Source organism: Poecilia reticulata, linkage group LG16 (genome assembly GCF_000633615.1).
Source record: "Poecilia reticulata strain Guanapo linkage group LG16, Guppy_female_1.0+MT, whole genome shotgun sequence".
Classification (NCBI taxonomy): domain Eukaryota; kingdom Metazoa; phylum Chordata; class Actinopteri; order Cyprinodontiformes; family Poeciliidae; genus Poecilia; species Poecilia reticulata.
The window spans coordinates 11945896-12011284 of NC_024346.1; the positions used below are offsets into that span (position 1 = coordinate 11945896).

Below are 65389 nucleotides of genomic sequence, written 5' to 3' on the forward strand. Positions count from 1 at the left end.
GACATCACCTTCACAGTGTTTCAGAGTGAACTTGTTGTTCCTTTTGTTCCACAGATCAGCAGCTTTTAGCAGAATCTCAGCTTAGGATCTGTGGATCAGCACCAGCCCAAATGCAGACACAGACCCTGGTAGCCCTCATCTCCCCCAGCTGCTGATGGCAGAACAGATCTAAAACGAAACCAAGATTTCATGCACATCATATTACTTCACCCGCATGTCCTATTTTCATTAAACATCCGGCTGCAGGGCAGTCGGTGACCCCTCTGTAAGACACGACACTCATCTTAGCACCTGGTTATGACATAACCCGATACATTTGTAGAGAATTTTTTTGTTTCATTGAAGTTTGGTCTCAATTGGTTCACAGACTATATTACTCTGCATATATACCAAATAAAATCTATGTTATTGAGAATAAAGTCTTCAGTATGTCAATTAAACTTTACTTGAAACACATTTGTTATAGACTGATAACACAAAATATATTCAGTGAAAGTATATTGTCAAATTTGTGGAAACATTTCCCAAAACAAACCTGGGAAATGAGAACCTTTCTTTCTGCAAAGCAGTTTTAGGCGGAATACAAAACCCTCTTCAGTTTCTTTTCATTAATAAATTCATAATTCAGTTCTTATTTAAAACAAACGACGGGGCAATGTTTCAGTGTTTTGATCTCCAGCTTCATCGTATCAACAGACTCTGGCAGAAATAGCTTCTGTGTGATGCCTCCTGTAACCATTTACCAGTCTATGACATCTGTCTGAGGAGGTTCTGACCCATTGCTCTGTCGGATGAGCGGGTTATGACCATTTCAAGTCATCCCAAAGGATCATTGTCAATGAGATCAAGATCCAGGTTTTGGCTCAGCCCAGAATCTTTTATTTCTGTTTCCCAAGGGTTTAGCTGAGGCTGCTACAGGTTCCATAATTACATCTGAGGAGTTTTTGGATGTCTGGATCTTTCCTTTAGAGACTTGATGAGATGCTCGGTCATCCACGGGGGGATCAGAGTAGAGCCGCTGCTGCTCCGCATCAAAAGGAGCCAGTTGAGAGGCTCTAGGATCTGGTTAGGATGCTTCCTGGTGATGTGTTCCCACCAGAACGAGACTCGGAGGAAGATCCAGGACACACCTGAGGGACTGCGTCTTTACTGGTCTTGGGATTCCTGGGGGAAGTCTGTCCTCTATGTTTAGGCTGCGGCCTCCGTGACCCGACCCCAGATTAAGCGTAAGATAATGCATGAATAGATGATGGAGAATCTTTTCATTCTTCAAATCCCTTTCTGCGTTCATGAACTGCCACAGTTTTGGTCAGAGGGCTTCAGAATGCTGTTCACTCTTACTCCACCAAAGTAATTGTCTGAGGTTTCTAACCATGTTCACCTGACATAATGCACATTTCAGCCATTTTATGTAGGAATACATGTGAGGATGTCCTACTTCATTCCCCACCAGAAGTAGAATCTGTTATCACATTTTATCATTTTAAATCGTCTTTTTTGTTGTTGTTGTACATTTCCAAATATGTTAGAGACACTCAGAGGGAGACTCGGATTACATGGAATTTTCCACCGGACCAAATGGCGTCATCGGGAGGAACGATCATATTTAATAATGATATAAAGATGTTTAAATCTAACAATAAATACAAGAAACAATCGATGTTTGAAACTTTAATAGGTTTGTTTGTTTTTTTTATTAATTATATTTCACTGCTGCGCCTCTTACATAATAATCATGTAACACGAGGCCTTGAATGAGTGCCAGCTGCCCTAAATGCACCATCTACACATGTAATGAATGTTTTCGACGGCAGCCCGACTCAAATTAATAAGGCCTGGGTCCTGAAACACTTGCATGAAAACCACAAAGTCATGTTTTTTATGGTGTTATTGTTTCCCTATAAAGACATTAACAGCGTGGAAGCCGCCGGTCTTTATGACAGTGCTTAAAAATCCGTGCTCCCTGTCTGGTAAACAGCTATTATCTCCACAATATGAAATGACGGCCATTTGCGCAGTCATCACCGGGGCCTCCTATAGTGTCTGCCTAAACCCTGTTTATCCTGCGGCTAACCTCTCCGCCTGAGTCACGAGCTATAAACGATACAGGAAAATACTCTTACACGACAACCTGGGTGACCAGATTGTTGTATAATTCTACTGAATCAGTAGTTTACATGTGATGTAGCTGTTTTGGAGTAAAATCTGTTAAATAAAAGCTCAGTTTCTCCTTTTTTTTTTTTTTTTTACAGATGAAACTTTTTGTTTTGTTTTTATGCTCTGTGAGGAAAGTGACAAGGCCTTATTGGAGATGACGCTGCCTGCCTTCCTCTAAATGATCATTAAGGTCTTTGAACTGCAGCAATTACCGTTTTTGTGATCGCTCCTGTTGACACATGAATGGCGCCCAACATGTTAAATCACTGTGAATGAAGCCATTTGCAAGGTGTTTGCTAGAGCAAGCTGCAACACGCAGAAAAATCACGTCGTCGTCTTCTTCCTTTCCCCAGCAATTTCTCCAACTTTTAGAGCAATTTAAAAAGATCCTGCAGCTTGGACCGACATGGCTTGATGCGAGGTTTAGATTACAATCCTGCGTTTGAGCAATTTCCAAACCGGTTTGCCTAACCGTTCACCCAAAGCATTGACCATGAAGTGAGGATAGTCATAAAGCTGCAGAATTTTTATAGAGGCCATGCAGGTTTTGTTGGTAACGAAGGGGAATGCAGATCGGCCTGGTAATGGCCTCCATAAAGTCCACACTCTCCTTTCTGGGATGTAAAAAATGAAGACCATGATAAATAATTCTGACCCTGGCTCAAATGTTTTTTCTTTCAAGTTATTCCTGCACAATTTTAGATGTGAGCTCAGACGCACTATGATGCTGAAATATGAAATCCCTTTTCACGTTTAGGTTTCAAACTAAAACCTCAAAGTTTTGGATCAAAGCCAGCTGATATTTGGTCATAATTTAATCTCCCCTGATAAAAACAAACCGTAAAACTGCTGCATCTGCAGAAAAGCAGCCCCAGAGCATGATACTGGATGTCTGGATTTATTCCTTATATATGACATAAGGAATAGTGTTCTTTAGGTGAGGTTCAGTGTCGATTCTTTACCAAATGTTCTCTGTAGATAATTGCCCAAAAGTTCAGTTTTATCAGATGGCAACACAATCGCACACAAACTTTTAGCCAGATCTGGATGATTTCCTCCTGTCGAGCCTCTTGGCAGCTTCCCTGATGACTGTCAGTCTTGTCAGTAATTTTGAAGAGTTTTACTGATTTCAATTTTGTCTCACATTTTACACAATAACCTGTTACTAAATTCACTGTCTCATGCATCTTTATCCTGACTGATACCTTTAAACAATGACCTTGGTCATTTCTCTGTAAATGGCTTTAGCAAATGAGGAAAAGTAAAGAAAATTCAGTTAAGACAAGTGAATTATTATTATTCGAGGTTAATCGAATTCAGTTTACTTCATGGGAAACGTGAATGACTGACTGCTGACAGGAACGCTTTTTTGATTATGCTTCAAAAAAATCTTTGGTTTAAGGGTGTGCAAACTTCTGTAACAAAATTTTGGCATGTTTTAATTCGTTTTAATCTTACTGAACCAAAATTGTATCATATGTGTGGAAAAAGTTTACATTTTTGCTTCACAAAAAACATCTTGACAGAGAAGTACACACTTTAGAGCTCTGGGAATGTCAGGGATTGGAACCAGCATCCCTTCACCCTAAAAGTAAGTGAGCTTCACTGGTAATTTTAAATCATCATGATGAAGGTGCTCAAAGTCAACAAGTGGACCGAAGCTTCAAACACAACTTTCTCTGTGGTATTTCTGTAACCAGCAGGTAAAGTCTATACCTGCTCATTACCACCTCACTGTCCCTGCCTCACCTGTCCTCTCCCCGCCCATTCATTCCCAGTCCCACCACATGGCTCCTCCCCTTCCACGCTGGGGTCATATATAATTGCAAAGCCTCTGGGATTTCCACTCAGGGACATTTTCAAGTTGCTGAGCCCAAATTTTAAGGGTTATGACTGAGGAGTTGTAAAAGAAGAGAAGCAGCGCTTTTTTTTTCTGTGAGGGTAAGACGGCCTTTCACTTTCAAACGCCTAAAGAAGATGTTTCTGCTTTTAAAATTATTCACACTCATTGCAAATGTAGACCTAAATCGGGTATGTTGACCTGTAAATAACTAAAACCCTTGCATATCACTTTTCCAGTTGAACATCAGGACTCCATGTCTCCGTCTCTGGCTAGATCTGCTCCCAGCGAGCTCAACCACTGGTGGACCCAGCTGAGGTTTCGCCTTCAGAACAAGAAAGGATGGAACGAAATGCTGGACGAGACATTTCTCTACTATACAAAAAAGTATTACATTACCTGAAGTCACTGCAACTGTTTTTTTTTTTTTTTTTGCCAGAATGCATTAAAAGTTTACATTTTGTGGCTTTCGTATTGTTTTGCAGCATAAATGACATTCCTCTCTTCTACGCGGCTAAAGACAACAGTGTTGGCTGCATAAAGAAGTTACTGAGCTGTGCTTCCACCAACATATTTGAGAGAGGTAGGAATAGCACTAATAAAAAAGAAACCTTTTTGTAGTGTTTATCATCACTGTAACATTAAAATAATTCCCGTCACTCAGGCTCCCTCGGTGAGACGGCTCTTCACGTTGCTGTGATGAACGACAACCTGGACGCCGCCGTGGCTCTGATGGACGGAGCTCCCGACCTCATCAATGAGGCCATGACCTCTGAGCTTTTTCAAGGTTCAAGAGTGTTAACACGCCTAAACTTAAACAGAGATGCACATTATTAAAATGTCAAAGTCTTACTGTTAAAAGAGAGAAACCCAACTAGACGTGCGATAAGTAGAGGAAAAAGCAAATGAACAGCAGACAGAATCTAAAATTTAAAAAAAAGACGATTCTGATTCGAAGTAGCAAACATGTAAAATTAGATTTCATCAAATCTTTAGACAAAGCAAAATTTGCTGATGTAAGTGTAAATAAATTGTCCAAATCTTGGTCTTTACAGCTTTTCCCTCCGCTAGAGGAGAGCGGTAAACAATGAAATGTATCATCAGCCGGGCTAGCTGGGTGCATTTCAACTGTTCATGATAACAAGGCCGTTGACATGCAGATTAGCACTCAGAGTCATTTTAGTTCGAAGCTTCACTTTGAACTAAAAAACTATGGGACACCTGAGATAAAAAGCTGCACTTTTTGCCTCAGGTGTCCCACTGCTGTTTCTGCAGGCTGCTGAGATTTCTAACATGCTTTAGCGCACCAAAACCTTCTGACTTCTTTGAAATAGTTTGGTTTGCTCGCAGTGTTGGGAATTAGCTGCTTATATCAGAAGGTAGTTTTGGGGGGCGAAATGATCAGTTTGATTGTTGACATGTTCTTGTTGTTTTTATTAATTGTCTGGTGAAATACTTACTGAGACGTTTCCAGTTGCACAACTTTTTAAATGCCTAAAATCTCCTTGTTGGACTCTGTATGGGGGCCTTGAGGAAAACCGTCACTGTTTCCCAGTATTTACACAAAAATTTAGAAGAAAAGAATTAATTTACTATCTGTCATTTTAACATCTATAACATTTAATTAAATTGCTAATTTGAATCTAAGCAAACATAAGCAGCTTTTCATAAACTGCTTATTGATAAGGAAATTATACTTTTGTGTTTCTTCTGCTCTTTACAGTATAACCAAAAGAGGACTAGATATTTCTCAGGTTATTTGCTTGAGTTGCTAGCCTGCAGTCAGCTGCTTATCAGAGATGTCACTTAATGCTTTTTATCATCGGGTTAGTGCTGGGCAACCTGGGAAAACTTTGATTGCTCCAGTATTTTCTCTGCCATCTCAATAAAATGACTTCAAACATTTGAAATGGTACGATCGAATATTTTATGGGTTCTGAAACTGTGACTTTGGTAAATAAACTGAGAACAGGAGGTTGACCAGCCTTCTCTCTTCAACAGTGGACCATTATGACCTTTCTGAGTGAACTTGTGTTTTCTTTATTTAGAGGCTACATTTGAAAATACAATTTATCCAATTTATTGATATCCAATCAAATCATTTAGTCAGACTCAGTTTAATCCAGTTTTTAATGCGGTTCTGTCAAATTCAGTTGATTATTTATTTCCAGATAATAAAAATATATATATATATTGAAGTTAATAATCATTAATTTTGGGAATTAATTTCTTTCTTTTCAAATTAAAGTCACGCTAGATAAATAAATCTTTCTAATCTAACATGCTGCCTTTTTTTAAGACTTACACTTTTCAAAAATGGCCATAACGTTGTTTATCTGTCTGTACCTCAGGTGTCACTCCTCTTCACATCGCTGTAGTGAATCAGAACCTCAACCTGGTTCGTCATCTGATCAGCCGTGGAGGAGATGTCATCAACCCTCGAGTCACTGGTCTGTATTTCAGGAAGAGGATAGGAGGACTTTTTTACTGCGGTAAGTCAGCACAATCTCGCAATAACAACATACCAGGGATATTGATTTGTTTCTGGTATTTTTGGGGTATTTGTGTAAAATAAACTTCTGTGTTGTCTTTCCATGTGATAAAAATCATTTTTATACATCTGTGTTTGCGCTACAGGTGAGCACATCCTGTCTTTTGCTGCTTGTACCGGTAATGAGGACATCATCGCCATGCTGATCGACGCTGGGGCCAGCACCAGGATCCAAGACTCTCTAGGTCTGAAATCCCAGTTCAAGAATTGGAAATTTAATTACGATTGACTGACATAATAACATGACATGTGGTTCCAACTATAACAAAAAATTTACAAATAAACTCTGTTAATATGCCTTTATTTTATTTTAATTTATTTGGCTTTTATCTCCATCTCATCTTCTAGGAAACACACTGCTTCACATTTTAATCCTGCAGCCCAATAAGACCACAGCGTGCCAAGCCATTGACCTGATATTGGCCCGTGATGTGGAGCTGGACCAGCCGGTGCCCCTCGACATGGTGCCCAACAACAGAGGCCTCACACCTTTCAAGCTGGCTGCCAAGGAGGGAAACATCGTGGTGAGTGCAGAGCACAGGAGGAAAAGAAAGCTGGGGCAGAGTATTTCACTAATGCAGCGTTTCTCTCAGGTGTTTCAGCACCTGGTTAATAAAAGGCGCGTCGTCCAGTGGAGCCTGGGCCCCTTGAGCTCCCACCTGTACGACCTGACTGAAATCGACTCGTGGGCTGACAACATGTCGGTGCTGGAAGTGATAGTGAGCAGCCAGAAGAGAGAGGTAGAGATCACATAGGTGTTAAGATTTAGTATTTGGTTTGATTTATCGATTCATTTTGCACCGTATATAAGAAAAAGACAAAAATGCATGTCATACCCTTAACTGGGTAATATATATACATATATGGAGAAATATGTACAATAAAGATGCATGCAGTACAGACAAAACATTGTCTAGGTTGTCCAGTTAATGTTTTATGTAATGCTACTGTAGTTAACACAGAAACAATAAATGGATGTAGCTTGAAAAGGATTGGGAAGAAAACAAATGTATTTACTCGTGCTGTTTGTCCACACATATACCATGTGGTTGCCACTGTAATTTGAGATTTGGTCAAATTTGTGTTATGAAAACAATTATATTTACTAATTTGAAATATTGGCAAATATTTCAAATTGGTAAATATATTTTAGTATTTTAGTAAGTATGAATATTGCAGTGGAAAAATAATACTTAGTTTGTTTGTTTTTTAAAGGCGAGGGGGATTCTGGAGGTGACTCCTGTGAGGCAGCTGGTCAGACTGAAGTGGAATCTGTATGGAAAATATTACCTCAGGTAGTTTCATCTTTGTGCGGAGTAAAAAGAATAAATGAAATGTAGATGGATACACCGTGTTTTTAACAGTGTTTTTTCTCCACCTCTCCTACGTCAGACTGCTTCTGCTCCTGTATCTCCTGTACATAGGGACCTTCACCCTGTCCTGTATCTTCCGCCCTCTAAAGGACGCTGACAGGAACTACACAGACACGGACAGGGACAAAACCATCCGGGTTCAGAAGACCCTCAATGTGGGTTGCACTCATGAATTCATAGCACAAATGTTGAAGTTTTAGGTTTACCACATACAATTAAAACTGTTTTTTGAGCATAAGCAAACCTCAACAGTGCAGTTACATAATGTTTGAAGCTTACTTGAGCAGATTTAACTTTATCAAATAATTTGTAATAATTGATAACATTTTTTTTTATTATTGTATTTATCGGAGATTCCTGTTTAGAAGCACAGATTTTGCATTCAGACTCAGCTTGACAGTTAAAATCTGAAGATACAATGTGACATAATTTATATTATTTAGATAAATGATTATAATTAAGTTTCTCATTGGAAACAATCATGTCCTATTTAACTACGTCGACTTTAAGTTTAATTAATTTAAAGTGATTTCACATCAAACATGTATCTAAACAGATACATTTCTTTTATATGCAGTAATTTCTTTATACCTGGAACACAGCGTTTATACTTCTTTAATAACCATCCATGGTGAATAAATAAACTGTGTTTCAGTTGCATAATCTGTAATCTATCATTTAATTAGATTACATGCATTATTTAGTTAAAACAAAATACCACAACAAAAGTAATAATTTTGTTTAAAAAAGCAGTAGTGCCACAACACTTTAAGGAATCACATACAGGAAATATGGAGGAGATGTTTTATTTTTAAATTTATAGTTCTGAGGTTATAATATCATATTCTGAGAATTAAAGTTCTTGAGTCACAATCGTCCAGATTAACAGAAGTAAACCCATTTAAAACATAACTATGTGTCTAATGAATTTATGCCATATAGTTTTAATTTTGGAAATTAATTAGCTGTTCAATGATATTCCCATTTATTGTGATTCACATGTATTTGCTCACCTGTTCCTCTGAACGTCTATAAACAAACTAGATGTTGATGAACTGGTGTGAAGGCATGTTTCCTAATGTTCCCTTTTTTAACTCATCTTCAAACTATTCAGTCGACAAAGTTTTCAGGGGTTTTTTTTATCCCACCACATGGATGTAAACATCAAACTGCTCACTGTATTTTCCTGCTCCTTCTTCAGGAGAGTTATGTGACTTATGGCGACAGTCTGCGGCTGGCTGGAGAGGTCATCAGCGTCCTGGGAGCTATACTCATCCTGGTGCTGGAGGTCAGCACATGACTCATGTCCTATCTTTATGCTTTTATGAAGCAGTTGTGTGTGCTAAAGCATCCCCCTCTGTGTCATTTTACCAACAGATCCCTGATATACTGAGAGTCGGAGCAAAGCGTTACTTCGGCCAGACGGCATTGGGAGGACCCTTCCATGTCATACTGTAAATAAAAACATTTTTACAGCAGGGACACAACAGCAAAATTCACAGACATGTTGTTTGACGCTTCTGTTGTTGTCTGTGATGTTTTGTGCAGAATAAGCTACGCGACCTTGGTGGTGCTGCTGTGTGTGTTCAGAGTATGTGAGGTGCACAGGGAAAGGGAAGTGATGGCGGTGTGTCTGCTTCTTGGCTGGTGCAACGTCATGTTCTTCGCTCGTGGGTTTGAAATGCTCGGCCCGTACGTCATCATGATACAGAAGGTGAGAAGGAGTGTCAAAGTTATGTGTTGCTTTGCAATACGCCAACATATTACAGCTGTTAATGGTACAGTACAATGTGACAGTGTGATTTATGTGGCTTTTTTTTTTAAAAATCCTCTTTCTTTCATTTCCTCCTAGATTATATTTGGAGACCTGACAAAGTTTATGTGGCTGAGTGTCATTGTCCTCATCGGTTTTTCCACCTGTAAGTGTTTATTCTTGGTGTTGTTTTTACATTTTTCGAAATAGTTTTTCTCGCTCACATGTTTGTCTAATCTCCCCCTTAGCTCTTTGGATGGTCTACATGACCCAAGACCCAAGTTCTATCCCTCAGTACACGTCCTACCCCATCACCCTCTTCTCCGTGTTTGAGCTCAGCGTGGGACTGATCGACCTGCCTGTGGACCACACCTTCACAACACCCCCCATCGTCCACGTGCTGCACGTCTGCTTGTCTATGGGCTGCTACCTGCTGCTGAGCAACGTGCTGATCGCCATGATGAGTGACACACAGTGGAGGGTGGCCCAAGAGAGAGACGAGCTCTGGAGGACTCAGGTAGCTGTGAAGAGTGCTCACGTCATCACCCTGTCAGCGTGGATTCAGCACTGCTGCGTCATGCTTACAGCTGGGATATTTGTTGTTCAGGTTGTAGCCACGACTTTGATGCTGGAGAGGAGGCTTCCTCGCTGTCTGTGGCCTCGGCTCGGCGTGTGTGGGCTCAGCTTCGGCCTTAAAGAGCGCTGGTATCTCAGGTAAGAGAATGCGGCTCAGATCTCAAAGAGATAAATTGTTTAAATAGTGTATGATAACAAGAGCCGGAAAAGGCTATTACTAAAAACAAACTCTTCAAATCAGATCTTAAATTGGCTCAAAATAATAATAAAAAAAGTGCCACTTTAAGTTTGTAAGAAAATCACTGTGGCTACAAGTCATTTAACATTCAGATGGACGAAACATCCATCCATCTATTTTCTTACACCCTTGTCCCTTAGTGGGGTCGGGAGGGTTGCTGGTGCCTATCTCCAGCTAGCGTACCAGGCGAGAGGCGGGGTCACCCTGGACAGGTCGCCAGTCTGTCGCAGGATGGATGAAACAATTCCAGACAAAAATCGGTTAGAAGCTGCAAAAGACTTAAAAATGAGCTGATGCTTTACCCACCAGCAGGTTAACGACCCTGAACAAACATCCAGAAATCCAAGAAATGATGTACATTAAAGCATCCAACAACCCAAGGATCAGTAGCTAAACCTAAAAATTGCAGTCGACAAACACTTAACGTTCATTCTGAGTCTGAGATGCTCTTTAAAGACAAATATCAAATAAAAATCAGCCTCTAGTTGGTCAAAACTGGCAGAGAATCGCCTCAGAAGACTTGTAGTTGTTTTTGCAGAGATAGGAGGTTTTATAAAGATGGACTGAAGGAGCCTGAAAATAAATTCACTCCACAATTTTCAGACCCACATTTTGTAAAAATCTTCAAAAGCATGTAGCATTTTTGTCTTGGTTTGTCCTTTAAAACCTGAGTGAAATACTGATGTTGGCTTAGGATAAAATGTGAAAAAAATTTAGAGGGCATTGTGATAAACAAAAAAAAGAAGGAGGGAATTGATTGATCATGAATGTGTGAGATCCTTGTCCTCGGAAAGTGCTGGATTATAATCAAACCAGTGGAAATCATTCAATATGAAAGCCTGTGGTGGTTTATTTTATTATTCTAATGATGTTTTCCACATATTTATCATCACTTTTTTTCTTCATTGCTTTGGACCTCGAATGGAAATGTCACTTCACTATTTGTAGAAGAAAAAAATTCAGTATTTTATGCATTAAAGACTTTTTGCACTTAAGATTTTTTTGTTGTTGTTGTTGTTTTTAACAAGCCCCTCCCAAACCACATTCTCTGCTAGATGAGACAAACCTCCTGTAGAATGAAAATAGCCTCAGAGATAAATTGATTTGTTTGACTTTCTGAAAAAAACATGTACTGAAAAGATCAAACTGAAGATCTGCTGATTCTTTACGGTAAAAAGGCACAACTTTTATAATTAACCAGTGTATTGTTGTCCTAAAGCATTCCAAAGTCTCATACTGTAACTTAAAGTGAGGTTTAGTTTAAAAAGTTACCTTTGCAGCAGTTTATTTACTTTCAATTTAATTTTTTTAATGTCATTTTTAATTGCTCTACTCTGTTTTATTTTTCATTTTAGAAAAACTCTTTTCAGTAGAACTGGCACAGAAAAGATCTCTGGGTAATCAATCAGTTAAAAGTGGAAGGGACCTTCAAGGGTGGTGCTCCCCCTGGTGGTGGCTAAACTACACAGCAACTTAACAGTAAAGCACAAATAAAAGCGGAGAGTCAAACAAACATTTTGTCAGCCGAAACAGTCTTATAGATGTTTCTGTTCACATTAAAGCAAGCTGCTATAGGAACTGAATTAATCCAACCATTCAGTTCATCCATTCCAAACTTATCCTGGTTACCAAACAATCTTATCTTCACACTATTATTCAAACAAGTCAAACATGTTTTCTATCCAAGGAAATCAAATAGATTGCCACAAAGTCGTAAATATACAAACTATCAAAAGGGATGAAAATGATCAGCACCACGTTTACTTTTTTAATTTGACTTGACTGAAATGAAACGTGACCTCCAGTCCAAGAGCGTGTTTTGAGTTTGAACGCTGTTCATGTTCCATAAAAGTTCGCCGACTGCGACTTACTGAAGCTCCTCTTCTGCAGAGTGGAAGACAGGAACGACCCCCTGATGCAAAAGATGCGACGCTACGTCAAGGTCTTCTCTAGCCTGGATGAGAAGGAGGGCGTCGAAAAGTCAGACTCAGCGAAGGACAGCCCGGTGCTCCGACACAAAAACACAGGCAAGAGGAAGGCACAGAAGGGGTGGGAGATGATTCGGAACAGTTTGGAGATGGAGCAGAAGGAGCCGATGGAGATGCAGGACATCAGATACGTTTAAAGCGAAACTCTACCTGATCATAATCTAAACTTTTCGAAGCAACGACACGCCGCTGACTTGAAGATGTATCTGGGGTTTTTTTTCTTGTAGTGAACTGTGCAATTATTCTTGCAGTATTATTAAGCTATAGTGAAGCATGTTATTTTTTTATAGCAATATATGTCAAAAAAAATTGTATGTAGCAGAAATGTATACAGAGGGAACATAATATTGAAACATTCCACGTGACAAAAAGGTGAACGCACACGTTTGTATGAGAATAAAGCGTTATTAAAACAAATCTACTGGTGTTTATTTGAGTCGACATGAAATGTATCATCGTAAAACATCATAGTTGATGAAAGTTAAACTGCTAAGGCACAAATCATACTACAGCAGTAAGTATAATTCAATGGCATACATTGGATTTAGTCCACAAATTTAATATATATTTTTATCTAAGAAGCTTGGATATGATTGGAGTGTGGCGTGAGAACAAGCTATTGGTTGTGTTGCTATGGAGACGATTGCTGATGAGACAGTTTCCATCAGAACTGCTGCTGACAGATGAAGTAGGTGGTGGACTGACAGGAAGCTCTGTCCCAGTTCTTCTCAGCCGGGCCGTCACTGTTCAGATAGGCACAGTCTCCACCGTGTACAGCTTCAGTCCAGTAGCTGCAAACATAACAACAATCAATGTTAACGACCAAACTGAATATACAGAATATTAAGTTCTTATGAAAGTGAAGTGTCTTTATCTTGCCATGTCGAAAACAAAATTTGCCTCGGTTCTAAAATGGAGAAATGAATTGCATTTTTTTTTATTTAGTCCCACTCGCATTTTTGATAAATGTATCACAAATGCATAGTGTGTGTATATGTTAATGTCAACTTTATTAATGAAGCACTTAGCAACAAACAATCTGCACCAAGTCCTGCACGGTAAAAACAAAATAACTCATTGGAGTTAAAAAGGAAAAACACATGGAATACATGAATAAAGTAATTAGTTTAAAAAGATTTAAAACATGCAAAAATAATATAAAGTTAAGATGTGAAGCTCTATTTAATTCAAACGCGGAAAAAGCAGAGGAAGGTTGTCATAAGCACCTCTTGAGATTGTGAGACGCTCTTATATGCATCGGTAGATTATTTCAGTTTTGGGGCTGAAGCAGTGAAGACATGATCATCTTTACTTTTCTGATTAAACCTCAGTATCTAAGAGCGACTGGTTTGACCTTAGTATTGTTGTAGAGGTTTGGCTCTAGAAGATCCTATAAATATAATGGAGCATGACCATGAAGAGCCTTTAAAATCAGGACCAAAATGTTATAAATCAATTCAGCTAGTTGAGTGAAAGCAGAACAGGAGTTACAGTTTTTTAGGTTTTGTTAACACAACAGAAGCAGCATTTTTTCATTTCGAAGGAGTGGTGTAAAATTCACATTCATCAGGACAGAGATGATCTGCTGTGATATCGTGGGTTTTATTTTTATTTTTATCATTTTTCCCAATCTGATGATTAAATGACCTGTTGGTTTCTGTATACACAGCCCATGAGTGCCCCCACCTGGTCAAATATTTGAGCTGAATTAATAGGTATCTGATTCAAAATCGCCTTATTTCAGGCAAAACAAAGCAGAAAAATTAGGATAAATTATTTAACACGATTATAAAACGGATCAATATTTAGATGTCAGTTGTTTCATAAATCATCGGAATCATCATTGAATGTTCCATGTACATTATTTCTCTACATTCACCTCTGCTGGAGTTCATTGGTGTTGACCCAGTTCCATGTGGAGTCTTCATGTCTCAGTCCAATCCAGTACTTCAGATTCCCTTTCCTTGTCAGGAAATTCTAGAGCAAAAGCAGAAAAAGATTTGCACAAAATGCACTGTGCAAATAATTATAACCTAACAAACTGCTAAAAGGGACAACAACAAGTGTCACAGTGCAAACCTGAACAGTCTGGTTAGTAACAATAGCCAGAGATCCTCCACTGGAGCTGCAGTTCTTCTGACTCTCAGACCAGGTCAGTCTGGTGGTGGACAGGAAGAAACAGGATGTGCCAAAGGTGAGCCAGCCGCTGGCGCACTGCCGGCAGGGAAGCTCTAAAAGATGAGGCAGATCAGGTGCGTTAAAGCCTAACACAAAAAAATATGATAAAAAAAAAAAAAACTCTGTAAATTTTCACTAATACAGATGTTTAGGTAAATAAAAAAGTTTTTATTTTTTTACGCTCAATACAGTCATTTCTGTCATGAGTGCTTTCAAAATGATCCAAAATTACAAACTGATGGTTCCTACAACCCTGTAAACTACAGAAGTGCAACATAGTTTACGAGTGAAATGACCAACACCATAACAAAAAAGATCTCAACAACTTTGCTCCCACAGTTGAGTAACAACTTTAAATGCCTTCGACATATTGTTAATCTGCTCTGGGCTGTTTTCAAGGTTTGATACTTTGTTTTGTTCTTATTTGTCAGTGGAATTTGCTGTCATGGTCAGAGAGAACGAGACGAAAAGCAAAACACCTGCAGAAAGATTGGATAACTTCTGATCAGACAAAGGTCTGGTAAAACAAAACTATCTTGAAAAATACAATAAAAGATAAAGTATCGGATGTTTAAAGGTTTATTTTGTCAAATGTACACTTACTCTTGAATGTCATCTTTGGGAAGCGGTTCTGGCAGTCCTCCAGGCTGCATGTTGGAGAAGGCCTTTGTCGGTCATTAAATCTGCTATTTCCTTGGCAGGGTGTGGGTTGAGTTTGGACTAGAAGACAGAGGACATTGAGAAGAGATATGAGGGCAAGAACAGCACCCTCAGGCTGCAGCTCTGCAGCCAGCAATGGACTGCATGGGAGATCTGTTGTTGTAATGAAAGCTGGATCAAAGAATAAGATATTGCTTCCTAAAGCATGCTGGGTTTTCACTGTCTGCTATAATAACCTACTTTAGATCCGACATAGGTGTGTGATTTAGTTGCACTAATGCATGGCGGCGCGTACTCACGTTTCACACCGAGAACGACGACCACTACGAGAAGAATGAGGCAGATTATTGCGAGGATGAAACCCAGCAGACGGTGCCGTCCTGTTTTTCCTTCATCCTGTTTGCCTGAAGAGGAGAACCAAATGTCAGTGAGCACTTACTAAGACCACCGTCAGAGTGGAAAAAACACTTCATCCCTACCTTTCTTTCCCTGCAGCTCAACTGACAATTTTGCTTCATCTGGTTTCTCTTTTTTATCCTCAAAATAGCTGCGAAAAAATTTGATGTACATTTAGAAAGCTGTCCTACTGCGTGCCAGGCAGGGTGCTTATTCTTTTGTGTTCTAGCTCAAGTGTGTCTTTGGTAGAGTTTAAAGAGTCTCCCTCCCACCTCAAGCACCATGACAACGCCCAGTAATTTCTAAATTATTCACGTAGCACAGAGCTTGTCCTTGAATACCCCCAAGCTTTAATCTCTTTCTCTTGAAGAAACAGAGTCTCAATAGAGACTTTGTACTCCAAAACAAGAGATAGGGTTTCACTGGAAGCCATATTAGATCCGTGTTTGGGTCACACACATCATAACGAGCGTATGCTGACAACTTCAGTGCAGGAATAGTAATTAGAACAAGGTCGTGTTCAAAACCATTTAGACAGCAATAGGAAAATAGCTCAAGAAGCTTTAGTTGTAGATGTGCATTTCTCAATATTACACTATGAAAACTCACAGACTATTGAGAACACACCAGGCTCTTGCAAAAGTCCCAATAGAATCTTTTAAAACACCTTCCCTATTTACTTTACTTTTTTGTAATGGCATGAAATTTGATACACTTGTAGAACTTCTCTACAAATATCCAAAACTTTCCTTTCCCTGTGCTTCTGCAACAAACAGGAAGTCATTCATCTTTGATTGAACTTGCAACCTTGACCTTGTTTTGGCTGCTTATAGCTTCTGCTTTTGATCAAACTCTGTAAAAGGTTTGATCAGTCGTCTTGAAATTTGGTGACTTTGCTCATAAGGCATGGGGGACCTACAGGGTTCAAAATCGTAACTTTTTATCCATTTCTGAGAGGCATAGCCAGCCTTCAAAAATTTTGACTTCCCAACAAGAAAATGAAATTACTACAGCTCTTACGAGAAAGGTCACAGAGACACAAAACTTTCTGTGATTCGTCCACATTTTTTGCAGGCTTTCGTAACGGACCCAAGAAAAATCAGCGGTGAAAAGCTCCCATCACCTAAAGCCCAACTCCAGAGAGCAGGGAGAATAATGTTTCGTTTCAGAAGGTCCGTATTTAAATTGTACTCTGAACAGTAACATAGCAGAGAGGCTTATTTTGATATATCGCCACCTGTATAGAATCATGTGTTATCTAAATGGTAGTTTGGCAAAAAAAACAAAAACGAACAAACGACTATTCAATTTAGAAAACCCGGAATAAACGTAAACTGACATGTCTGCTAAATTTAGCTCTGTAAATCTGTGGATAAACATTTAACATCTGGGTTACAGATTGATTAAATACTATTCAAAATGAATAGCATTTTCTTAAAATGCATGTAGCATCTCTTGTATTTAACCAGATAGAAATTCATGCTGTTTATTACGTATTTCTTTTATAAATTTACATGGGGAAATGGTTATAAAATGAGGAAGAACGATTCCTTTCTTCCTCTATATGTAAATGAGTTGTTTGCTGAACAAAAAAATTCACACACTTCAAGTATGCAGACCCACAGTTGTTACTGCTGCCCTTTGCAAAACCAAAAACTAGAAACCATTTCAAATCTTTTAGAGCGTGAAAGCCCCCACCACTAACTGACTCTCAGCCTGTTCATTTCTATGACATACTAAAGTGATCTCTTTTAAATTTAGCTGTTTTTATTTTTATTTTAGTACTACACATTATTTATTTTGTGAATGTTCATTTCTGCTGTGTTTAAAACACATGGACACTATATTAATGCTGATATGCAAATATATCGGTTCGGTTTCATTAGACGTGCAGAAACATGCATAAGTAAAACTACACCTTTTTTGCAGCAGTGTGAGACCAGCTGAGGTTAAATAATTTCTAAAATTATTTTTTTTATTAAAAATTTGATCAATGCTAATTAATATTTTGCTCACCATGAGTTATCACCTCCAGTATCAGCTCATCTGCTCCTTCACTGCTTTTTGGACTCCCTGACAGTCTCCATGACTGTGTCTGATTCAATCACTTTCCCAAACCTGACATTTTTTATTATTTAAAATGTGAACAATGCTAAAAAATATTGCATGCAAAAATGCTAAAGAAAAAAAACTGTTAAAGAAGATGCACCTTTTAATGCATCACAAAATTACCTTATCCAGACTAAGTAACATGCTGAAGCATTTTACATTTTAGACGTATGGTTAATTCAGCTGAGACATTTTCCTCACTTGTCCTGTTCTCTAGTCTTTGCTGTACATCCAAAAGAAAAATGCTCAATTTCTGATTTGCAGACATACCATCTCCTGGTTTGACTGCTGGAGGAAAGGCTTCTACATAGACATCCTCAGACGGAGTTTGCAGGCTTTCGTAACGGACTGGTTCTGCTTCCTCTAAAGACAAAAATACAAACACATCTGGAGCTCACTTTCAAATTTACACACAATTAATTTAAACACCTGAGCACCATCCTGTGTGCTAATTCACTAAATATCTTTTCCTCACCTTGAGTTATCACTTCCAGCATCGGCTCACCTGCTGCCTCCTCTTCGTTGCTTTGTGGGCTCTCTGTGGGGATCTCCTGCATCTCCATGGCTGCCTTTGTGTTAATTCCCTAAATTTGTATTCACCCAGAGAGTTTAAGGTCTCTGACAATTAAGGTTATGTTACTTTTTCAAAGTTCAAGCACAAATATAGAATGATGCTTAGTTGCAAATATGTATAGGTCAAATTGGTTATAAAGAAAAAAGAGCAGCTCCTTATGTCCAGTCAACGTGTGACTCATTTCAAAGAAGACTCATCACTTCCCCTTAAACATTTCTTTTTATTTTATTTAATTCTGCCCTTCCCCTAAACCGCACGTATAAAACGGACAAAAAACTTTTGGGGTTTGATCTTGCATCACCTCTTAGCTCACTTGAAAGCAGTGCAATATGTGATAATAATCTTTTTTTTTTATTATTCAGAGGAAAGACTTAGAAAAGAGAAATTCTTCTCTAAGTCTTCCCTTAGAGAAAGACTTAGAGAAGAATTTCTCTAAGTCTATGCTATGACTTAGAGAAAGCTATGACATAGGTTAAATGCTATGAAATCATTTACCTCCTTGGGCTTTATTTTTATTTTTTTTACCACATAAAAGCCTGACATATTTTGTTATATATAATGAAGAACTGTGAAATGGAAGGCATTGTTTTTGAAATGTATTGCAATTAAATATCCTCAAAGTATTATGTGTGTCTATTCAGCTCTTTTCAGTTCGATACCTTGAAGTAATTTTTTTTTAAACATGCAAAAGACTATAAAAAGAAAACTGCAAATCAAGAACCCATCTGACTACATGACATAGATTAAAAGATCTAAAGAAAGACTAAAGAAATGTCCGTCTCTAAGGAAAGTTAGGAACAACGTTATTATTTTAGTCTAAAAATGGTTTCTAACCAATATCTAAAAGGCAATGCATATCAGCTGCTCCAGATACACATCACAACAATCAATGCAATATGAATAATTAGTTTTGTTTAATAAAGTATAAATCCTGCCACAATTAGTGGTACCCCTCAAACATTTATTAATAAATGTAAGGAAGCATTACTTTTTACATTGATCTGGTCTAATATTCTCAACGTTGAATTCTTGTTTCTCATTAGCCATAATCATTCAGATTAACAGAAATAAACCCATTAAATTCATCAGTCCATGTAATGAACTGACGGATACATTTTAAATTAAAATTGTATCTATTGGTATTACTTAATCGTTCAATGAATTTATTGTGATGCACATGTATTGGTTTTGCTCTAAACATTTATAGACAAGATAATTCCTAATGAAGCGGACTCAGAATATGTTGATGAAGTGATATGAAGCCATCATTTAATGAGACCCTTTTTTTCACTTGCTTATTTTGAAATTATTCACTGTCTATCAAGTTTTCCGCTACTTACATGTAAACAAACTGAGCACTGATGCTCACTGTATTTAAAATAAAAAAAAAATTTTCTGCTGTTGTTTGTAATGTTTTTCCCAGAATAAACAATGGGTCCTTGGTGCTGCTACTGTGTGTGTTCAGAACTTGCGAGATGCTAGAAGGAAGCCGAGTTGATGGCGCTCTGTCTGGCTTTTGGTTGCTGCAACGTCGCGTTCTTCGCTTGTAGAAACCAAAACCCTCAGCTGTTTGTGGTGTCAAACTAACTGACAAAGAAATGTATAAGAAGTCAAGTTTAAGAGTGGGGTCTTGATGAGAAACCCTACATGTGGCAGAAAAACAGCATCCCAAGACTGAAACATGCAGGGCCGTGCAGAGACCACTGAAGGGGCAGGTGCTAAAAAAAAAGGGCACATCTTACCGCATTGTAGGACAGAATATTAACAAAGCCTCTCAGCTTTCAGAGCTTAATAAACCATGATAAATTGCAAAATTGTGAGATAAATCTCTATATAGAGCGTACAACTATGCATAGGTAAGATATTTTATTAGTAATTTCTTTCTGCAGGTCTATTTTGTTATAGGAAAGTTTTGCAATATTCAAACCTGCAATTTAGCAAGAAATGTAAATCAGAGCTATAAACCACCAGACACATTTTGTCTTTACAGAATTACATTATTAAAAATATAAACAAGGGCACAATGCAACCTTTTAGTGTACAGTAATCTATAAAAAAGAGCTGCCTGTCTGCTCCAGTGGAGACTCAGAGGCCTGTCAGTGTCTGTTGTATTTCATTACCTCTCTGCTTAAACCGCGACTCCGTGATGAAGCAGAAACGATACGTTCAACGTTTTCCGTCATCTGACAAGTAGCAAGTCTTCCCCACTTTATTCACCAAAAGCTTTTATATTTTTAATTCACCAAAAACTGTTCTGTAATCTCGAACGTTCGCTAAGTTGAGCTCTGCAGTTAGCCGCCTTATCTCAATGCGCGAGAGACAATTGCGTCATGTGTCACGGGCAAAAGATCAAAGGTAACAAGGTGACTGGAGGGCTTATTATTATTTAAAAATTTTATTATTAAGAAACCCCAACAAAACAACCAAAAAATGTTAGTAGCTCAAGCCCCCCTATCCCCCCTCATCCCCCCCGCCTGCACGTGCCTGCAAACATGGTAGTGGCAGCATCATTCTGTGGGTGTGTGCTATTCTTCAGGAACATGGTAGAGATGTATTGAAATTGAAGGTGGATTGAGCCAAACAGAGGAAAATACTAGAGAAAATCATTTGAAAAACACGCAGAGCTCTAATGGAGTGGTTTGAATCAAGGCGTGTCCAGTTATATACAGTCTGGTAATGTGATCTACTCACAAGTGTTGTTTTGACTTTTTTCTTTCATTTCCTCCTCGATTATATTTGGAAACCCGACAAAGTTTATCTGGCTGAGTTTCAATGTTCTCATTGGTTTTTTCCACCTGTAAGTATTTGTTCTTTGCATCTTGACAGGTTATTAAAAGACTGTCTTCTTTTCACTTATTGATTTCCTCTTAGCCCTTTGGACCGGCTACATGACCAGGTCCAATTTCTGCAATCCAGGGTCTGCATGCATCTTGTTGTGCAATAATCGGTCAGGTTTGCCTCTGAATAATAACGAGTAAGGAAATTATAACATAGTCATTTAGAATAAACTTACATAGCTGGGGAACCACTAATCTGTTAAAAACCAGCCCCTTGTTCTACACTTCACTTCTTCCAACTTATAGCACATGAACATACAGAGCCACGTTTAGCTACCATGTCATCCAGTGAACTTTGTGTCTTGTTGTAGGTTGGTTGATGAAGGATGCAAATGCAGAGAGGCAGAGGCAGCTTGTAGATGAAAAATGTTTTAATGAAAAAAATGTGAAAATTGTGATTAGCTAACGGGTTGATATGAGACTGGAAAGACCAGGAAATGAGTCTAACCAAATGTCACAAAGAATAAAACTAAGAGCAAACTAAGAGTAAAACATGGCAAAACTGATCAGATGAAAATAACTGCACTAACAGAAGAAACAAATATGAATGAAGGGAAATAAGAAATCAGTGCAGGAAAATAACAGAAGCAAAAAGTGCAAATAAAACGGAATCTGACATTTTGTTGGAAAAGAAGTTTTCCTGGGCTTTCCTGAGCAGATCAAGCTTTATTCAATCTCAGTGTGATATGTTCAAGATTAACGATTCTATGAAGGCTTCACAGCAGTCTGTAATTGTTTTTTTTTTTGTTAGACGTAAACCCAGCAAATACGATTTTTAAAAGCTAAACCACTGATTTACACGATGCAGCAGTAAATAGAACTTGATGGTGTACATTTAATTTAGTCCACAAATTGAATATATTTTTTTATCTAAGAAGCTTGGATATGATTGGAGTGTGGCGTGAGAACAAGCTGTTGATTGTGTTGCTATGGAGACGATTGCTGATGAGACGGTTTCCATCAGAACTGCAGCTGACAGATGAAGTAGGTGGTGGACTGACAGGAAGCTCTGTCCCAGTTCTTCTCAACCGGGCCGTCACTGTTCAGATAGGCACAGTCTCCACCGTGTACAGCTTCAGTCCAGTAGCTGCAAACGTAACAACAATTAATGTTAACGATTCAAGAAAAGGTAAAAAATACAAAGATTATTTTTAGAAAAGTGAAGTAATCTCTTTTGTGGCTTTTTTTTTTTACAGAGAAGATAAAAAAAAAAAAACAGCTAACGTTGAGTTTTTTCCTATGGTGTTAAAGCTTATGTTTACTGTTTATTTATGTTGCAATTTTCATAAAATTTTATAAAAATAGAGAAATTTACAGCTTTTTGTGAACAAAAAGAAAAAATCGAGCCCTGCCCTCTATTAGCAGACAGTGTGTGTGATGGGATGAATGGCGCAAAAATTACGTTGAGATACTTTGTCAGGGTGGAGATTATTACTTTTGCTGTGATATCATGGTCTTGTTTGATTTTTATTTTTCAAACTCAATAATTAACTGATCAGTTGATGTTGAAAATTAATTTCTCTCTAAACAGTGTATGAGTGCCCCTACCTGGCCAAATAATTATGAGCTACATTGATCAGTATCTGACTCCTAATATCAGCCATAGTAAAAACAGAAATCAACAGGAAGTGAGCAGAAATAACATAATAAAATTAAAACAATATTTAGCAATCGGTTGTTAAATAAATAATCTATTTCTCATGATTCACCTCTGCTGCAGCCTGCTGCTGTTGACCCAGTTCCATGTGGAGTCTTCATGTCTCAGTCCAATCCAATATTTTAGATCTCCTTTCCTTGTCAGGAAGTTCTAGAGCAAAAGGAGAAACAAGGACTCAGATTTGCACACAATGCACAGTGTAAAAATAATTATAACGTAACAAACTGCTAGCAGTAACAGTGACCATGGTCACAATGCAAACCTGGACATTCTGGCTGGAAACAATAGCCAGAGATCCTCCACTGGAGCTGCAGTTCTTCTGACTCTCGGACCAGGTCAGTCTGGTGGTGGACAGGAAGAAACAGGATGTGCCAAAGGTGAGCCAGCCGCTGGCGCACTGCCGGCAGGGAAGCTCTAAAAAAATGAGACAGATGAGTTAAAGAAAAACATGAAAGAGAAACCTGTCTACTAGACAGGTTTGAAAATGTCTTTGTGCTTACATGATGTGATTGAGCATATTTATTGATGTTATTAATGTGCGTTTAACTTGTGGTGTTGTCCAAAATATTAGAGTTGTTTGACATTTCTTAAGCTTTTAAGGTTCTGATCTTAGTTTGGGTCAGTTCACTCTATTGAAATGTGACAGATTATAATCTTTGATCCAGACAAAATAACTCTGAGCATACTCTTAGTAGACAGGATGAATTGGAGACACATAACAAGAGACTGTATGAAAATGATAGAAAATTACTTTAAGTCAGATTGTCAAAAAAGGTTTGAAATGACCCACAGCTACAAAATGTCACATGACAGACGGCTCCCCAAAACTGCAAACAACAAAACATGGTGAAACAAAAAAGATCTTCAAAAACTTTGTTCCCAAATTACCAGTTGAATAAAAATAACTTTAAATGACTTCAAAATATTGTTCATCTGCTATTGATAATGTTAAAGGTTTGAAACTTTGTCACACTTGTCCCCTTTTCTTATTTGTCAAGCACATGCTCACAATTTGAACTTTTGAACAAGACAACTTTAGATAAATGCAAGGCAAAAATAAAATAAAATAAAATAACTAACAAAGTGTCAGATGTGTTTCTTTGCTTATAGAAGGTTTTATTTAGCACCTTTACACTTACTGTTGAAATGACTCTTTGGATAGTAGCTCTGACAGTTCTCCAAGCTGCATGTTGGATCTTGTTGGTTTCCGGATCTGCTGTTTCCTGGGCAGACAGTGGATCCAGTTCGGACTACAAAACAGAGCAGAATGGGAGGAGATATGAGGATAAGAACAGCACCCTCAGGCTGCAGCTCTGCAGCTAACAGCGGTCTGCTACAATCTGTTGCTACAAAAAACTGGATCATCCTAAAGTGCATTACGATATCACTGTCTGCATAAATATAATGCCCTACTTTACATCTAAGTCATCCTGAGGTGTGTGTTTTAGTTGCAGTAATGCATGGCGGCGCGTACTCACGTTTCACACCGAGGACAAAAACCACAATGAGAAGGAGGAAGCAAATTATTGTGAGGATTAAACACAGCACCCGGTACAGTCCTGGTTTTCCTTCATCCTGTTTGCCTGAAGAGGAAAACCAAATGTCAGTGAGCACTTACAAAGACCACCGTCACAGTGGAAAAAACCCTTCACCCATTACCTTCCTCTCCCTCCAGCTCCACGGACAATTCTGCCTCATCTGGTTTCTCTTTTTTATCCTCAACATAGCTGCGAAAAAATTTGATGTACATGGAGAAAACTGTCCTTCTACTATATATCAGGCACCTTGTTTATTGTTTTCTGCTCTGGTTTCCTGCTCTGCTGACGCAAGCGTGCCTCTGCTGGGAGTTTAAAGAGACCCCTCTCCCACCGCAGCACCACGGCAACTCCCAGTAATTCCTTAATTATTCACATTGCACAGAGCTTGTCCTTGAACGCCCCCAAGCTTTAATCTTTATGTGTCTTCCTCTTTAAGAATGACAATGTGTTTGTGTGTGTGTGAGAGAGAGAGACAGACAGTGAGCAAGTACAAAACCCAAACATGTCACAACAAAGACTTACTTCTCCAAATCAAGAGACAGGATTTCATTATTAGATCTGTGTTTGGGTCACACTTATCATAACGAGTTTTTCCCAATGACTTCTGTGAAGGAAAAGTGATAAGAACAAGTTTGTGTTCAAAGTTTTGTATGCAGAAATTGGAGAACAGCTCAGGATGCTTTTGTTTTAGTTCTGCATTGCTTATTATACCACTTTGCAGCCAAAGGCATTGAGTCACCCATCCAAATCCCTCACTGCAGGAGTTTCAATCACTTCCAAAGCCACTGGTGTATAACATGCAGCACATGGGTGTGCAGATTGCTTCTACAAAGAGTTGTGACAGAATGGGTCGCTCTCTGGGGCTCAGTCCAATGTGGTGCCACGATACGATGCCACTTGTGGAACAAGTCCAGTCCTGAAATTTCCTCAGGTTCAGAGTTATATTGGCTCTGATCTTCTAAAGCTTTGTGCACAAAATCAGGTGCAAACTTGAAAAAATGTGCAAATCTGATCCAGAAACAATACGCATAAAGGATTACATCAGCAAAATGTGGACAATAAATTAACGAGTTTGTCTTCATGAATATGCAAAACAAATGCTGATCATCAGAAACTGCAAAGTATTAAGAGGAGGATATTAAAATGTACTGACTTACCGCCTCAATGTGATTTATTAAACCAGAACCAGATTGCGGGTGCTGTTTTTGTGTCTATATTTAGCGCATATCAAAAGCAGACATAAACTGGCAGGTAAAAATCGCTAACTGCACCGAGGAGGCGGCAAAGATACAATGACAGAAGGCATTATGCTGTTTATTTATTTTTATTCATATACTTGATATATTAAGGCAAATGGTAAGTGTTAAGAACATAACTATTATGCAACTTTTATGACTTCAGTGAAACCTGAAGTCATAAAATGAGAAGTCTGAGGAATTTCCTTTCTTCCTCATTTTGACAGTCTTTATGTGAAGGTGTTGCTCATCAGACTAAACTAAATACTTTACATTTAAAGTGTAAGGAATCCGAATTGTCACTAAAACTGCTGCATTTTGCAAAAAAAAAAAAAAAAAAGCAACACCCTAGTCTTCAAGTAAACGTCCTTCTTAAGTCCTGACTGCCCACCTAGTAATTTTTGATACACTAAACTGATCTCTGATTAATCTGGATTCTTAAAAAAGTACTAAAAAAAACGTAAATTTGATAATTTTGATAATTTTTTGCAGTGCATAGAGTACATTAACATTGATTTAAGGCTAAGATGCAAATCTAACAGTTCAGTTTCATTAGACAAATACAACATGTGGATAAATGAAACGGCTTCTTTTGCAGCAGTGTGAAACCACACGCTAGACACAAATGAACAAATGTAACCAAACTGTAGTACCTGGGGCCAGTACTACATTCTGCTCAGAATGTAAATAATACATATATTAAATAACAAAAAACTAAAGTGTTGAGGAAAATGCATCACAAAGGGTGACATAGATTTAGTAACATGTTGAAACATGAGGAGTTTTGTTGCTTCAGCAGACATTTAGCTCAAAGGATAAACTCATTTGTCCTGTTAGTCAGTTTTATCTGTGCATTTGTTATATAAATGCATACCTGCTCTTGATTTGACTGTCGGATGAAAGGCTTCTGCTTCTACGTAGACATCCTCCGATGGACTCTGCAGTTCTTCGTAATGGTCTGGTTCTGCTTCTTCTAAAGACAAAAATACAGAAATCTGGAGCTCATGTGCACATTCTTGCCATGCAATTACTGTAAACACCTGAGCACCAAAATGCACTCGAAGTAATTAGTTTACTTTGAGTTCATTCATTACAGATATTGCTCACCTTCAGTTCTGACCTTCAGCATCGGCTCACCTGCTCCCTCCTCTTCGTTGCTTTTTGGGTTCTCTTTGGGGATATTCTGCATCTCCATGGCTGCCTCGGGTCTGATCCCCTAACTTTCGATTTACTCAGAACGTCTATGGGTCAGTTCACAATGAAGGTTATGTAACTTCTCAGGATGCAGAAACAAACAGCTGACACCAAGCTGCGAATATCTAGATGTCAAAATCAGTTTAAAGAGAAAGAAAGAAATAGTTCCTTATGTCCAGTCAAACATTTGAGTGAAGACTCATCACTTCCCCTTCAAAGATTTTTTTTTTTTAATTGTGCGCTCTTCCCCTAAACCATATAAAAAAAACCTGATAAATAGCTTTAGGGGTTGGAACTTGCCTCATCTCTAAGTTCCTTTGAAACCCAATGTAATCTCAAGTGTCACTCAGACAGCAGACTTTCAAATATTTATACTAGTTTATAAATCACTGAACAGCTTAGCACCAAAATACATTAAAGACCTGCTGTTGTTGTAGCAACCACTGAGATCCCTCAGGTCTTCTAGTTCTGGTCTGCTCTGCATCCCCACAATCAAACAATGGAGAAGCAACTTCCAGAAAACTGAATAACAGCTGAAACACAGAGCTCCTTTAAATAAAGGGTCTCTTCCTTCCACTTCATTGTCCATTATTTTGAGTTTCTGTATCATATAAAATTCAGAGAATATCCACTGAAATTTATGAGTAATGACCAACACTGGCAATGAGACAAAATGTGGAAAGATGACGGCTGCCTGAGAGGTTCAGCAAGGCGCTGCACCAGATTCGATAAAGACACAAAGCAATATGAAGTTTTGAATTTTCTTTATTTTACGCAAAGGAAATTCTGATAATTTACAAAAAAACACAAACAACACTATTTGCATTAAATACAGGTGACTGAGAAAGATAATGAGAGTTGTCTCAACACATTATAACATTCCCTTCATAATGCTTTCTCTCTTCTAAAACCCTCCCATCCCACCATGAAATAAATCCACATAACTTTAAAAGTGTTTTTAAATGCATCATGCTCAGCTTGAAATACTGTCAAAAGTTACAACCAAATCCAGAGACCCTTTCTTGTCCTTTTCTAAAGTCCTTCTTCCACCTTTAATTGCAGTTACTTGTCAAAGCGAATATATAGAAGGGGCGCAAAGCGCAAACATTTGTCAACGTTTGCTCCAGTCCCAGTTTGTCTACTCTCATTGTCCCTCTGAGTCCTTTCCCAGTCTTTTGTTTTGCCTCAGGCGCCGTACACGCTCTCGTTGCTGTACGTCATGTAAAGAAACAGGTCCTCCTCGTGGTGCTCCTGCAAAACAAGCACAGAATGATGCATTATTAGCATGAAAATGGAAAAACTGGGAGTCAAACAAGCCGACTCCATTTCTAGTTGGATTAAAAGATAAACCACAATAAGAAAACATATTTAGCTCTTCCAGACGTCGTCTTTGTTTGTCACATTTAAATGTTTCGGATCACCAAAACTCATTTTGAAAGCATGATTTCATTTAGAAAGGAAAAGAAAAAACATCATCAAAACCCCTGCCTGAAAAATAGTCACCTTTCTTGGTAAATCATAAATTAACTGCATAAAATGAACTTCATAACTTTGAATAATCACTTATTTTGAAATGCTGGATTCAGTTTTATTAGTCCCAGCAGACCTGTTGAATAAAAAAAACAAGTGAAGTGAAAACTTGCAGCGTCTGATCCTGAAAGGCAGTGATCCATGTCAAACTTATATTATTCATGAGAGTCAAAGTCACTACATCCCATAGCTGCTGTTCCTCTACGCTGCTTTAGTTCACCTTCTATCGTTGTATTTTAGTGCCGTTTGTGGTCGTAGGCAGATATCTTAAAGTTGTGTAGAAGATGAACGTAGTGAGCATTTTATGCTAATCTGTTTTGGTTTAGAAAGTAAAGTCTGGAAAAGCCAGAGCAGATATTTTTTAGTGTTTTGAACTGAAGCATTGTGTAAGCAGCGAGCATCAGTTAAGATTCTCAAGAAGCAGATGCAGAAATGGCTCTGGATGCATGTCACAAGGAGAACGATCACATGAAACCTAGTTTGAGTTTGAGCGTTACCTCATACACAGTTGAGAGCGGACAGCTGGACGGAGGGAGGGAGTTGTTGACAAAGAAGAAGAGCGCATCCTCTGGTCTCAAAGACATACGCTGACGAATCAGAAAGCACAACTGGCCCACTAAAAAGAAAGAAAAAAAAAAAAAAAAGAGGAAGGAGACGAAGAAGACGGTCAGCAAGGATCGCAAACGTTTGCTTCGTTTAAAGTGAGAGGAAGTGAAAGAAACCCCAATTGCCAGTAACGTTGAAGTCAGCATTGTGGTTTTATTCGTGGAGTTTGCGATTTGTCTCCTGCTCTCACCTGTTAAATCCGACGGCACCAGGTACTTCTTCTTGTCGAGCTCAGGAGCGCGTGACCTCGACGCCCTCTCCACAATGATCTGAAAATTAACGGACGCAAATTAGAAAAGCAACTCGTTGCGTTTACCTCATTATACTCCCACCAACTGGCATCATCATTGATTGATTATCAGTTTTACTCACCGGTATCTTGTCAGGATGTTTGGCTCGAACTCGCTCTCCCTCTGCTCTCCTCACCTCCAGCGGTACGGAGCGCTGATACTGACTGCCCATCTAAAAAAAATAAATAAAAAGAACAGCACAGGAACAAATGAAGTTCACAACAACGGCTTTATTTACTGAGCAGACAAGTTAGAAACTGTGCTGTCTGACTTCAGTGAGCAAAACTGGCAAAGTCATTATGAAAGCTGTCAAGCTTTCTGCAGAGATCTCAGCAGATGCAACGTTACACAAACTACTGTAAATAGATATACTGTAATTACTCATTCATGAAATAAGTTCATAACTTTTTTGGAAAGCTGTGGCTTGATCGCTGCTATGCAATATTTAATGCAGTATTAGTAAAGAAGATAACACTTTTATAAAACATATTTCCATAACACACTCGGTCCAGTTCATGGTTGCATCCATTGTATGAAGCTTTTTATTCAAACTGCTTTTTTTTTTTTTTGAAATGACAGGCTTTAAAATTTTGTAAAAGAGCATAGCTCATATTTCTCATAAGGGAAATGTAATGATAAAATTAGAACCATATTAAATATTTAGATATTTTAAACTGAATTGAAAATACACAGATGAAAGAAATGTTAATGTTAATAAAGGTTAACCAATCAGATGTTAGGTCCTATTTGACGAGTCATAGTAACGTTTTTTAGTAACTCTACAATGAACTGCAGCACAACAGTGAAAATTATTATGGAACTAGTTATTCAATTAATGCTCTTATTAACAGGCATATTTAAGTTTATAAAAGAAATAAGTATTTTAATACTTTTAAAGGTGTATTCAGATTTCTAACTCAACACCAATAATAACGTAAATGTACTTTTCAAAGACAGGATCAAATTTGTTGTTTTGCGTACAAGAAGCTCAGTAAATTTTAAAGGCCACAAAGTGCTCCCAGATTCTCAAATGAGAATTTGTTGGATTGTAGCTTATATTTTCACTGCTGGTTGAAAAAAAATTTAAAATAAAATAAATAAACTTGCAAAATAAAAAAATATTGTGATTTAATCAAATCTAATATTGAGATCTGTTTATTCCAAACAATATCTTTAATGGCTGCCTCAAAGCCTTTTCAAAATAAACAGCAGTGCCATCATTCTTCTGGGTTTTACTCCACAGCCGCGCATTAAAGCAGAGGGTCAGTTCAAAATGTTGCCTCTGCAGTGGGAAGCTTCGTACCCACAAGGGGGCGTTCCGTACCTATTTGACAACTAAAGCAATTTTCTAATATATCATTAATTCAAATAATACCTCCAAGCAGGTTTCTCTTATTCTTGCTTAAATCAAGGTTAAAGTTCTCAGATAATATAAAACAGTCAAATTAAGCTGCATGTGAAATCATCTGAATTTTTAAGACAACTTACGTCCATTATTCAAGTAAGCAACGAAAAAATATACTGAAATGCTATGGTCAATTACAACCATTAAACCTCTATGTTGTCATTTCGTCCCTTCTCATTTCCATTTCGTACCCATTTAGACCGCTGTTATATAGTTGTAAAGAAGTTGAGATAAAGAGTCACGGAAATGCTTCAGTTTTATATAGAATTTACTTACAATTTAAGACTTTGTATAAGACACTAGTTCGATTTATTTTTGTCCTAATTTCGACAAGCGTCTTATAAAAAAAATAAAAAAATAAAAACACATTATGTGCACTAAGAACTTTAAGCAACCTACTGCGTGTAAATATTACTGGAATCACCCAGCATTCCCTTACATCAGACTGCAACAAGGCCATATAAATTTAAATGGTTTGTTGTCGAAACGGGAACGAAACGAACCGATGCACGGTCAAAACGAAAAGAGCAAAACTGCGAACGTACGTGAACAACACTACATTTATACATCAACATTTAAAGATCCAGATTTGCAGGAGGGATGGGCAAAATGCCGATGCATATGCAGGAAACAGTGGTGAGTGGTGTAAAAGGGGCGAAGTGACCCAGAGAGGAATAACAAATTAAAGAAAGGCACAGTTTCCAGTATTTACGCAGATTGGGGGTATAAACGCGTATTTGTCCCCAGCTCTGAGTCACTTCATAAGTGGGTTCTTATAATTGGGGTCCAAGCTGTAGTAGGGAAGATGAAACTAGATTTTTGTGTTTCTGACATGATCGTGAAGTGACGCCACGTCACTCTTGACAACAACGAGATCAGATAGCTCGCTTTCTTCATAAAACTGGCTTACAGCATAAACCCCAGGCAAACACACTACTGTAGAAATATCTATCCCCAAATATCAGACAGTTGGAGGTTAAATCTTACGACAAATTCCTGCTAAAGTTGGTAAATTTTGAAGTTTAAGGTGCTAGCTAGTAACAACCGTGGCTAATAATTTCCCGAACCTTACTGTTTACATACCTTTAGGAAACGACCAAAAAACAAGAATCGCTCAAATCAGTTCAAACACAGGTATACTCCTGGGTCGTAAAGTCCCTCAAAACAAGCACTGTGATGACTTAAAGCCTCAAAGCTGTCATTGCGTACAAGTCAGAACCTGCCTTCAAAGATGTCGACTGCTCTACTTTATTCTGCTGAACATAAACAACAAATGTGTCAGTACCCGCCCCTTAAAATAAAATCAGCCAATCACAGATGAGATATTTCTTTGACGCCTAAAGATGTCCAATAGAAGGAAAGATGGAGGCGGATTGCTCTGCGTTGATTGGTTGGATCTGGTTGCTAGTCTGGGGCAGCTATAGCCCGTTTTCCCTAAGTGGCAGGAGGCAGATCCAGTAGGAAATCCTGGAAACCGAGCCAAGCCGAGCGAGGAACCAAGTTCACAGTCACGCCTAAGGCAGACTACGTGCCTGGCGTGGACCTTTTATTTTCATTGTATGAACTGTTCACAATTTGTTCTGTACACAGAAGCTCATCCAGCTACACTGGAATGCAAAAATCACTCTTTTTCACATTTGGTAAATTTACATACATTTTGTTGGGATTTTATATGATCGATGGAAAAAATGCCTAATGTAAAATTAAAATGACATATTGTACACCAAACTTTCTAAAAAAAAAGTGTTTATCTGAATTTAGCCACTTTTACTTTCACTCCCCTGTAAAGTGCTATGCAAAATCGACTACCTAATTTGCCCCTTATTTTCCAAAAAGAGTCCACCTCTGCATAATTTAAACTCTGTATAACTGCAGTCATATCTTATGTGAAGGCCTCAGATGTTTGTAAGAGATATGAGTGAACAAACAGTGTCATGAAGACCCAGGAGGCACAGCAGACACATGGATGAAGCTGTGGAGAAGATTAGAGCAGGGTTAGATTATTAACAAAGCTTCTAGCATTTACCAAAGCACTGACCATCCATTTACTTTGATCAAGAATTGAGAGGAAAAATCAATGATGTCACCAAAAGGGAAAGGGGGAACTCTAAAGAAAATGTAGAGATTCACATCTAAGGTGCGAGAGTCTGCTGGCACAGCACCTAATCCGATGAAGAATGGAAAGAAGAAAGCTGTTTTTGAAAGAAAGCCATTCGAAACCCTTGTAGAGAATAAAGTAAATATGTAGAAGATGCTCTGCTTTGATGAAACCACAATAATTTTTTTGGGGGGGATAAAGAAAATGCTTTGTAGGCCCAACATGCTCCCAGGGTCATGGTAAAGTGATGTTTTTCTTCAGCAGTGGCAGGACAGTATGTAAAACTAATAAAGAAGATAGATGGGGTTTAATTAAGGGCAATTAGAAAACATGTTAACAGTCTGGGAGATGTAAAACTGGAGCAAAGGCTCACCATAAAAGAACGGCAACAGCAAAAAGATAGCCAGAGGAATGCTGGAATGATTCAGATTGAAGCATATTTAAGTGTTCATTTTAGAGTTTCACGTAAGACTTTAAAATTAATTTTCACAGTCATCCAGCTTTATCTTATTTGCATAAAAGAATGGACAAAATATACAGTTTTGAGACGTGCAAAGATAAATCCTCTAATATCTGCTATTTCACACCGCAGTCTGTGGTTCTACAAAAAGTGAACGTGGAGAGACGAATGCAAATACTAACACAACTTTTCCGATCTTTCTTTGATGAAAAAAATTGAAAACCTTTAATAGTTTTAAAAAGCACTGTAAGCATTGTCAATAAAAAATAGTGACAAATATTTTATAAATGGTGAAGGCACACAACTCCAAATCAATGCATATCCAGAAATCAGATGTTTTCTTATTTCATGAATTTATTTTAATGTTTTGTTCAAGTTCTGTACATAGATGTATTATTAAGAATGAATACCTGTCTGCTCCCATGCATACATGGATTCTTTTTTTTTAACACTACTTTTATTTCTTTGGTCATCATATACAAACAATTAGTACCTTACCAAAATATTTCTCAAAGAAAGGAAGTTAAAAAAAAACTTAAGATATCTGTGAACACTGAAATCCTCAATGATACCAAGGCAGTTTGTATATCAGGTAATCATTGAGAGTATAAATGGGGAATGACTCTCAGGCTTGTTTTTTTTTTTTATCATTATTCCACATAGTGAAACATGTGGGGCCCAATTCTGCACTTAGCTGAATTTCTCCAACTTTTTCTTTAGCCAATGCCCTGTCATGAACGGCTAACACAGAGAAATGTCAAAATAGTTATGGTCCATTTTCAGTAGTAAAATGCACACAGCAGAGAAACTTCCTTTCAGGACATCCCTCAGCTCACTGCCACTCTTAGTGTTGTACTCAGACAGCAGCTTTAGCCTTTGTCAGTGTGAGAGCATCCGACAGGTTGCGCTTCTTGACTTTGTCGTTGCTTATGACTTGCAAATGGGAATTGGGCACCCATCCAAAATGCTGGTCCGACAGTCTAGTCCCCTGTATCCAATCTGCAGAGAAAAACAATCGAGTGTGAACAAACCGGCAAAATAATCTCAATTTACAGTTCTATGAAGAAGCCTTTGCTTGTTTGTGAAACTCTTCTGGTGGGATTAAACACATTGTTTTAGAAGTTGACAAGGCCTCATTACTCATTACCAACCTGTGGCATCAAGAAGTCGCTTATGTAAAAACCTGTCTGACAACTGTAAGTAGGCTAAAAGTTCTCCAAAAGCAACAGATCAAGCCTGACTTTGAGATACAAATCAACCTGCAACTGGAGAGGGAATAGAAAAGTCTAGAAAGATATTTGCTACATTTTTGGCTAAGATCCAAAGTAATTTTCTTAAATTAAATTTGTTTGAATTTCGGAGAAATTAAAACATGGGGGGAAAAAACCCCAGAAGAAATCTGAAGTTGACCAAATACTTTTTCACAGCACTGTATGCACATATCTTTTCAGTCCTAAGATATGAATCTGTCATTAAACACTGCAATTCATTAAAATGGGGAAAGAAAGCAATTGTCTTACTGTCTCCGCTGTCCTGGTGAACCAGAATGATGTCTGCTTTTTCCACAGACATCTCATCCGGCTGCTGAGCAACGTAAGCTCTGATACACTGCATCTGTGCTAAATCTGGATGAAGAGCAAAGAAACCATGTTAAATAATTTATTAATAATTGGGGACAGGGTTACAATGAATAACCGTGTTTAATTAAAATTGGTCTGTTTTAGGTTTTTCTTGATTTTGTATTTATGTTTTATGACCTCATACATAATGAGAAAGAGCAGCTGAATCTTCACCCTAACATATCCAGTTTTACTTAACTAACAGACTACTTTAATTATCAGGAAAGCTTACACAAACGATCAGGGGTTCTAACAGTTTTTTTTTCACTGTAATACCTAACAGGTAAGAGGTAAATGAAAATCTCCATTTGGGACACGAACACTATATTTCACAGTATTATTAGCATCTGGACAATTTTAGAATTGCTCCATTGATTTATTTAATTTTTATTTTCTTTACTTAGTTTAACTCTACTCACAGTGTATTACAAAACATGGGCAAAAGTGAATCCCAACTGTCCATCTGTATTTTTGCGACACTACACACAACATATGTTTGGTTGCTAATGAACTCCCTTTGGGCAACGTGCAAATTACTGACACCACAACCCGTGAAACATGGGTGTACCACATACCAATGAGCAACTGTTTATCCACTAGAGGGCAGCAAAATGCAATGTCAGTTATACTGACTGGAGAAAAAGTTTGGATTTTTATTGGCATAATCCATGTTATTAAATAAGCAGATGCAGAGTCAAGTACTATTAGTTATTATTATTATTCTCAATTAAAGCAATTTATTAGCTGACTGTAAATATTTTTAGTTGACAAAGATACCAGTGGCTCCTTTCGTGTTTATGCCTTTTACAGTTTGCATCAGCCTGAAATGGGGGTTTCTTTACATCACATTATTAATTATTTACATTCTAATTAATATCGAATATTCTGAAATCACATTCTAAAATCCAAAATGTTTATTCAATTCTCATATAAATGTACTACTTCATGCATCTCATTAAATTGTAATATGTGATCCAGTGAGGCTTTTTTGTCCAATTAAAAGAACCTTTTGGAAATAATAACCTTCATGCTGATATTAAACTAACTAATCTCTATTAAAATGTTTTATATATCAATGTAAGAAATAATGGGACTGTGTTTTCATTGGTTGTCAGAGAAAAATCATTGAAATTAGCAGAATAAAAGGCTTGAAGGTATTAATCTGTGTGTAATCAATCTATAAAATCTGGTACAGTTAGTGGACTGAGTTTCTGGAATACATAAACTTTTAAAATCTATTGAGATGTACCTGTAATTGATGCATGAATGCAGTTTTTGTGGAAAAAACTTACTTTCTGCAGTAGAAAAATCAACTGCAGGACAAGTCCTGGAGAGAGCAGATATCCAGCGTAGCTTATCACTCCTGATTGGGAAAACGTAGTGAGTAATGCATAATGATCAAACTTTAATGGTGTGGAAACCAAACAGATGTCCTCGGTGCAATCTCTTACTTCGTCTCAGTTCTTAGCAGCAGGGAATTCTGTGCCAAGTGTAAGCGGAAGCTGTTCTTCTGCAGGGTCAGGATTTTGACACGGAAGTCTTCGGTACGCAGATCCTCCACAGGACAGTGATCGATGACGGTAAACCTTCCTCCTCTACGAAAGGCACGCAGCAAAAGAAAAAAAAAATCACACAAGTCAGGCAGTGGAAGAGAAAGGATGTGAAAACTAAACCGATGATGAACACAGGCAGCAGATAGGAGGATAACAGGCTGCAGTAGATGGTGATGGTGATCACATTTGATGACAACACAAAATGATCTGTTTGCTGACTCACTCTTTTTGTGTCGATACTAGCAGGTGGTCATTGAAGAGATGTAAGTAAATGGTTCTCTCCGTTTGCTTTAGAGAATCCATCAGTTGAGTGATGGGACCTTCTTTCACCAGCCGCCGTTTTTGACTGATGAGAGGAAGAGTCTGAAACATGACCAGAAAATAAAGCTAATTAATATGTTCAATAACAGGGTCCTAATTTAAGTTAATCAGCTGTTATGTGAATTTGCAAAGTATTTATAATGTGTGGCTTGATGCTGTATACAAAATAAAACCTTTTTATGACAAACTGAACCAAGCAAGAAAAACATGTTCAACAACAACTGAGGAATTTGTCTAGCAGAGAAAGTCCATTTGAAAGTCCATTAAAAGTGCCAACTTTGCATTAAATTATCATAATTTAAAAACATCATGCAAAGTTGGCACTTTTAATGCGACTTTTAGAGAAACTTTGCATTAAAAGTGTCATTATTTACCAAATGACACTTCATGACAACTGTCATAAACATTCATAAAGACTTCTTTATGTTCATGACAGGTGTTATGTCAGTCTTATGCACACCCCTTCAAATAAAGTGTTACCAGTTGTTTTGTTTTTTTTGTTTGTTTGAAGGACTGAATCAAATTTGTAAAAGACAAGAGGTGTTGGAAGACCTTTGATTAATATGTCATTAGAATGTATCTCATTTAATAAATTGGTTGGATTTTAACACATTTACCTCCACATATTTTAACTGCTTAACATACGTATTTTCAATCAGAGATACTACAATGTAAAATGAGGCACCAAAACTCATGTGAAGACACTTCACCTTAACTTCTCACTGATCTGTGTGTGGGTTTATAAATGTAAGGGCTGAGTGAATGGTTGTTCACCTTGCAATCCACAAATTCCACTTTGCCACTTAGCGATACCAAAGACTCAATGGTTTTCATTTCAGTGATGCTGTCGTTACTCTCTTGAATGATCTAAAACAGAAAGAAAAAAAAAACAAGAATGTTCACACTTTTACTTTATAAAGTTAAACTGTAAAGATACTGTGAAGGCAGGGAGTTTCTGTACCCTTTCCAAATGTGTTAAAGCTTTAATGGTGTTTTCTGCTTCCTCTGTTCCAGGGGTTGTTCTTTTTACAATATTCTACACAGAAAAAGCACGTGGATCAGGGAAAAAAAAAAAGATAAAACATTTGGATTAAATGTACCAAATAGTCACTGGTGTTTGGTTTACCTGGACCAGCAGCTTAATTCTGGTGATCCTTTGGAACGGAAGCACCAAGAAGGAACGGAGAGGAAGCCTCTGACAAACACTACTCTTCTCCAAGGTGTCCACAATCCGCTTGAATTGAGGATTGTCATTCCTCAACGCAGCACAGAAAAAAATATCGTTAGTTAGATTTTATGGGATATCTATCTCAAAAAGAAGAAATGAAAAGCCAAACTTTTTACATGAGTCTTTGGTATGTGGCGTCCTGATACGACTGGTTGGTGAGGTAGGGCACATAAACCTTTCTGAAGCGTCGACATTGCTGAGCAATAATGTCACACACTGCAAAGTGCAAAACATCAGATTCCACACGCTCTTCCAGCTTCGCTAAAAATCTGAAACAGATATTGCAAAGAAACAACTTTAATCTTTTTGCGCTCATAGTATTTTTTTCTCATTAACAAACGGGGGTTACACAATCAATATTATGCACAACTCTTAGTTGAATTGAATGCACCATTTAACAAGCGTAGATGGATGTAAAATTTGATTGACAACATTGTACAAAACATCCAACCTGTGACTGATGACGCGAACTTCAGTCAGACGGGAGAACAGCCAGTTCTTGTCCTGAGTCGTCAACAGCCTCTCTAGCTCTTTATTCTTGACAAAATGTCCAACAACAATGTCCAGACTTCTGCAGTAGGAGGCCTCTGAGGTCAACACTTCAAATCTCACCTTGCATGCAAAAATAAAATAAAACAGGGGAAAACACGGAACTGATTAAAAGAAGGAAATGATTGCTTATATTCATGTAGTTGAAATGACTAATCAACCTCCTTTTAACGTGTATTGGTAAAAGCTGATGCAATCAAAGAAATGCAACTCCAAGTAATGCAATGACACCTTCTGGCCAGAGTCACAGCTAATAAAATAGTGGATCAGTTGAAGGGTTATTCTGCAATGTGGTAAGCCAGTATGATTTGTGTGAATTCAGGAGTTTGAGGTGTGGCGCAACAAGTATGAACAAGCACAAGGAAATGAATCCTAAAAAGAAAAGAAGCAGTCTTATATTACCGCCAGAGCACAACAGCATATTAGAGCTAAACAAATCAATCATATTACTGTTAATACATTTCAAGAACAATATTATTTTTGAAAGTATAATGTTGCTTTAATTTAAATTATGCGTATATCTGGTTGAAAAGGCTAAGTTTGGACAGGACATACAGAGGCATCTAAAGAAATTACATTTTTATTTGATTTGATTCAAAAGGTGAAATATAAATATTAAATTGGCCTTCTGCAACACTAGTTAATTTGTAGTATTCCCTGTGGCTCTGTGAGATACAACATGTAATGTATTTCTATGTATAGAAGTGACATATACACTTAAATGTCTGGATTAGAAAATTGTCATTTTCATTGACTTTTTGTAATATTTTGTTACATTTCTTCATTAGCTATGATACACAGTCATCACATTTATCACAAAAAAATGTAGTTGGAATATATAACTGTGTGTATAGACAGATTAGTGACTATTTGCATAGAATTACGAAAAATTGTTTATAAAAATGTATTTTAAAAAAAACACAATAGTTTGAATTGTCAGAAAATAATAATTTTGAGAAATCAGCTTACTATTTTGAAAGAGGTCATTCTAATGGCAAAAATAAAAATTTAGTTTTTCTAGTCATAAAATCTAGCTGACCAGCTGAAGTGGGCAGGAGAAAAATAAGCTTTCTAAGTTAAAGTCCAATGATGAGACGGTAATTTAATTGTTGAAAGGCAGCTGCTGTATGCGATAGAAAACTCACATTTTAAACATTTGTCTGGTTTGAATAATGGAAATGACTTGTGAGTCTCAAGAGTCTTTATGAAAATAGGAGAAAGGCTATTTGCAGTTTCCAGTCTCTTGAGTCAGTGGTTTCCAGCAAATTTCCCGAGACTGAAGAGCAGATTACTGTTTGCTACTACACAATTCTTGAACAAGTCGAGATAAAACATTCACATGCTAAAGAGAATGAAGGGAAAATTAAAGATTATCAGGCACTATCTTCCTTAATGTTGTGAAGCATTTAGGGAGACCCATTAGACTAAAACAGACTCTAGAGAATCAGAATTAAGAACTGTTATCTGCTCCACACAAACAGACATGAACCGTCAAATGTGGACCGTGTTCCTGATGTGTGGTTAGATATTCACCTCCTGTAGTCGCCTCTGATCGTCTGTGAGCTTCACCAGCTCCGGGTTGTGACAGACGTTGGGCAGATCCCTCCAAAGTAAGGACGACTGCGTGAGAGAGAAGGACAGACTCGGAGAGGAGGCCCTGCGTTCGCTCTGCGATCGGTCCGGAAGAGACAAGGTCGGGGCGATGGAGTGACCACATATCGACAGGGAATGAGGGTGTGGGGAAGCCGGTAAAGGAGGAAGGGGTCTGCGAGCGGGTGGAGGTGAAGGTAAGGGGGAGCGACTGTTTCCCTCGCCCACTGTGAGGGTGTCTGAGCGAGACTGACGCAGAATCTCAATGTTCTGAGACTCCTCGTTGTACTGCTGATAGAGCTGAGGACGATCTGAAGGAAAGAGAGGAGACAGACACAGATAGGCTGAAGGTTATTCAGCCGTCTAGCAAATTTAAAGTAATCTTTAAGTTAACCAACTTGATTCCTCTGACTTGAATTAGAAAACAGTGACAGTTATTGGACAAATGTCCTACTTTCTTCTCCCCCACAAAACACCTTTATACACATAGTTTAGCGGAGACATTGGAAAGAGATCAAGTTGTGTCTTGTATAAACAAAATGGAAGCATGTGTTTTTTTTTGTTTGTTTGTTTTTGACTCAAGGGACAGCCCAGGGTAGAGAGAGAAATAAAAAATATAAATACATAAAAATACACCACAACAAATAAAGCTTGGAAAGGTTGAACCAGACTCCTGAGAACGTATGGTGAGTTAACAAATGGACTCTCCAACCTCAAAGACTTCTAGCTCACAATAAAAGCATTTACAATAAAAATTGAAAAAAAAAAAACACTGGAGATATGCAAAAAGATTATGGGTTACTATGAGAAGTGCTATAATTCTAGCAAAGGCTTTTGAGAAAGGTAGAAATCATTTACAACTTGACTTTTAAAAGTCAACTCCTCAACATTATTTTTGTGTCTTTTGGGAGTTGATTGTGTCATTCCCACTTAGATGCAAACTTATCAGTTGAATAAAACAATATTGAAAAATATTGAAATCTAAACCTACGAGATTTGGAAATACTGTAAGCCCAAACAGAAAGCGTTACAAAGTCAGAGAACTCTTTTACTCTTACATATTGGAATGCAAAGTCACAGCCACAGATGAACACTTGCAGAAACCTGCAGAGGCTTGCACAAACTCATTTATATACAGATCAAGCACAAACACATTCTCACAAGAGCCATGTGAGCCAGTAGACGGCAAACTGCTTCCATGTCAGATCGCTTAAAACATCAGTTTATAAAGCTGTGTGACCTAAACAGTAAACTGACACACATTTGCCTTTGCTTGTGTATGTGAGAGAAAATTTCACGTTGACGTGACGTGATTAAGTGATAAACACCCAGTGGGTTTGGAATTACACAGAAATGAGTCACGCTCTGTGAGGAGAAATGCATGACAATGTCATGGTTTCTGTCAATGCGGCCAGATCTGATGTGATCTGCAGACCTGTCACGTCCCCTGCAATTTACTGATATCCTAAATTTACCCTATAAATGCTTGACTGACAGAAAGTAAACTGTGAAAGTAATTACAGACCACAGTGTTATTTTATATATTGTGCTAGACTTATTTTAAAAGTGAATAATATCAGTAAACAAAATCAAAGCTTAAAACTCAGATACTCACTGTAAAAACTTTTTCTATTCTTCTTTATATTGGAGTTTAAAGCATTCCTGTAAGTGAATGGAAGTGAAAGAAAACATGTTAATTCAGCGCTTTTATAAACACCTGCCTAAAACCTCAGTTATGACAAAACAAACTCAAGGCTTCAGAGATAATTCACACTAGATAAAAAATGATAAATAACTAAAATTGTTCAAGGACTAGTACATTGCTTATATTTTTTGACACAAATATATTTTAAGAATCATTTAAATGTTGCTAAACTCACCTTAGTTCTGCCTCTCCCCAGCTTTTGCTCTTAAAATCATTATCATCTAGAATAAGAAAATATACATTTGTAGTGGGATTATAAAATAGCATTTTAAATAATTTAAGACTGTTTCCAAAATCAAACTACATAAAACTTGTAATAAATATGAAAAAAAGTGAAAATAAATTAGATTAAATATAGATTTAGTTGTTTCCAGAGCTCATGCTTCTCTTGTGTCTGAAAGGATCACTGAAGATTGCCTCCTATTAAAGCACACCTGTGGTTTTCCCCACCTCTTGTAATTTCCCCTGAATGTAATAACAACTCCGTGACACAGTTTCCTATTCCGAGAAGCACTCAAGCTCTGAGTAGTTCTGGATTATTGACAGTGACAAGACGCAGATTACAGCTTTGAGATTGTGATTGCCACGACAGGAAGCAAATGTCATTCAGACTAGAAAACAGAAGAAGCAATAAGAAGATCAGGAGATGACAATGTGTGTAGTGTTGATTTGAAATTTGGATTAGGATTTGCGTTGTGGAAGCAATCACGCCTAAAAAGTGACAAGAAATAGGAGGTGATTCTGAAGCTTTCTGAGATTATTAATGGATTCGAGTAGATGTTTCTAGTTTTCCCCAGTCGTTATTCTGGTTTACCTGAGGAAGAAAATATTCTCGTTCTGCGATCTCTTCCAGCACCTTCTTCTTCTCCTTCCACGTCAACATGCTCTCTGTTTTGTCTCTCTTTGGCTTTACGGATCCCCATTCTTCGTAAACGAATTTCAGGAACGGAATCCTGAAAGCTGCAGGAGCTCTTCAAGGTCTCCTCTCTTATGTCCACTGTCTTGTCTCCTTGTCTTTCGTCTACTCTTTGCCCATTTTCATCTGGCACCTCCTGGCTCTCACCTTCTCCAGGGAGAGTCAGGAGGTCAGATTCAGATTTATAACTAAGAATGGGACAGCTTCTAGGCTTGTAGAGTGTGTCGCTCACATTTAGATACATATCCACCTCCTGTTCTCTGCCTGTTTCTTCAGCTGCTTTTTCTAACTCAGCTAAATCTGCCTTCCCGGCTTCTGTCCTTTGCTCCAAAATGTCATCTTCCTTCCCCATAGTGTTAAACAGTGTGTCAGAGTGAGGGTGTGTGTGTATGTGTTACAACATGCATAACTGTAAACTAGTCAGCATGCTTGTTGCTTTAGGGCTGCCTCATACCTTTAAAATCGAAGTCCTCCTCCTCCTCCTCTTCTTCCTCCAGATCTGGCTCTGATTGTTGATCATCTGTTGTCAGAGTCACAACAGGCAAGTTCACACTCTTGCTCTCAGCCTCTTCTTGATGCTCATCATTCACAGCCTGCTTGACATGCTGGTTTTCTTCTGCCCCCGAATTTGGTTCGTACTCTATCTGTTCACCAGAGTGGCCCAGGATCTCACGGACTACACTTGTGGCCCATTTAAGGTGAGGGGCATCGGAGCGCCTCTTGGTTCGCTCAGGATCCATCCATACCCCGCTCATTCGGATGCGAATGGCCTCCACCTCCTCTGGAGTCATTGCTTCAGTGTCTATCTGATTCAGGAAAGGTTGAATTTGTTCTAAGCTGCTGCAATGAGGAAGATCCTCTTTCCTGTTATTCTTCTCTCTCCATTGTTCTAGGAGCCTGTCGGTCTTTGAGTCTCTTTTCTTTATCCCCATATCATTTTTCATTATCTCTTCAACTTCTTTGTCTTGAAGGTCCATAGGTGCTGCATAGCCATCTCCACTCGGGTCTCCTGAAGTGAGGCTCTCTCCCCTTGGTTGCTGATTCCTTCTGCTTGGTGTCGGGTGGTGCTGAGGTTTACGTGTATCCTCATCACTTCTCCGTTGATGATCTTCTATATTTGTGTCATATGTTTCCACCCCTCCCTCGTCATCTTGTGACAGTGACACCTCATGGGTTTCTGACCGGGAAACAGTTTGCCCAACTGCACAGAAGATCAACTTATTTTCTCTCCCGTGTTGCCCTGCGTTAATCACTTCCTCATCCCCTGTTGCCGAGTCTTCTTCTCTTTTCTTTGAGTTTCTAGGTTCACTAAATTTCTCCCTCATCCTAAATCTCTGCTCCATCTCATGCCCATTATCTACCCCACTGGACAGAAACACATTGCCGGACTCTGAAGACAGCATTCTGTCTCTGTTTGGATTGCAGCTGTTGACACTCCCTCCTCTACTCCCAGTAGAGCTCCCACCTTCTTCCTCTGTGCCACTAGTGCTATTTAACAAGTTTTCTCCCTGAATATCCGTCCGCCAGCTTCTCTCAGCTTCCTTCCTACCACTGTTGGACAGCGGCTCCTTGTCTTCACTAAAACTGTCTCTCCAGACTTCCTCCTCCTCGTCTCCATCTACACTCAACCCCTCAGAGTCCTCGTTGCGTCCTCTTACTTCTTTACTCTGGGTTATGTTCCTCTCATCGGGATCCCCTCGTAATTGCCACACATCTCTTTCCCCTTCTTCCTGTGACTTTATTTCCCTTTCGTCTATTCTCCTCCCCTCTTTCTGCCTTGGTTGTGATGTGCCCCTCTGTGGTTCAAACCACATCCGTGTCTTGTCTGAACCACAAGATATGCTTTCATTTCTGTCAAACCTCTCGCCTCCTACAATTTGCCTTTGTCTTTTCTCACCTATTTGGGGTTCTTTTCCAACACTGCCCTCCCTTCTTTGTTCCCTCTCAGAATCTCTTATGTACCTCATGTCACTATGCCCCTTGCTTCTCCACTCTCCACTGATTTGGCCTCGTGGTGTTGCTCGAGGAGAAGATTCACTCAAGGATCTGTTGCTTACGCCTTCCCTTCCATCTTCCTGCCTTTTTTTCCCCTCTCTGTCTTGTCTCTGATTTCTATATTGATCATCCTCCCTCCTGCCATCACTTCTGACCGCTTGCCTTGTTTCCCACTCTCTGTCTGCTGGTCTCATTTCTGTTCTGACATCTTTGTCCATTGCCCAGTTATCCTTTTCTCTCTTCTTACGTCTTTCTTCCCTATATCTCTCCTGGTTTCCACCTCGATCCTTTCCCCGCGCTCTTCTGCTCTGGTAGAACACCTCATTCCTGCTGAAAGGGGTCCTCTGCTCTATATCTTTGTCCCTCACTTTTTCCCTTCTCTCCAACTCTCTCACATCAATATCTCCTTCATTCCTGGCATCTTTCCTTGCTGTTCTCTCCGTCCTTCCAGCGTACATTTCTGTTTCTGGTCTCCTTTGTGGAGAACACCTTTCAGAACCCTTTGTATCCATGACAGCTCTGAACTGATCTCTTTTTCTACCTGCATCCCTATCTCTCCTAACCCATGAACCCTCCACTTCTCCTTTCTTGTCTTGAAACTCAACACCAGATACTTTATATCTTTCTCTCTTTTGTGTTCTGATACCTTCTGGTGGTCTTCTTCCATCTTCTGTTGCCTTTCTTTGGATCTCCTCTCTTTCTCCGTCTTGGCGCCTAGATCTTTCCATTTCCCAGTCCTCCATCTGTTCTCTTCTGGGTCTATCCCTCTGCCTCATTTCTCCTTCTGCCATCTTTCTTGTGATAGGATCTCTGTCTCCCTTTCTCTCTCTGGGAAACGTGTCACCTTTCTTTGTCCCTGTTTTTACATATTGCTCAGTCTGAGTCATCTCTACATTTGACGACGTTCTGCATTGTTTGTCTCTGCCATCGGCTTGCCTTCGTTCTCCATCTCTCCACTCTCTTTCTCCATCTCTGATGCGGGGAGGTCTGTCTCTGTCCATCGATCGCTCCATGCCGACCATTTCTTCATCCCTCATTTTCTGAGTTTCGCTCTCCTTCCTCCTGTTTTGTTTTTGATTGTTGTCTCCTCGCTGGAAGATGCCCCTCATTCCTGACAGAGGACTTGGATCCCGAGAGACCTTTCCTCTAGGGAGAAGTTTGTCCATCGTTGTTAGATTAGAAAGTGTGTCACCGGTGTTAAAGATGGCCGTTTTTGGTCTCCATTGCACCAAAATGAGAAGAGCCTAGAACAAGGTAGTAGTTGTCAGTTAAATTATTACAATTTGCATTAGTACTGCAGATTAAATACCTAAGTACAGGTCAAGTCAAGAACATACATAGGTACTTCAAACCCTTAGAAATTGTGTTTCAGTCCACTGAAATGTTGCTTTAATTTGGTTGTTACTGTTTAAACAACATAAAATGCTGCATTCTTATTTTTCTTTAAATTCCTGCACTTCTACTTGAAGTTAAAAATCATTTGACAATCAACTTAAACGAGAATGTGAGGAGTGAGACGGAGGACAGGCTTTAACAGTTCAGTAAGAATGCAGCACGGACCTGCAAAAAATGCAGCATACCACAAGGAGCCTTTCAGAGAGCAGAGGCCCGTGACACATAGGCAAGGCATGTAGTCCTCAAACTAAAAATGAATTAGGTCTCAAATCGGGCTTCAAATTAGAGACATCTTACAGAAGTAAAGCACATTAGAGTAACTCACCTGAAGGTGTGCCTTAGGGAGATGTGGTCTATCCCCTCTACTCCAGCTCAGCCCAAAAGCACTGGATTGCACAACATATTAGTTCCTTGTGCTGACATTATCCGGGTGACAGATCAAATGGCAAACTTGTTTTTCCAAATACGTCTGAACAACTATTTAGTCTCTTTTTTGTTTCCTCCTCTCACTTGTTTTTACTCTTCTGAAAGGTTCATGTTTACGCCCGAATTCTCCTTGCTTTTTCCCTCTTGCTGCCTCTCTCTCTGTCTCTCCCCCCACTTTCTCCTCCTTCCTCAAATTCCCAAACAAGTCTCAACAGATTGACACTTATCTCTTCCCTCCTCTTTGTCTGTCCCGTCCTTACAGTTGTAGTGGCGTTCCGCAAGTAGATGTTTCACAAGCAAAAATCCCTCTCAGCGTGTCCACTACTACTGTCCCTGTGTGTGAGTGGACCCCCACCTTCGGCAACAAAACAAAACAAGCCCAGAAAACTCTCCTCTCTTCTGCTCCACTCTTCTTCCACAGAACACAGGAAGTACATCTCCTTGGCGTGTCTCAGTGATTGGTAGAAATGAAGCGACAGGGTGTGTCTCCTCAACATGCATAGTCAAGGTAAGGGTTGTGATAACACAAGGAGGGCCGGGGGGAGGGGAGGAAGAAAGTGAAGAGTGAAAAAATACACACTGCCAAAAAACTTGTGGAAGACCAAAAGAGAAAAAGAAAAAAATCCCTACTTTTTCTCCAGAGATTGAGCCTGTTGGAGAGAAAAGGAAACAAAACCCCTTCTTCATTTTGCTTTGTAAAAAAATAACAGATGAAGCAATCACAGAGGAAGAAGGGAGGAGCAGCATGCGAGGGTGACAGTAAATGATTTGTGTAATAATGGCTGCTGTGATTATGCAGCCATGGAATTTAGATTTGAAGTGCATAACTGCATTAATGACAATATGACTAAAAATGATTTGCTTCAATTTTGTTGCTGTCAGGTTTGGTTTTTCCATAGTTCATGCAAAAACCTTTTGACCCCATTTTTTTACCTGCTTTTTCACATTTCCAGCCACACAGCATGATGCTTTCACTCCCTTTGATATAGTCTGGCTCAGTTTGTTTTAAGAACATAAAGTTTTGCATGTAGGCCTAAAACTACAGTTTTGATCTATTTGACCGGAAGACCTTCTTCCATATGATTGCTATAAAGCCATGGATTCACACGTGGCTTGTGGAAAGCAGCAAATCACTGTCACTTAATAATTTAACAATTAATTTAACAATTTTGCTGGAGAATCTCTATGTTTTCTTGCTAAAACTTGCTGTTTGTTCACTGCTGTTCTCTAAAAAAATACTGAATTTTGAAGCCATCGCAGAATTTAGCAGCAACAATTTTTAAACAGGGCTGGATCCACATACATGTCATATATATTTTCCCAGCCACATAACCTTACTCATCCATTTCATAATTAAGCACTACTTTGTGTTGGTTTATTACACAAAATCTTCCTAAAACACAAACATGATTGGTTGTAAAGTCATAAAATGTGAAAAAGTAAAAAAAAAATAACTGCAATAAATATTTTTGAAAGGAACAATATTTGCAATAAAAATTATTTTATGTCAAACTAAGTTCAAAGTCCAACGTAATTGTTGGAATTTCCACACTTCAGCGCGTTCATACAGTTCAATAGCATATTCAATTTTATGGTTTTCTGTGGACCAGTTTATGGCTCTGCTGAATTGCACTGTATTTCTCATATGGGAATTTCTTAAGCTTTGTGCAGACTTTTTTTTTTTATCAACAAAAGATTTAGCTTTATTCCATCTGCCAAACATGTTCAATACCTTGCTCAGTATTATAGGGTTTAAAATTGACAGAATCAAATTAAATAAATGATTTCTAAAATATTTATATATCTGCTAATTTTAATAAAATCGTAATAGATGTATCAAAAATGTCTGCAGTAAATTAAATAACTCAAAATTGTAGTAAATGTACATTTTCCCATTATTAGTTAATGCTTGAATCATGTAACTATTCTAACACTTAGTTATATGTATATCCCTAAATCCATTATCTGTACCAACTTAACCTTGCAGGGTCACGGCAGGCTGGTGCATATTTCTAGCGGGCATTGGAGGAGATGCAGGTTACAGAGCAACACGGTGACACACAGGACAAACAACCACACACACACGCACAATTAAAGGCAATTTAAATAGTTAAATTTACCACAATTAACAGTCATGTTTGTAGATTATGGGAGGAAGTCAGCTATTTAAAGGCCACATATATTTATCCGACTTACAAGTGAAATATGTTGCTTATATGTGTAAACTCTATTTTCTACATGAATGTAACACAATTCTGCAGAGTGAGCCAGAATAAAGTGTTTGGAAGTTACTTACTGTCAACCTATTTACTCTTTTTTTTTTATTTAATCATACAAAGTTTAGTTTTATTTGGACAAAGGACAGCGAGAAGAGTTTGGCACAGTGCTATCAGAGGAAGGTCAGCATCTCTCCTCTTTAATCTTGTCGTTTCTGGGTGCACGACTGAATCAGAAATAGGCGACCACTGTTTCCACCTGATTGAAATACAAACAGGTTAAAAGGTGGGCTTTTGTTGAGATTTGTGCTGATAAGTGGGAATCAGGAGGTACAGCTAACTAGAAAACAAGCTTTGTTTTTAACTTTGCTGACACAATGAAAAAATGCTGAGGCAACTGGAAACAGTAAACTGGTCATACTGGTATCGGCTTTGAAAAGGTTAAAAGTAAATTCTCAAGTAGTTATCCACATAGAGCCTTTCGTAAGTAATCTAGACGAGACCTGCCTGTTGTCTTCCTTGCTGTTCGTTCGTTTGTTCATTAATGTTCTCTAATAACCACCTGAGGCTGTCAAGAGATATGTGTCACTTGGTTTTCTTCTGTGTTTCTGATTATTTCTTGATTTGTTATTTTTAGAAAAGGTATTAATGTATTCTGTTGCTGGTTACTGCCATTAGTGTTTAGAATATTTGTTCATTCCTTTGTGTTTATTCTTGTGTTCATTTCTTTTAGATCAGTGTTAGTCCCTTTCCCCTTGGTTTGTAGTTTATTTGTGTCTCGTTTGTCTTATTATTTACCTTCCCTCAGTCTGCCTGTCCCCACTCTTGTACATCTGTCACTAACCCCCAGTTTAAAACTCTGCATTCAGTGTAATTCCACTCTAGCCTCAGTACATCAACTCACTGGCTGTCATTGTTCTTTGCAGATCCATCTGCTCTAGCCTGCTTCTGGTTTGTATTGAAAATTGTTTTTTTTGTTGTTGTTTTATTATCTTCAGCTCATGTTTTTGTATTTTTAAACCTTACACGTTGTTTTTGTATGCTTGTTTTCTTCTTATTAAGCATCTCTTTTTTGCTCCACTTGTTTCCATTTGGATCTTCTCATTTGTCTCATTTGTGACAGAGGATTTCAGCTGGATTTACAGTGAGAATAAAGAACATCTGAACTCTTTTTACTGATTAGGTGATTTCTGACAATTGCTTGACAGATTTTTTACAAGGATAAAAGAGGTTATCTGTAAATTTAAGCCACACTTCACATCATAAGAAGTCTGAAAATCCTGCAATCAATTTCCTTATCTCTCACTATTAGGTACCAGTTTGTGTCTAAAAAGAATCAAAACAATTTCCCAATACATATACATTTTGGATCGAAACATGACAAAAATGTGCTGCGTTTGTGTAAAAATATTCTATCTAGAGTTGTTTTTAGTGCAGTTTTGTTCCAATTCATTTCCCAGTTAATATTGTTCTATCATTGCATTTTGAAATCTTGACTGACGAATAGTGGGGTCAATTTTAGGTAATGTATTTACCTAAAATACATTACAATATTGCAACCTGATATTGTAAGATTACAATATCAGAACATATTTTAAAGAGATGATGGAATGATTGAAAAACTATAGAAATGTGCTCAATTGTATATGTGAACTTACTAAAATCAATATTCATAGTCTAGTGACCACCTTCAGAAATCAAACGTTTTGTAGATAAATATACGCAATACTAGAATTTTTACAGATGGCATTAATGCAAAATATCAAATCAGATGTTATTATCTGTTTATCAGTACTTAAGTAGCCTTAGATACTTTTTCAGTCCTACTTTTACGTTGAAATAACGCTACTCTTAATTGAGTAAATTTTTTTAGATACTCTACCCACTTCTGCTCATTTGGCTCCTTGGAAAAAAAATATCCCATATCCCAAGAATAACATAACATAAATGTACATCAGTGAAATTATTTTTGCAATGGTTGATAATCTTTTTTTAAAATTATTATTAGGTTCTGAATTTAGAAAGTCTGGTTAACAGGTTGTTCGTGAATGCACCTTCACCAGCGGTTATTAACACTGCAGGAAGAATCAATGGCTGACGGTGGGGCAGAGGTGGTGCCGAAACACATCTTGCAGAAGGATTTGACTCGATACATTACCTGGTTTTGCAGGAGAAAAAGACAACAAGCCAAAAACGTTTTTTATGAAGTTTTTTTCACTTCCGCTCACCTGTAGCTCTCCCCTGTCAGCTGACGCGGGTGTAAGAGGACTCACCCAACGCTGATTGGTCGGCTTATTTTTCGGTCACATGCGCGTGTTTGTGTTTAGTTTCATTTCCGCATTACGCTGCTGCCTGTAGCCTGTTAGCATCTTAAAAATCACACTTCAACACGACTTAAAAGAAAACCTATTAACTCTCCAGGGCAACAGTAACAGCGTCAGCAGAGGTGTCCGAAATCCAATTTAACCTTTAATTTACATTGTTTGCATGATATAAATGCGGTTTAATGTTGGTTAAGTAAACCAGGAAGCGACGTTAGCGTGAGGAAGCTCATTGCAACTTATTCTGACTACAGTTTAAAAAGCAAGTATTAAGCATTAGTAAGACAGTTTTTCCTCCACTGATTTACAGCAAAGGAGGCCATGAAGGTAAGTGGAAGGCATTGATAAAAACCTAGGCTTTTGAAGTGGTAACTAATGGCAAAAATCGATTTCTCATGTGGAGGAAGAAAAATCACATGCTTAGGTATGATGACTTGACCTTATAAGCTAATTTGCATTTACATCCAGACGATGGGGTGACATGGCTGCATTAGTTTTATAGAAGTTTTCATCAATGTGGTACATATTAAGATTATTGCTTACTTTTTTTTTTTTTTGCACTTGTGGTTTGCTCTAATTTTGTGTATTCAGAATGGAGCCATATTAGACTTCTGTTTTGGAGGATCAAAACAAAAACTGCGTAATTTGGGTCTATTTTAAGCATAATTTGTCCAAATGCAGGTGGATCTCAATAAAAATCTTTTTAAAGTTAATTTGGGGGATCTATGGCAGAATAGTTGGTAGTAAGAAGGTCCTGGGTTTGAATCTTGTGGTCCTGCATGTTTTCCTCCCCCTCTGTGCATGCATGCATTGATTCTTTCCACGGACTCTGGCTTCTCCCCACCGTCCAAACACATGACTGTTTGGTCAACTGAATAGTCTAAATTGTCTGTATGTGTGTGTGTGTCTCTGTTGCCTTGTGGTGGACTGGCAATCTGTCCAGGGTGTACCTTGGTTCTCCCTGAAAGCCCAGTGTTGTCGGGTACCATCCACCTCCTTCATCTATGAGGTGGTGTGGATGAAATTAACTTTGTGCACAAAGTGTGACGCAAAAGGTGCGGAAGAGGCATCAAGGTACTCCATGTGTCATAGATCCACAGACTTTAACTGTGGTAACTTTAAGTATGACGGATGATTTTGGAATTTTAAAACCCTGACATCTGCAAAACCTCAGTACAACCTGTTATAAATTAAGAACATGGCATGTTGTTTCAGGCTTGTTGAGATTAAATTTAATCCACCGCTTTCCTTTACTTTTTTGGGCTTATCAAGACACTAAAAGTTGTGTAATACAGTGATTCAGAATATACTTGAGAGTTGCTTTTTCTTTCTGTTCTAGCTGTTCAGAATTCCCATGCGAGGTTCTGTCTTGTTGTGGGCCATCTTGACTCAGCTGCTGCTGTGTAGAAACGGTGTGTTCGCCGGGGATGGCACCAAGGCCTGCAAACTACGCCACGAATCAGCATCACAAAGGAAAGTCCTTGAGCAACTGGAACCTCTGGCCCACAGAAAGTAAGTTTAGCAGCATCCTGCCCATTGATGTAAAATCATATTGATATTCAAGGAATATATTATTAAATCCAAAGCATTGCATCTGCTCTGGGTTTGCTGCTTTGTTGTTTTTAGTGTTCGGTCTTACAGTAATGGTTAACGGCTCCCAACTTCATGTTCTCACGTTGGCAGCTTGTCAGTGGTGGTCACTGAAGAAAAGGGAAACTACACGTATGTGTTCCAGCTGTGTGGAGATGCAGGAGGGGTTCCAAATGCGGGAGTTATTCAGAAGAAGACCGGCTCGCAGGATAAACCCACAATCATTGGCTTATACACCTCGACCGAGGCCATTGGCGGCAGTAAGACTTTGCAATTTATTAAACCTGATTTTAGTTTCATTTTGTGTGCATTTAACTATTTTTGAATAGTGTCATGTAAGGAGACAAACCATCAGAAATGTACATGTGAAGAATTTGAGACATTCAATAATTTTTGCTGTTTTTACTTTTTTTTTTTCTTCTTACCTTTGAGGTGACTGGGTGATGCTGCGCTACTATGATGGGGAAAAATATGATGAGCACTGCAGCCACGAAGACAGAAGGGCCATTATCATGATCTCCTGCAACAAAAACAAAGAGGCGGTAAAAAAAAAACACATATGAGTTGTGCTTTGTGTATTTACATTTTCAATTCTTTTAATTCAAAAAAATGTATAAATTTTTTTTATGGTGGCATGTTGTTTCAGGCTTGTTGATCTGAAATTGAATCCACCATTTTCCATTACTTTATAATACAGTGATTCAGAATTGTATCAGAGTGGAAGGATGAGAAACGTGCACTAACTTGCTTTACACACGTAGGTTTGCTTTCAGAGTAAATTTCAACACTGTTTTTTTTTTTTTTTTTTATCCTGGAAGTGAAGACGCATGTTTGTTTCCAGTAAACTCTAAATTAAGGGTTGCATTTCAGTCACTGCCAATGGACTTTTGCTGCCGGGAAATATTTCTTTCTGTAAATGTTTTCCAGGTGAGGGAACGAAAACCCTAACTTACCTTGTCCTCTTGTTTTTAGGGTGACTTGGAAGCTATTCTGGAAGACAGTGAAAGGCCGAAAGATTGCTTTTACCTGTTTGAGCTGGACTCCAGTGCAGTGTGCCCTCCTGTTCAATCCCAGCTGAGTGCAGGCTCCATAATACTCATCATGTACGTAAAGACATGTCACAAAGGCACATAGACTTCCCAGACTTCAATCAGAAATGCTGATTGGAAGGTTTGTCTTCTTCCAGTGGTTTCTGCCTTGTGGCCGTTTACCTCATTGGCGGCTTCCTCTACCAACGGCTGATTGTTGGAGCCAAAGGGATGGAACAATTCCCAAATTATGCTTTCTGGGTGGAAGTTGGAAACCTTTCAGCGGTACGATTTATCTATCTTACAAAAAAAAACAAACTGTTTTTTCTACTTCACAACTCTGCAGTATGTTTTGTTGATCTATCGCATAAAATCCCATAAAACACGCTGAAGATTGTTGTAATGAGAACACTATGAAAATGTTTAAGGGATACAAGTATTTTGCAGTGTAAGTAAACATTTCTTCTTTTTTTTAATTTTTTTTATTGTTTCGTTACAGGATGGCTGCGACTTCGTGTGCCGTTCGAAAAATCGAGAGGAGGCTCCAGCTTACCGAGGCGTGTCGGCTGACGCTTTAGACGAAGAGCCAGAAGAGAGAGACGACCACTTACTACCTATGTGACCTTAGTATGTCAGAAACATGGCATACATTTTCACTGTGTGACAGGTTATGCTTTGGAAGCTTAGATAAAATTACTGGTGCACACAAGTGTGTTTTCTTTGCCTGGAATGAGTCAGTCCCCTGTTGAAACCTTGCTTGTATTTTAGACTTGTGGCTCTGAGAAGGTTCCTAAAAGGCAGAAGGCCATGTCTCCTTTCCTACTCAAAACATTTCAGTTTCAGTTTAAATTCATCCAAAGGAGTGACTCACACATTAGAAAGACAAATCCTTGCTTTTCTGTGGAAATCAGATGGAAAAAGGAAGGATTTAATTAATTTGTAACGCAAACTCACTGGTTATGTTTTATGATGTTTCTACTTAACTGATGACGGTCATTTTATGGATGTGCAGGCAGTGCCAGTCTGGTTTCTGTTTAGGTAATGCTTGCTGCAGGCTATACCAGATAATTATACTTGTGTAAAGGGTTAGTTTGACCGAATTGTGAATGTACCTTTTCAGCTCTTAGCACAGTGACAGTACAATACAGCCTTGCTGCACATCTAGAGAGCAGTGCAAAAAAAACCAAAGCTTATGCAAATGTATTAGTCTGCTTTATTTTTTCCCCCCCAGAAGTACAAAGAAAAGTTTCTACATTAGTTCAGATATTTTGTGTAGTAGTCAATGACGGTGTCAGGTGAACGTGTCACGTTTTTAATCTACACAGGTCAAAGAGGTGCAATGCATCTTTAATAAAATTAAAAACATGATTGTTTTCCTATTTAGTGCTGATGGACAATTTAAAACTGTTTGTTCAGCGCCGACCACAGTAATTGGCACCCCTGGTAAAGATTTGTAAAGAAACATTCAAAGAAATTAGTTTTTTATTACAACAGCATAATCCTAGAAATAATCAAACCCTTTTTGTTTGTTTTTTTGTTCTTTCAGTGCTTCTGTTGAGTTGGGAAAATAAGTGTTTTTTACTAAATCACCAGTTTCACAATTAGAGGTAACCCAGGATGTTTCTGTATAACAAATGTAAACCGAAAATGAAAACTGAACCCACAGTATTCATTTACACTTTTGAAAAATGATAAGTTTCTTTGAAATTTTATTTTGTAATATTTTGCTTTCGTTTCTCTGGGTTATAAATATAATTTTTAGAAAGGTTGTGCAAGGACCCCTATGATTTATATTGTAGGCACTGACTAGCAGCGTTACCATTATACATAAATATTGGTGGCACTGACTATGTTTTTGTTGATTTCTGAAATGTGGTATGCTGTTTATTATTGTATTTTGATAATATGAATGAACATTGACAATGTCCGATATCCAATGTTGAAACTTTCCTGACTGCCGACATTGTAATTGTTAACCTAAGCAACAGACATAGTCGTACGCTTACCGACTTTTGTTTTCTCTTAAGTTTGACCAAAACCTTCTAACTGCAGTTTTTTGCTTCTATTTTAAAACGTTAGAAGTGGCAGTGACGTCTCCTGCTGTACTCTCTATTAATATATTGAAAATGTTAGTTTTGAGGATATCATTCATAAGGTTTATAAATTTTTTACATAAATTACTGGTGAAAACAAAAGTAGAGTGTTTTGGAATTTCACTCAGTAGGCGGAAACAAATTTTCCTGCTTTGTTTTGTCACAGTTTACTAATGGCCTATTTTTTTTAGTTCAGTGAATTGTCTCCTGTATTCTCTGGTAAAAATTGTATCACTTGTGTTTGAAGTAAATAAAAATGCATCCAGTTTGATAACTGTTACAGTAAAGTGTGATGTAAATGTTTCAATCTCTTATTTAGTGTTTTTCTTGAGTTGCACCACACTTAAATGATTTTTTTTTTTTTTTTGAAAGTGGTACTGGGAAATGATTCAGTAGAATGGAAGCTTTTCCTTTGGACAGTCTGTGCTTTCTTCGTGGTTTTAAAGCATTCAGGATTATGCCTAATAGTTTTTTTTATTTTTTACTCCTTAAGTTTGCTCAATGAGTTATCCAGCTTTTAAAAAGAAAACTAAAATGAAGACAGAGTATAAACAGAACTGATAAGTTTGCAAAGAAATGGTGTCTTACTGCAGATACTTCATCTCATAAGCTATTTTGACTATAATCCTCACTACACCCAACATACTCTGTTTATATCCTTAATTGTATTTGCAGACTTTTTCTTATTTCAAATAATTTTACTGCTATTACGGGCACATCCCTGTTACTGCAGTTTTTTTCATTTCTTGCAAATAGTTTATTTTTTTATGAGAAAATATGCATTTTTGTACATGTTTAAATTATTCTACACATTAGCATATTTTTCTGAATCAGATAATTCTATGCTTTTTTTTTTAATAACAGCATTTTCTTTTCTTAGGACGTATATTACCCCTTAATCGGTTTATATATGTTTTTTTTTCTTCGACTTTCCTCGTACACTTTCTCACTGAGACAAAAAGGTAAAATCTGTCTTTCCGTAATATGTTTGGCCAGCAGGGGTCACTATTCATCATTTAAAGTCTCAAGAAATAATACACAGTCCAAAGTTTTCCCGCTTCATGAGGTGGTTATAAGTTTTTTTTCCGACCAGTTTCAGGTAAAATAGGTCAACCGAGTTTCTTATGATCTAAAAAAACTCCCGCCAACAACTTTATTTGATCCTCCCTATGATCTCTCAGCCCATGTCTAATGTCCATTCACAGGTCAGTTGCGCCATAGCGCCCTCTAGAGGCCCCCTAAAGTGTACAAACAGAAGAAAAGAAAAAGAGTGGCAGGGGGCGGGGTTTCACTGCAGGCAAAAATCCTCAAAGGCTCAGTCGTTGTTCCCAGTGTAAAAGACAAATTAGGACCACTTTCATGCGTGTATATTCTGTGAAAAGGACAGACAAGCCTCACGAAAGGTAAGCACTTGAATAAACAAAAATTTACAGACCAAAGGAACTGTTGGAAGAGCTACAGTTGCTGACTTTCTGCCTGTTGAAATCAGCTAATGTTGCTAACTGGTGTTAGCATATGTATAACTACTAGTTAACGTCAAATGTTTTCTTTCTTTGTCAGTGCTTTCAAATGTTTATACCCAAAGACATTGTTTCTAATATTCGGATGCTTTTACAACATGTATCCCAATTCAAACGTTATAATTAGGGCAAATAACTGAGTGGAAGAATAACTAAGTAGCAAGAGTTAGCCACCGATGGATGAAAAGCTGGGTTTTTCGTGATCTTATGAAGTTTCATTAAGTGCTCTTTTGCGCATATCCACCTAAAATGTTTACATCTTATTTGCTAATGAAAACATCACAATACCAGTTGCTTTTTACAGTTATTTTAGATCTGATTGTGGCGGGGAAAGCGCTCATATTTACATCTTTGTTTATTGCCTTAGGAGTTGAAGTAAAGAATAACACACACCACCTCTGTTAAAGCTTTAATGTACTTAATCATGAAGACGCTAAAAGCGTTTGTTCTGTAATTTCAGCACTATAATTATATTGATTGTAGCAGTTTGTGTCGGTGGTTTCTATCTACAGTATTGAAAGGATTGGAAAGTAAGGAGTTTGATTCATCTTTTTTTCCAGGTTTTTATAAAAAAAATTGAAAAGTAATAAATTATTAGGAAATATAACTGTTTTTTGACTCTATTTTCTTTTACATTTTCAAAAAAAGTTAGTTTGGTAAACTGTTAAATCAAGCAGAGTACTTTATGATTGAGTTTATGTGACAGATTGTGCATTGGTTGGCTAGTGATAATGATGTACTCAGAGGTTTCAAAGGTTTTAAAAGACTCAAAAAAACAAAACAAATCAATCATATCACTCCTCTGCTCTGCTTCATGTCACCTCTTAACGAGATACCAGAGAAAGTTCTGGAGTGGCCAAAGTTTTCTCAGCTGCCTAGTGAGCAGATTAGAGGACCACTTCCCCTCCCCACTTACTGTCAGCTGGCTGAAAGACAGCATGTCTCAAACAAAATTAGCTTCAGAAACTAATTACGTACAAGTCTCAGACTAGAATCACTGTTTCTAATGTCTATTAAAACAATCTTTTATAAATTGTATTCTTGTAACAAAAAAGAAGAAGAAGTTTGTATACTTCAGCTGTCTATTAGCCAAGTCATCACAGAAAATGATTTATTGTTTTTTTTACTGACTTACCTGGTTAAATAAACCACATAGTTGCTGGGCACTGCCCGTCAGCTGACCAAAGGAGGGTTCCTACATTTTCCCTTACTTGGAAGTTTGGCTTTCCGGATTTATTTCTGAATGTGAATAAGATCGACAATGGTAGAAACTTGTGACTTTTATCAAGCGTGGCTGGTTTTAAACACTTGGAAAGCTGCAGGCTGGTCTGTTTATCAGCCGTCTGCGGCTCCACCAGAGCCTGACTAATTAAACCACTAACATCTACTTGTGCTGTTCTATGAAGGCCAGAGAGGCAAAGATTTTTAAAACGTCTGAATTAATTGTTCATATATTAAGACAGCAAAATAACTACAATTATTATTCTACACTTTATCAGCAGATGGAATAAATGTTGCTTTTCTGTTTGAAATAAAGAAATTGCATCATGTTGCACTTTTTTTTTATAAACTTTGGCACTTCCTCAAAGTTATTGCACAGTGATTTCATAACAAGAATCACAATGTCGCCCTTAGGTTGAGCCTCCAATTGAACATTTTAGCAATCTGAAACTTTATTTGACCTGTTTGGTTCTACACTGAACTCCTTATTGAGGCGGCTGCAGGTATTTTATTAGAGATTTGGTTATTAATATCAGTTATTTTTAAAGAAAGATTGAAACTATGACAAATGTATGAAACATTTTCTTTGATTTGTTTTTGGTATTTCATCCATGGGCCATTGCTCATTGATTTACCAGAGAAAACCAGCTGTTTTCCCTCCATCTAGTTCTCTAACCCTAAAATAAGTCTCAGAGCTCCTGAACCTTTTGATCTGAAAACATGAATCAGAAACTATAAACTTTTCTTATATCACTAAACCATCTTGCCTATTCGCTACAACGGTGTGCACAATGTATTTGCTTCTGCAACTTGGCATTCCTTTAGACCCATGCAGCTGTTTTCCATTTTACTCAGGAAGTTTGGCAAAATGAAAATACTTTTAGCTATTTTATTGAAGTATAGATGAAAGGATAACAAACCAAAATGTAAAGTGGTTACTTGATTAAAATTAAATTAGAAAAAATAATCCTAATAATTTATTGTAAAAAGCTATATACATTTTAAGTAAAAAAAAATTTTAGGTTCCATTTGCTATTATTGGTTGTGCCTTTTCTAACAAGGTGTCTTATTAATATTGTTACAGCTTTTAAGTATACATGGGTACCAAGAGTAGAAACTTTTTGTAATCCTTTCCAATCATTGAGTTTGGTTTTTTTTTTGGTTTCTAGTAGCAAGCATGGAATCAGGCGAAGACCAAAACACAAGCAGCACAAACGGAAACCCTCAGACGAGCGGGAACTCCCGGGCACCCCAGATCGCCCGCATGTCTTTGTATGAGAGACAAGCTGTACAGGTGAGAGATTGCTTATAAACTGATGTGTAAAAAATGTCCGTTTATGTCAATGCTTTTTTTGTTGTTGTTGTTTTTGTCTAGGCTCTCCAAGCTCTGCAGAGACAACCTAATGCAGCCCAGTACTTCCAGCAGCTCATGCTGCAGCAGCAGATCAACACGGCCCAACTACAAAACTTTGCTGTGCAACAGGTACAGTTATGACAGCAATCATTGCGTGAGAAAACATCCCCCAATAAAAGTTTTTTTTAATTATTATTTCTTCAGCTTACCTGATTGGATGTGCTGATTATGAACGCTTTATAGTTTTTTCTTTGCCCAGCATTTTGCTATTTATGTCTTTAAATTAGCTACATTACATTTAACCTGATTTTTACTTGGTTTTGCTTTCCCTTTTTAAACCAGGCCACACTGGCAGCTAGCCGCCAGTCCAATACACCAAGTAACAGCATTTCCCCGGCTCCCACCACTGTAAGTTTATTCGTTGAAAATTTTAAGGATTAATCTTTCATGACTTTATAGAAACCTGTATTTTTTTTCTGCTTCCTGCAGGTTAATTTAAGCACTACATCTGCCGGTGGGACTATGAGCAGTCCTCGTCCACACGGTCCGGCTACGTCTGCAACAACAACGGCTCTCAACCAGTCAGTGCTGTTGGGTGGAAACTCTGCAGGACAGGGGCAGATGTATCTCAGGGTGAGTTTAAAATGCACACGCATGCTACCAATAACTAGATTTATGTGTTCTACGTTCAGTTTGTATCTAAAGGGAGAGTTAAGCCTCACTCTGACGCATCATTTTCTTCCTGCTGCCGTAAATTATGGACCTATCTTCCTGAAGACATGAGGGCAGAAAAAATGAAAAGTAAACTAAAAAATGTTCTTGTTCACCTTGGCTTTCCGTTTAAGTTAATAGTTTTTTTTATACTGATAGTGATGCAGCCCTAGATTGTGGGGTGTTTAACTGAAGCCGATATGAAACTGTGAAGAATCCTAGTATTTGGTTAACTAGTCTAGTGTAAGTACATCAAAACCAGGGCAATAAGCAGTTTTTGAGTCCTACAAGTTCTTCCTCATGTGGTTAGGAGACGATCTGATCACATCTTCTTGTCTTTGCGTAGGTGAACCGCTCTCTAAGGAATCCGCTTACCTCTCAGCTCATCTTCATGCCCGGCGGGACAACCGCCGCCGTAGCGACGGTAGCTCAGACACAAACACAACCCCAGCAGCAGCAACAGCATGACACTGCTTCCACCACTACATGTGCCCAGGCTGACAACGACCAGGTCTGCTCTATTTAAAGATCAGTCTCCGGCGCCACAGCTCAGGGAAGACTCTGTTTCACCATAAATGTCTGGTCTCTCTGCTTCCCAGGTGCAGAACCTGGCTCTACACTGTGCCTCTAACGCCAAAGCCGTCGCTGTAAAGGCTGAAAATGCAGAGAGGAAGGATGCCGGCAGCTTTCCTCTCGCTCAGCAGCAGCAGCAGACTTTCTCTCAGCAGCAGCAGATGGCTAAAGCCGGCTTTAACCAGCCGTCTGCCTCCAGCACTCTGACTGTGAAGGCTGGGAACCAGGCTGCCATGACTGTGGCCCCTGCAGCCACTGTGGCCCCGTCCTCCTCTTCCTCATCCCCAGCGCTCCCCCTCTCTCAGCTCCTCCTGGCCCCGTCTTCTCCCGTCATCCTGGTGCCCACTTCAAATGTCACTACCTCCACCCAGGGCTACCCAATCGGTTCTGTGGCCCCGAAGGCCAGCATGAACCCACAGACTCTGGTGGTGCAGCCCCTTCAGCAGGCCAACGCTAACATGGAAAAGGGTCTCGTCCCCATACAGCCCAAGACGGCTCAGGGACACCGTTTACCCATTCAGCTGTCGCCTCGGCAGCCGCCTCCCATACTGCCAGCGCCACCAAGCAACAGTCAGGCTAACGCCGGGGGTCATAACCCTCCACACATCCCGGTCCAGCTGGTGGGAGCCAGGCAGGGCTTGGCAGGAAATGCACAAGCTGTGGCTTTGGCTCAGGCGCGGAGCAACGCGGCTCTGGAGAGTCCGTCTGGTGCGGCGGTTAGCTCAGTCCCCAGCAATGCTGCCATGGTAAGATCAGGACGAACTGCTCTGCTCAAGCTTTGTGTTTAAATAAAATTTTTTAAAAAAAGTGATAACTGGTGTCTCATAATGTGTGTTTTTTTTTTTTTATTCACATGCTTTCAGGCAAAGCCGTTGGTCGGCTCTCTGAAGAGAAAGTCTGAGAGTGATGCACCAAATGAGACGTCGGAAGCATCAGATTCTGCCCCCATGAAGGATGCAGCTCCTCCTTTATCTCCTGCCCCCACAAAGGACTCGGGTAATACCAGTTCACCATCGATTCACTTGAGTTTCTCTCAACTTTATATCATCCATTTATGGCTGCGACTGACAGTTATTTTTGTAATTGATCAATCTGTTGATTATTCAGACGATTAATTGATTAACTGGCACATTCTGCAATTTTTTTATTAAACTATTTAAGCTTTTTCTGTATAATGTGTGAAATATGTTAACATATGGAAATAAACAAATTATTTCATTTTTTTTTTTTAATTAGAAAATAAACATTTAATTGCCTAAAATGCAAAGCAATTGCATTTCTTTAGTGAACATTAAAATGCCTCTTGAAGAGTTTGGGGTTAAACATTTTAACACATAAAGGTGTTATCTTAAATCAAAGATAATAACAAAATTTACAATATTTTGTTCAAATGTGGCTTAATTACTTCTCTGAATATGTTGTTTCTTCTCATCAAATGGTGTTTTATTGAGTTTGTACACTTCAGTTAACGATTGTTTGCTAAATTAGTTGACAATTATTTCAATAATCGATTAATCATGATTAGTTGATAAATTGTTTCAGTCTCTCTTCCATTTCTCCTCAGCGCCCGCTGTAGACGCCACGTTCTCCGCGCCCCCGACCTTGTCCTTGCCTCTGCCCTTGTCCAGAGGCGGCCATGGGGACAAAGTTCCTCAGGCCGTGGTCAAACCTCAAGTCCTCACTCATCTCATCGAGGGCTTTGTTATTCAAGAGGGAGCCGAGCCCTTCCCTGTAAGCGACCCCTGCCAGATCTGCATGTTAAAACTTTATGGTGAAAGGTGCAGGTTTCTGACTCAGTCCTGGAAATTATGGGAAAATCTGGAATTTGATTTGAATCAAAATTAGTTTGTATTTTCAGATTTTATTCCTTCCCCATATGTCTAAATAGTGTGTCCTTCCTTCTATCCACCATTTGTTTTGTATTCTTTCTTCATTTCTCTTATGCTTCCTGTGTCCTAGTCCATATCCTCCCTCCCTTATGTCATCGCTTTTTGTCCTTTGTTTCTACGTCCCTCGTGTCTTTCCATTTTTTTCCTCTTGTCCCTCTTGTTTCATTCTTCATTGCGTCCTTCCTTCCTCCCTCTGTTTTTTCTCTTCCTTTCTGTTCTTTATAGTGCTTTCTCTTCCTTCCTCCCAATCGTCCCTGCATCCTATCTCTATTCCTTGCTTGTGTCTTTATTTCCAACATTTTGTCATTCCTCCCATTTCTCCTCTCTTTGCTTCTTCTTTATTAATTGCTTCCATGTGTCATCCTTCATCCTCCTCTCACTTCTTCTACTATCTTTCCTTCTCCTTTTACCCTTGTGTCCTTGCTTTCTTTTATTTCTCTCCTTGTTGTTTTACCTCTGGGTTCTTTCAATGTACAGTGAAGGTTTGTATATTTTCAAACAAATGTTAGTGGGGTGTTTTTTTTTTTTTGTCTTTATAAAACATATGTAGGAACACTAGAAGTAGGTTTCTTGTTAACTTCTCTGTTGTTTGGCAGGTTGCTGGGCTGCTCAAAGACAGAGACTTTGCTCTGGTTGGCCGCACAGAGAACGGTCCTCCATGTAAGTAAAGATTAATGTATTTACTGTGATTTTCTTTCTCTTTTTACGGGTCGGCGCTCTGCATATTTTCTTTTTATCTCTCAGTGTTGAAATGTGAGTACTGTGGATGCTTTGCTCCCGCCAGCCAGTTCAGGGGATCAAAGCGGTTCTGTTCAAACACTTGTGCAAAGAGGTACACTTTCATTCCTCATAAAGATACTGTTACACTGCCTTGCAAAAGTGTTCATTCCCCCCCAAACTCCAGTGTGATTTACTGGAGCTTGTTGCAGACTTACCCTGTTGATCTTCAGGTATAACGTAAGCTGCAGCCAGCACTACAAGTCCAGCAGAGGGCGGAGCGGTGGGGGGCCGCCGCTACATCCAAACCCCTCAGAAAACTCTGCTAAACGCAGAGGTCCTTCCCGAAGGGGGAGTTCAAATAGCACCTACAGTAAAGTATCGAGCAAGCATCTTTCTGTCAAGGTAAGATTTTTTTTTGTTTTGTTTTTTTCTTGCTACTTTTAAATGAAACAAAAGCAAAGTCATATTTCACATTTTGAAGCACCAAATTATTTTTAGAAATCTATATATCATAGGAAAAGCTTTCCATTCTAGATCTATTAGACTAGCGGTTCTCAACGTGGGCGGTGCCGCCCCCCAGGGGGCGTTCAGAGGACGGCAGGGGGCGCTGGCGGACATTTTTACAAAAGGGGGGCGCTGGGATGCCTTTGGGGGGCGTTCGGTCGAGTGGTAAACTTTACACCTTAAATCCACAACAATACCAGTTTAGACTTTGAGCAACTTGGTAAAACTGTTTTGTGTAACATTAAATCATGCCTGGCTGCAGCTGTATCGATGGCAGCTCTTCTTCTATTCAGTGTTTGTAGCTTCATGGCGCAGCTCTGCTTCGCATCAGTTCAGCGTTACACCGGCTGATGACGCTGCTGTGATTCACTTTGTCTGGTATTTATGTAGGCTACATATGTTTTTGCAGTTCTGTGATCATGTCAAAGCAGCAATTTATATTAAAAAATGTTTTATTTTCGTTTGAAAGCTGCCCGCAACCATGGAAGGACAACAGAAAATTGCTCTAATAAACATGTAATTATTAAAATCACGATATCCTGACTTTGTATCCCTCTGAAAAATGAGCCCATTTAAATAAAGAAATCCCTCCATGGGTGATACCACGTTAGAGAGAGTTCATGTTATAGCGTTAACACGGAGCTGTAAGTGGTCCGACGTGAAACGGGTTTGATGGAACAACGGTACCAGCACTTTTATATTTCAATAATCAGAACACCGAAATTGTTTCCGTTGTTTTAAAAGTCTGCCTTTTTCCCATCGATATGTTTCCCGACCGCCCTGCATCTTAGGGAGTTAAAAATAAATAAATAAATTTAAAAAATAAATAAAAAATCCGCGCACATTGCGCAAAACTCTGAAACACGAGAAGCGGACAAAACGGAGCGACGAACTAGATGTGAATTATGACATAAAAACAGAGAATCCGACGCTGAACAGTGAAAAAATCAACACATTATGTGAAACGCATGACGATAGGTGGCGCAGCAGGTGATGAGTGAAAATTACTGATGGTCAATAAACGATCAAATAAATGTAGCAACAGGAAAGAAACTAAAGTGGACATAGCAATAAACCGAGAGAGGATAATATTAATCAAATGAAACTAA

General features: G+C 38.5%; 7 protein-coding genes across 11 annotated transcripts; 3 read left to right on the plus strand and 4 right to left on the minus strand.

Annotated features, from left to right (window-relative positions):
• The first annotated feature begins 3939 nt into the window (after positions 1 to 3939).
• Positions 3940 to 12781, plus strand: trpv6 (transient receptor potential cation channel, subfamily V, member 6). Its single transcript, XM_008431487.2, has 17 exons — positions 3940 to 4098; positions 4237 to 4384; positions 4483 to 4580; positions 4662 to 4784; positions 6349 to 6489; positions 6635 to 6733; positions 6897 to 7072; positions 7142 to 7288; positions 7764 to 7843; positions 7941 to 8076; positions 9123 to 9209; positions 9299 to 9375; positions 9470 to 9635; positions 9774 to 9840; positions 9923 to 10191; positions 10282 to 10388; positions 12379 to 12781. The coding sequence occupies exons 2-17, from the start codon at positions 4254 to 4256 to the stop codon at positions 12611 to 12613; spliced, it is 2139 nt and encodes a 712-aa protein (XP_008429709.1). The 5' UTR covers positions 3940 to 4098; positions 4237 to 4253; the 3' UTR covers positions 12614 to 12781.
• A 106-nt stretch (positions 12782 to 12887) lies between these two features.
• si:dkey-26c10.5 (early activation antigen CD69) lies at positions 12888 to 15959 on the minus strand. The gene is made up of 6 exons (XM_008431484.2): positions 15794 to 15959; positions 15614 to 15718; positions 15258 to 15374; positions 14556 to 14707; positions 14356 to 14453; positions 12888 to 13267 (listed from the first exon to the last, which is right to left on the minus strand). The coding sequence occupies exons 1-6, from the start codon at positions 15882 to 15884 to the stop codon at positions 13141 to 13143; spliced, it is 690 nt and encodes a 229-aa protein (XP_008429706.1). The 5' UTR covers positions 15885 to 15959; the 3' UTR covers positions 12888 to 13140.
• Positions 15960 to 21583: 5624 nt separating this feature from the next.
• Positions 21584 to 26994, minus strand: LOC103478030 (early activation antigen CD69-like). 2 transcript variants are annotated; one of them, XM_017309703.1, is made up of 7 exons: positions 26768 to 26994; positions 26535 to 26633; positions 24366 to 24470; positions 24027 to 24137; positions 23150 to 23301; positions 22940 to 23037; positions 21584 to 22317 (listed from the first exon to the last, which is right to left on the minus strand). In XM_017309703.1, exons 1-7 carry the CDS (start codon positions 26853 to 26855, stop codon positions 22191 to 22193), a joined length of 780 nt encoding a protein of 259 aa, XP_017165192.1. In that variant the 5' UTR covers positions 26856 to 26994; the 3' UTR covers positions 21584 to 22190. The 2 variants fall into 2 exon arrangements, with proteins under 2 accessions (XP_017165192.1, XP_008429708.1); XM_008431486.2 differs by lacking the exons at positions 26535 to 26633; positions 26768 to 26994 and adding an exon at positions 24547 to 24768.
• A 607-nt stretch (positions 26995 to 27601) lies between these two features.
• Positions 27602 to 31948, minus strand: LOC103478027 (gamma-aminobutyric acid receptor-associated protein-like 1). The gene is made up of 5 exons (XM_008431483.2): positions 31769 to 31948; positions 29363 to 29452; positions 29181 to 29259; positions 28882 to 29000; positions 27602 to 28105 (listed from the first exon to the last, which is right to left on the minus strand). Exons 2-5 carry the CDS (start codon positions 29450 to 29452, stop codon positions 28040 to 28042), a joined length of 354 nt encoding a protein of 117 aa, XP_008429705.1. The 5' UTR covers positions 31769 to 31948; the 3' UTR covers positions 27602 to 28039.
• A 1636-nt stretch (positions 31949 to 33584) lies between these two features.
• Positions 33585 to 47146, minus strand: arhgef5 (Rho guanine nucleotide exchange factor (GEF) 5). Of its 4 annotated transcripts, none has more exons than XM_017309710.1 (16): positions 46440 to 47142; positions 45366 to 45963; positions 43179 to 43925; positions 41984 to 42029; positions 41719 to 41765; positions 40047 to 40414; positions 38416 to 38576; positions 38081 to 38233; positions 37863 to 37992; positions 37698 to 37772; positions 37511 to 37603; positions 36639 to 36778; positions 36314 to 36457; positions 36155 to 36225; positions 34764 to 34868; positions 33585 to 34242 (listed from the first exon to the last, which is right to left on the minus strand). In XM_017309710.1, the coding sequence occupies exons 2-16, from the start codon at positions 45883 to 45885 to the stop codon at positions 34100 to 34102; spliced, it is 2943 nt and encodes a 980-aa protein (XP_017165199.1). In that variant the 5' UTR covers positions 45886 to 45963; positions 46440 to 47142; the 3' UTR covers positions 33585 to 34099. The 4 variants fall into 4 exon arrangements, with proteins under 4 accessions (XP_017165199.1, XP_017165200.1, XP_008429704.1 ...); XM_017309711.1 differs by having other exon boundaries at positions 43179 to 43244; positions 46440 to 47137; XM_008431482.2 differs by having other exon boundaries at positions 43179 to 45963; positions 46440 to 47146.
• Positions 47147 to 51054: 3908 nt separating this feature from the next.
• m6pr (mannose-6-phosphate receptor (cation dependent)) lies at positions 51055 to 56081 on the plus strand. The gene is made up of 7 exons (XM_008431481.2): positions 51055 to 51404; positions 52417 to 52589; positions 52761 to 52927; positions 53100 to 53209; positions 53640 to 53770; positions 53854 to 53980; positions 54195 to 56081. Exons 1-7 carry the CDS (start codon positions 51399 to 51401, stop codon positions 54315 to 54317), a joined length of 837 nt encoding a protein of 278 aa, XP_008429703.1. The 5' UTR covers positions 51055 to 51398; the 3' UTR covers positions 54318 to 56081.
• Positions 56082 to 57035: 954 nt separating this feature from the next.
• On the plus strand, positions 57036 to 64370 carry phc1 (polyhomeotic homolog 1). Its single transcript, XM_008431479.2, has 12 exons — positions 57036 to 57191; positions 59699 to 59823; positions 59905 to 60012; positions 60226 to 60291; positions 60373 to 60516; positions 60941 to 61105; positions 61194 to 61913; positions 62031 to 62163; positions 62732 to 62898; positions 63653 to 63716; positions 63801 to 63888; positions 64007 to 64370. Exons 2-12 carry the CDS (start codon positions 59707 to 59709, stop codon positions 64218 to 64220), a joined length of 1986 nt encoding a protein of 661 aa, XP_008429701.1. The 5' UTR covers positions 57036 to 57191; positions 59699 to 59706; the 3' UTR covers positions 64221 to 64370.
• Positions 64371 to 65389: the final 1019 nt, after the last annotated feature.

Coding starts and splice junctions, on each gene's coding strand:
- arhgef5 (XM_008431482.2), bottom strand. CDS start 45,885: ATGGACAAACTTCTCCCTAGAGGAAAGGTCTCTCGGGATCCAAGTCCT. Junction 37,993..38,080: donor GCCACATACCAAAGACTCAT/GTAAAAAGTTTG, acceptor TGCTGCGTTGAG/GAATGACAATCCTCAATTCA. Junction 36,779..37,510: donor TGGAATTTGTGGATTGCAAG/GTGAACAACCAT, acceptor GTCATGTTTCAG/ACTCTTCCTCTCATCAGTCA.
- LOC103478027 (XM_008431483.2), bottom strand. CDS start 29,452: ATGGGCAGTCAGTATCAGCGCTCCGTACCGCTGGAGGTGAGGAGAGCA. Junction 29,260..29,362: donor AACATCCTGACAAGATACCG/GTGAGTAAAACT, acceptor GTTAATTTTCAG/ATCATTGTGGAGAGGGCGTC. Junction 29,001..29,180: donor GGTGCCGTCGGATTTAACAG/GTGAGAGCAGGA, acceptor CTTTCTTTTTAG/TGGGCCAGTTGTGCTTTCTG.
- si:dkey-26c10.5 (XM_008431484.2), bottom strand. CDS start 15,884: ATGTACATCAAATTTTTTCGCAGCTATTTTGAGGATAAAAAAGAGAAA. Junction 15,719..15,793: donor TGAGCTGCAGGGAAAGAAAG/GTAGGGATGAAG, acceptor TCTCCTCTTCAG/GCAAACAGGATGAAGGAAAA. Junction 15,375..15,613: donor CGTCGTTCTCGGTGTGAAAC/GTGAGTACGCGC, acceptor TCTGTCTTCTAG/TCCAAACTCAACCCACACCC.
- m6pr (XM_008431481.2), top strand. Junction 52,928..53,099: donor GACCGAGGCCATTGGCGGCA/GTAAGACTTTGC, acceptor CTTACCTTTGAG/GTGACTGGGTGATGCTGCGC. Junction 53,981..54,194: donor AAGTTGGAAACCTTTCAGCG/GTACGATTTATC, acceptor GTTTCGTTACAG/GATGGCTGCGACTTCGTGTG.
- phc1 (XM_008431479.2), top strand. CDS start 59,707: ATGGAATCAGGCGAAGACCAAAACACAAGCAGCACAAACGGAAACCCT. Junction 59,824..59,904: donor ATGAGAGACAAGCTGTACAG/GTGAGAGATTGC, acceptor GTTTTTGTCTAG/GCTCTCCAAGCTCTGCAGAG. Junction 61,914..62,030: donor TCCCCAGCAATGCTGCCATG/GTAAGATCAGGA, acceptor ACATGCTTTCAG/GCAAAGCCGTTGGTCGGCTC.
- trpv6 (XM_008431487.2), top strand. CDS start 4,254: ATGTCTCCGTCTCTGGCTAGATCTGCTCCCAGCGAGCTCAACCACTGG. Junction 7,844..7,940: donor TATGGAAAATATTACCTCAG/GTAGTTTCATCT, acceptor CTCCTACGTCAG/ACTGCTTCTGCTCCTGTATC. Junction 8,077..9,122: donor GGGTTCAGAAGACCCTCAAT/GTGGGTTGCACT, acceptor CTCCTTCTTCAG/GAGAGTTATGTGACTTATGG.
- LOC103478030 (XM_017309703.1), bottom strand. CDS start 26,855: ATGGAGATGCAGAATATCCCCAAAGAGAACCCAAAAAGCAACGAAGAG. Junction 24,138..24,365: donor TTTTGTCCTCGGTGTGAAAC/GTGAGTACGCGC, acceptor TCTGTTTTGTAG/TCCGAACTGGATCCACTGTC. Junction 23,038..23,149: donor TTTCCAGCCAGAATGTCCAG/GTTTGCATTGTG, acceptor CTTTTGCTCTAG/AACTTCCTGACAAGGAAAGG.